Source organism: Anser cygnoides, chromosome 1, assembly GCF_040182565.1.
Source record: "Anser cygnoides isolate HZ-2024a breed goose chromosome 1, Taihu_goose_T2T_genome, whole genome shotgun sequence".
Classification (NCBI taxonomy): Eukaryota; Metazoa; Chordata; class Aves; order Anseriformes; family Anatidae; genus Anser; species Anser cygnoides.
In genome coordinates this window covers 162,187,109-162,259,197 of record NC_089873.1, presented here as the reverse complement: position 1 = coordinate 162,259,197, position 72,089 = coordinate 162,187,109, and the positions used below count along the sequence as shown (strand labels likewise).

At 37.6% G+C, this 72,089-nt stretch overlaps 1 long non-coding RNA gene across 1 annotated transcript; it reads left to right on the top strand.

The window, feature by feature from the left end:
* The first annotated feature begins 26,311 nt into the window (after nt 1–26,311).
* LOC106043997 (uncharacterized) lies at nt 26,312–66,010 on the top strand. Its single transcript, XR_010827242.1, has 3 exons — nt 26,312–26,401; nt 28,291–28,438; nt 65,148–66,010. It is a non-coding gene; the product is annotated as an uncharacterized lncRNA (long non-coding RNA).
* Nucleotides 66,011–72,089: the final 6,079 nt, after the last annotated feature.

Sequence of the window (72,089 nt, the reverse complement as noted above, 5' to 3'; positions counted from 1 at the left end):
AGTCCCCACAGGATCAGCTCGAGAAAGATGGCATCTCGTAGGAGGGACCCCACGTGTAGAGCAGGGGCAGAGAGTAACCATAAGGGAGCAATGGAGATGAAGCATTAGGGACTGACCACAGCCCCCATTCTCCATTCCCCTGTGCTGCTCAGGGGGAGGGCGGAGGAGGTGAAAGAGGGTAGATGGGGAAAAGATGTTTTTAGTTTCTGTCTTTGTTTCTCACTTCTCTCGTTTGTTAGTAATAGGCAATAAATATCCCTAATCTCCCTACTCTGAATCTGTTTTTTGCCTGTGATGATAATTGTTGAATAATCTCCTGTGGGAGTGTGGCCATTGGGGTCGACAAGCCCCATGGTTGGTGATAACATCGGACTCTTAACGATGAGGCCATCAGGAATGTAAAGAGTTTACAGGAAACAAAGAAGGGTGATTCAGGAGACGCCCTGCCGTCTTGGGTTGCTTGTTCTCCAGCCTTTAAGGCATGGAAGTTGCTGGGTGTTGCCAGGCAAAGTTGCTGACCAATGAATAATTAGTGGAAAAGGACTGCTGTGGGGGAATGGTATAAGAAGGGAGCCTGTCCTCAATATGTGGAGGCAACATGGATAATGAAGTTATCCCTCAATATGAGAGATGCAGTTAGGCCCTCAGTAAGAGAGAGCTGATGTTATGTCATCAATAAAGAAGCAGCAGTTACTGATCCTAAAAGAACCCTGGTGTCCGCGTGGTCATTACGCCACAATCTCCCTGTCCTTATCTCAACTCTTGAGCCCTTTTCATTGCATTTTCCCCCCCTTTCCCGTTGAGGAGGGGGAGTGAGAGAGTGGTTGTGGAGCTCAGATGCTCAGCTGAGTAAAACCATCACAGAAGGTCCCTTCGACCTAAACCATTCTGTGATTCTGTGCTTAGTCCATGAGGGTAATATATATATATATATATATGGGTATATATGGGTATATATATATACATATAGGTCATTTGATCATTAACCGTATAAAATACTTGCATCCTCTGTCATAGATTCTGAAGCTATTTCACATCTTTTCATTTTCTTTACCCTAAATTTTATAAATTTATTTAGTCTATGAACTGATTACCTGTAGAGTTGGTATAGGAAGTACAGTGGATTACTGTTACAGTAATCTTCACTAATGTTATATAGATGCGTATTATGCATGTGTGTATGTATATAATTATATGTATTATAAAGGATCAGTGATGAATTTCTACAGTGTTCATGAGGTACAAAATTAACTTCAAAATTCAGAGGTTGATTTTAAATTCACTCTTTGGTACGACGAGATTTAAGAACACTGTTAACTAAAAATCACAAAGAAAAAAATCAAAGGTGATTTCTAAATTTAGTCTTTATTAATCTATACTGATATTCCAAATAACATGGTGATTGTTGTGGTTTAACCCGGCCGGCAGCTAAACACCACACAGCCGTTCGCTCACCCTCCCCCCTCCCTCTCTGGGATGGGGGAGAGAAACGGGAAAGTGAAGCCTGTGAGTTGAGATAAAGACAGTTTATTAAGACAGGAATATAATAATAACAATAATAATAATAATAATAATAATAATGATAATAGTATTAATACTAATAATGTGTACGAAACAAGTGATGAACAATGCAATTGCTCACCACCCGCTGACCGATGCCCAGCCTATCCCCGAGCAGCCGGCCCCCCCACCCCGGCCAGCCACCCCTATATATTGTTTAGCATGACGTCAGATGGTATGGAATACCCCTTTGGCCAGTTTGGGTCAGCTGTCCTGGGTCTGTCCTCTCCCAGCTCCTGCTGCACCCCTCGCCTACTCACTTGCAGGACAGAGCGAGAAGCTGAAAAGTCCTTGGCCTGGTGTAAGCACTGCTCTGCAACAATTAAAACATCAGCATGTTATCAGCGCTCTTCTCATCCTAATCCAAAACATAGCACCCTACCAGCTACTATGAGGAAAATTAACTCTGTCCTAACTGGAACCAGGACAGATATCCACCCCTTATTCCATACCATTTATGTCATGCTCAGGTTACACTCTTTCCAATACATTCTAATTAATCACCATTTTCATCTATGGTATATAGCAATCATGGTAGTGATGACATACAATATTATATAATAATTAACATACTACAATTCAACTCATGGGCTATTCTCACCCAGTATCAAATCCCCTTGAGGTACACACCGGACCTCCCCATTCTTTTGCATTACCCACCAAGTGCATCCAGGTCCCTGAGCAAAAGAAATTCCACGAATGGGTTTGCCTGTTCCTGAGGCAGGAGTAGCCCAGACTGTTTTACCCAGCATGTTTCTTACCTGCACTACAGGAACTTTATCCCCTTCTACAGTGCGTAACAGGTTTGATTGGGCAGGTCCAGCTCGGTTGGCAGATCCCCTGGTATTGACTAACCAGGTGGCCTTTGCCAAATGTGTATCCCAATTTTTGAACGTCCTAGCACCCATTGCTTTCAGTGTAGTCTTTAACAGTCCATTGTATTGTTCAACTTTCCCAGAGGCTGGTGCATGATAGGGGATGTGATACACCCACTCAATACCATGTTCTTTGGCCCAAGTGTCTAAAAGGTTGTTCTGGAAATGAGTCCCATTGTCTGACTCAATTCTTTCTGGGGTGCCACGTTGCCATAAGACTTGCTTTTCAAGGCCCAGGATAGTGTTCCGGTCGGTGGCATGGGGCACCGGATATGTTTCCAGCTATCCGGTGGTTGCTTCCACCATTGTAAGTACGTGGCGCTTGCCGTTGCGGGTTTGAGGGAGTGTGATGTAATCAATCTGCCAGGCCTCTCCATATTTATATTTCAGCCATCGTCCTCCATACCAAAGAGGTTTTGACCGTTTGGCTTGATTGATTGCAGCACGTTTCACAATCATGAATAACCTGTGCTATAGTGTCCATGGTCAGGTCCACCCCTCGATCACGAGCCCATCTGTATGTTGCATCTCTACCTTGATGGCCTGTGGTGTCATGGGCCCATCGGGCTATAAATAATTCACCTTTATGTTGCCAGTCCAGGTCCACCTGAGCCACTTCAGTCTTAACAGCCTGATCCACCTGCTGGTTGTTTTGATGTTCTTCAGTAGCCCGATTCTTGGGCACATGAGCATCTACATGGCGTACCTTTACAACCAGGTTCTCTACCCGGGCAGCAATATCTTGCCACAATGCAGCAGCCCAGATGGGCTTGCCCCTGCGCTGCCAGTTGTTCTGCTTCCATTGCTGTAACCACTCCCACAGGGCATTTGCTACCATCCATGAATCAGTATAGAGATAGAGAACTGGCCACTTTTCTCGTTCAGCAATATCTAAAGCCAGCTGAATGGCTTTCACTTCTGCAAACTGACTCGATTCACCTTCTCCCTCAGCAGCTTCTGCAACTCGTCGTGTAGGTCTCCATACAGCAGCTTTCCATCTCCGATGCTTTCCCACAATACGACAGGACCCATCAGTGAACAGGGCATATTGCTTCTCATTTTCTGGTAGCTTGTTGTACAGCGGGGCTTCTTCAGCACGGACCACCTCCTCCTCTGATGATATCCCAAAGTATTTGCCTTCTGGCCAGTCCATAATCACTTCCAAGATTCCTGGACAACTGGGGTTTCCTATTCGAGCCTGCTGAGTAATCAGTGCAACCCACTTGCTCCATGTAGCATCAGTTGCATGATGTGTAGGGGGGACCCTTCTTTTGAACATCCAGCCTAGTACCAGCAGTCGGGGTGCCAGGAGGAGCTGCGCTTCAGTACCGACCACTTCCGAAGCAGATCAAACTCCTTCATATGCTGCCAGTATCTCCTTCTCGGTTGGAGTAGAGCGGGCCTCAGATCCTCTGTATCCCCGACTCCAAAACCCCAGGGGTTGACTTCGAGTTTTCCCAGGTTCTTTCTGCCAGAGGCTCCAGGTGGGACCATTCTCCCCGGCTGCGGTGTAGAGCACATTCTTTACATCTGGTCCTGTTCGGACTGGCCCGAGGGCTAATGCATGAACTATTTCCTGCTTAATTTGTTCAAAGGCTTGTCGTTGCTCAGGGCCCCATTCAAAAGCATTCTTCTTACGGGTTACTTGGTAGAGCGGGTTTACCGTCAGACTGTAATTTGGAATATGCATTCTCCAAAACCCCACGACACCTAGGAAAGTTTGTGTTTCTTTTTTGCTAGTTGGTGGAGACATAGCTGTTATTTTGTTGATCACATCCATTGGGATTTGATGACGTCCATCTTGCCATTTTATTCCTAAAAACTGGATCTCTCGTGCAGGTCCTTTAACTTTATTTTGTTTTATGGCAAAACCGGCCTTCAGAAGGATTTGGACTATTTTCTTCCCTTTCTCGAAAAATTCCTCTGCAGTGTCACCCCACACAATGATGTCATCGATGTACTGCAGGTGTTAAGGAGCTTCCCCCTGCTGCAGCGCAGACTGGATCAGTCCATGGCAAATGGTAGGGCTGTGTTTCCACCCCTGGGGCAGCCGATTCCAAGTATATTGGACTCCCCTCCAAGTGAAAGCAAACTATGACCTGCACTATGCTGCTAGAGGGATGGAGAAAAATGCATTAGCGATATCAATTGTGGCATACCACTTGGCTGCCTTTGATTCCAGTTCATACTGGAGTTCTAGCATGTCCGGCACTGCAGCACTCTGGTGGCGTGACTTCGTTCAGGCCACGATAGTCCACTGTTAGTCTCCACTCACCATTAGACTTTCGCACTGGCCATATGGGACTATTAAAAGGTGAATGAGTCTTGCTGATCACTCCTTGGTTCTCCAGTTGACAAATTAGCTTATGGATGGGACTCAGGGAGTCTCGGTTGGTGCAATATTGCCGCCGGTGCACAGTTGTGGTAGCGATCGGCACTTGCTGTTCTTCAACCCTCAGCAACCCCACAACAGAAGGGTCCTCTGAGAGACTGGACAAGGTAGACAACTGTTTAATGTCCTCTGTCTCTAAGGCAGCTATGCCAAAAGCCCAGCGGAACCCTTTTGGGTCCTTGAAATATCCTTTTCTAAGATAGTCAATGCCAAGGATGCATGGAGCATCCGGGCCAGTCACAATACGGTGCTTTTGCCACTCATTACCGGTTAGACTCACTTCAGCCTCCAATACAGTTAACTGCTGGGATCCCCCCATCACACCATAAATACAGATGGGCTCTGGCCCTTTATAGCTTGATGGCATTAGAGTACATTGTGCACTGGTGTCTACTAAAGCCTTATACTTCTGTGCGTCTGACGTGCCAGGCCATCGAATCCACACAGTCCAATAAACTCGATTGTCCCTTTCCTCCCCCTGGCTGGAGGCAGGGCCCCTCTAGTCCTGGTCAGAATCTGCGTTTCTGTGTTTAAAGAACTGCCTGCTGGAAGTTGGAGCAGCAAACCTTTCAGAGAACCCCTTTTTCCCAATTGTTTTCTTTTGCAACTCACGTACCCATGCCTCTAGGGTCGCGGTAGATTTTCCATCCCATTTTCTCATGTCCTCTCCATGGTCACGTAGGTAAAACCACAGGGTGGCGCGGGGTGTGTACCCACCATATTGTCTTCCTTGCACAGATGAACGTTTACCCCTAATAACTGAGACACTGGTTTGTACAGGTGGGGAGGAAAATAAGCTCTCTTTAAGTTGGTGGACCTCTTCAGAAAGTTTCTCCAAATATTCTCTTTTACTTGGTGGGCACTGGTTCATTCAGGTGGGGGGGAAGATAAGTTCTCTTTAAGTTGGTGGAACTCTTCAGAGAGTTTCTCCACAGCCGAGACGCAGGCCTGTAGGGAAGAGGAGAGACTTTCTTCGTACTTCCGGAGTTGTTTAGCCACTTCATCCACTGTGGGTTCCTCATCCTCTTTCCAGGCTATTATTGCCAATGAGCTGGCATATGATGATGGGGCACTCTGTACAAACTTCCGCCACATGGGTCGTGTACACTGGACTTCATCTGGATCTGTGGATGTTTGTGCATCGTCTAGGTCCTTATAAATTACTTCCCGTACGGCTAATTCCCTCAGGTACTGAATTCCCTTCTCCGTGGTGGTCCATTTGCCTGGTAGACATACAAGTTCTTCCTTGAAGGGATACCTTTCCTTCACAGCTGACAGGAGACGCCTCCAGAGGCTCTGAGATCATGCTCCATCTCCAATTGCTTTGTCAATGCATGCGTCCCTAGCAAGGGATCCCAGCCGCCTGGCTTCCCTGCCGTGTAATTCCACACAATTGGCTCCGGTGTCCCAGCACCGGAGCAGCCAGGTGACAAGCTGCTCACCTATGCAGCAACCAAAATCTTTTCGCACATCTCGTAGCTCACGCTGGTATAGGGTTCGGGTAGTTACTGTTGATTTTTCGACATCCTCATCCTCATCTTCATCCTCCTGCACATTTGATGGCCCAGCCTCGTCTTCTCTATACCTAGACCTAGCAGAAGACTGTCTGCGTTCTAAACGACCTGAGTCTCTGTACCATTTTTTCACCTTGTCTACAGGGGCAACTTGCACTGCTACAGCTCGTTTCTCTGACCCAGCCACAGGGTCTGCCACAGGGGTTGGAATACCCTCTGCGGGGTCAACTTGCACTGCTACAGCTCGTTTCTCTGACCCAGCCACAGGAGTGGGAGTGGCTGCAGGAGCTGGGGCTGGAGCTGCTGCAGGAGCTGGAGTGGGAGCGGGAGCTGGAACTGGAACGGCTGCAGGAGCTGGAACTGGAGCAGCTGCAGGAGCTGGAACTGGAGCGGCTTCAGGAGCTGGAACTGGAACAGCTGCAGGAGCTGGAACTGGAGAGGCTGCAGGAGCTGGAGCGGCTGCAGGGTCTGTCACTAGGTTGATAGTAGCATCAATTGCAGCTCGATAGGCACAAGCCAGACCCCAGCACGCTACAGTGATTTGTGTCACTTTGGAACTGCCAGAGTCATGACACCTTTTTTTCAAGCATTCTACCACTTTTTTAGGATTTTGCAGTTGTTCAGGGGTGAATGTCCAAAACACTGGAGGTGACCACTGCTCTAGAAACCTGCCCATATCCTCCCACACTCCCTGCCACTCGCAACTATCCCGCCTCAAGACAGATCTCCGGATGAGATTCCTAAGTAGTTGTTTAACCCTCAACAAAACCTGAAGCGCATTCAGGAGACATAACAACAAGAGCAGGCTGGTCTGAGTATCCGAACGATATTCAACATCTTGGAGAACTACCGTAACTAGCTCGGGGGATAAGAGGGTGGTGAAGGAGAAAGGGAGAGTGAAGAGGCAGGAAAAAATATCTTCTCCTGTCCCCTCCACAGATTGGCTCCCTGACGAAAAAAGGCAATAGGTGTAATTGCTAATAGTTTCCGAGATATGGTTTCCAAAGTATAGAGTCAACGACAGTGCTGAGTACAAATACCAGGTTAGAGTCATGACCAGAAATCTCATCATTTCATAAGCCATTGTTACACCGCACAGTACCATAACAATCTTAAACACAGCAGACTGGAGATTAAGGCAATCAACATTGTGACTAGCAACTATTAAGCAGGTCCAATACTTATACCAATTTTAGTTTAATGCACTCTGGTCAAATCTGTCCTGTTATCAGCGCACTTCTCATCCTAATCCAACACATAGCACCCTACCAGCTACTAGGAGGAAAATTAACTCTGTCCTAACTGAAACCAGGACAGCGATCATTAGAAGAGCTAAGAATATAACTTCAATTATCGAAAAGATTGTTCAGAAATTCTTCAACTCAAGTAACTTTTTTTAATTACTTTTTTTTAGGTGGTCTAATCAACATGCACAGATAAGTCGTATTCCTGTGTTACGGTGTGATAAATAAAAAACAAAAACAACAAAAGAAAAAAACTATTTATTGAATGTTTTCCCTTATTTTTGTAAATAAAAATATATAAATATATGCAGAATTATTTGAAATAATCCCAAGCTTTTACTGTATTCATCTATATATTTCATATAAGTAAGTAATGAAAAAGATGAAAAAGGAGTTTAAAATATTTTAAATAAAACATAATTTTTTGTTGTTGTTACAGAATTCATTATCTTAAATAAAAGAATGAAATAAAACAACATAAGCTCTTATGTGGTACATAGACCGTAAATTATTTTCCTTAAAAGATTAAATCATTATGCGCATGTGTTCAGTAAACAATCTGTGTGTACTCTCTGCGTATTTGCATACATCAACTTCCCAAATATAATTTATTCCATAATACTTGTAATTTTCATGTGCGTGTATATAAACATTGAAAAGATTTACTCCATTTTGTATATGTGTATATACATGTTTGTGTACATACAAAATAAGAATATTTACATTTAGATATATTTGTACTTCCTGTATTCATGACAGATTCTACAGTATGTCATACAAAAATAACTACGAGATAGACTTGAGAACTGCTCACAGTGACTTTTTTCATAAATCTTGGAAGCTTCACTGCTAGAAGATATTACTCCCATAAACTATGATTGTCAGTTTAGTTGAAGTCTGTGCTCCTTGTCATTTTAGGAGCTCTTCCTACTAACATAGTAAGAAGTGGCTCCCCATAACGTGGTATTACACCTGTGATGATTTGATTGGCAGCAACATCTATAATAGCACAGTATTATTGTCTGTGACAGTTATAGGTAAGTTTAAGAACCAGTTTATACTTGATGAGTGCTGCAGTAGAAATATGAACCTAAGTTTGAAAAATGTACCTGACCTCAGTAGGTACGATTTGGTACATGCTTCATGGAGAGGGGGATACCGGTTGCCAGACTGCAATTATTAATCCTTTAGACATTAATGAACTTTCTTCCAGCTAAATTACCATGTTTATTAATAATTCATAAAAACTGGCCAAGCATTTAACACAGCACATACAGCTGTCTGATAAAGAGATAGTGCCTTTAGATTTTGTCTTACTGCGTTTAATAATTTAAAAGACAAATTGGGTAGAATTTTGCAGTATACTAATAATATGTCACTAATAACTGAAGTATAAAATAATAATAATAAAAAAAAGAACAAGAAAAAAAAAAGACTAAAAAAAACCCTGTTCCTTTCGCCTTGCTCTGTAACAAAGAAAATTAGGTCCTCAGGAGATAAAAGGAAAATAAATAGGAAAAAAATACATATGATTCTGTACTTCTTCAAGTTAATGACACACTAGATTTAAAAGAAAAAATAGCCAGCATTCCTGTATATGTACAGAGAACTAAACAGTGCTTCATGTAGTGAAGTCCAGAATCTTAATTGCCATGCATTTCACAGAAAGTTCCAGAAGAGGGAGGTGTTTAATCTCAAATAGAGGGGACACTTTTTGGGTTCCACTAGGATTCATTACATTATTGAGGAGAGTAAAGGAAAGGTGACCTTTTTCCTCTATAACAGTTTTGTTTTAAAAAACAATGCACTAGATTAGTTATTGTTTCCTCTTCCACTTTGTTCTTCATCCATTGGATTTATGGAAAATTCCAGCTGGTCCAAAATGTGTACTTATGCTACCTAAATCACTTGCCTTCTCTTTTTAAAGAAAGAAATTAAATAAATGTGACACCTGTTGAACTGCTGACAGCAATAACCAAGCATGGATAAAAGTGTTCTGTTATTTGTATCTGCTTTGGAGAAAAACCTTTGAAAATGCATTTGTTATGATGACAACATATGCTCCATCCTGACATCAGACAGAAGAATATAAAATGTCAACTGTTAAAAGTAGATTTATTTATTTATTTATTTATTTAAAATAGCAGATCTGAATAGGTTTCAGCTAAAGTTTCAAAACTCTTAGCCAAGAACAAAGTAATTGTACAGAACAAGCGAATGTGGTGACCTGGAAAGTTACAGGCCAGTTTTCCTGATACTGGTACCAAGGATGATAATGCAGCTGATGACACGGGACTTAATTCATAATATTTTTATTAATGCAAACTAACACAGTTTTATTTAAAACAAACAAACAAACAAACAACAGCAACAACAACAAAAAAACTGTTTTAAAATCTGATTAAAATCTGAAGGATACTGGTTTCAGTTCTGAAATGTTATACTTGCATGTATATCTGACGCTGCCGGAATGCTCCATGATGTGCCCTTTGAGAAGTACATTATTAACATAATTTATATTGATTATTTTAAAGGTTAACCAATTGCTATCAATGTGTAATTTTAAATAGGGGTCATGAAATAGGGGTATTAGCTGCCCAGGTTGTTTATACAACACATGGAAAGATAAAGCTGCCTTAGAATCCATGTCAACTTGACACTGAGATAGCTTCCTAGACTGAGACCAAGACATAGGCTGCACAGACTAGATACTGGTCTCCAACCGTAAGTGTATCTGCCTTCCTACTTAAGAAATTCATAAAATTTCCTTTTTAAAATGACATCTAATACTCTGTTTAGGAAGTTGAGATATCATCCTGCATAAAAGATCAAAGATCAAAATTTAACACCTACTACTACCTTTCCTGTCAAGAAAGGTTTATCTGCCAGTTTTATGAATGTTTCAGGATCAATATATAGTACTGCAGGTCTGTTTTGTAGAAATAACCTCAATATTTACCAAACAAAAGAATGAACAAAAATTTCCTTGTATCCATATTTTATAAAATGTAGAGATTTACCTCGCCTAACTTGATGGTATCTGAAAAAGTAACCTCCAACATCTTCTTGAAAATGTGGAGAAAAATATTCAGGTTTAGGAAACTGTGTATGAGTGTATGAGTGTATGCTTTAGGATCCATGAAGGTACCTATACATGTGGCTGGCTCAGATACAGGTTCTTACGTATCATCAGCTGAATATTATCTAAGATAAATTCTAGACTGAAAACCAGAATGCATATCTTTCATTTCCAGAAAAGAATGACCATGAAAATAAATAAAATAAAATAAAATAAAATAAAATAAAATAAATAAAATAAAATAAAATAAAATAAATAAAATAAAATAAAATAAAATAAAATAAAATAAAATAAAATAAATAATACAATCTTCAAAATAGGCCATCAGTTCTTTTCTTAGCTACAGGATAACTGTAATTGTAAAGGAGGAGTGCAAACTACTTCTATCATTCTTTTAGTCCCAGGAGCACCACACACACCTTAAGCTGTTTATGAAAGTGAGTGGAAGATTTTTAAGAGATGGAAAATGGTTTAAATCACCAGACTGAAGAGGAAATTGATCATTTATTGTCTATAACCTTGGTCATTGCTTCAAGCCCCAAGTTATTATTTAAAATCGAGGTTGACAGCCACTGCATTTTTTAAAAGAAAAAGTCAACTAATGCTACATTACATATGGAGCCTGATTCTGTCAGTGTGTGTTAGCATGCTTTTAGAATGCCTTGTCACTTGAGACTCACTGGAGGCTTCCCTCTTCTACAGAAGCAGACAGGTACATTGTGATTAGCCTACAGCTAGTGATTAGGGTGAAAGGAGATTTAATGCTTCATTTCTGCATTCTGATCAAATTTAGAAACTAATCCAGACTTTGATTTCCTGAGCTAGTGAACGAGGAGATCTGTGTTCTCACTAGCCTATTCTAGCTGTTCCGCATGTGCTCCCAGGCACATGAAATGATAAGATCTTTACTGTGCTGTCCTGGTTCCAGTTAGGACAGAGTTAATTTTTCCTCATAGTAGCTGGTAGGGTGCTATGTTTTGGATTAGGATGAGAAGAGCGCTGATAACATGCTGATGTTTTAATTGTTGCAGAGCGGTGTTTACACCAGGCCAAGGACTTTTCGGCTTCTCGCTCTGTCCTGCCAGCGAGCAGGCTGGGGGTGCAGCAGGAGCTGGGAGGGGACAGACCCAGGACAGCTGACCCAAACTGGCCAAAGGGGTATTCCATACCATCTGACGTCATGCTAAACAATATATAGGGGTGGCTGGCCGGGGTGGGGGGCCAGCTGCTCGGGGATAGGCTGGGCATCAGTCAGCGGGTGGTGAGCAATTGCATTGTGCATCACTTGTTTTCTTACACATTATTATTATTAATACTATTATCATTATCACTATTATTATTATTATTGTTATTATTATATTCCTGTCTTAATAAACTGTCTTTATCTCAACTCACAGGCTTCACTTTCTCGTTTCTCTCCCCCATCCCAGAGAGGGAGGGGGGAGGGTGAGCGAACGGCTGTGTGGTGTTTAGCTGCCAGCCGGGTTAAACCACAACATGTGCGGACTTCCTTCCTTCATATTTCCAGTACAGTGCTGGCCCACTAATTCTGGCAGTTCTGTGAAAATGCAATGTTGTAGCTAGATATGGTGCATATGGAAAGAAAAAAAAAAAAAAAAAAAAAGTAAACTTCTCATGGAATTCAAGAATTTCCAGGATTTGCAACTAATAACTGCTATTTTCAGTATTATAGATTTCAATGTAATGCCTAAAGCCTGTCCTTTTGATACCCTGATATAGTTAGGCCCTAAGCATCTAAGCCAGACTTAGAACATCAGTGTGTCCCTCCTGGGGGAGAGTGACACTGAAGGAAATATGATGAGATTTATGTGTTCAGGTTCTGGAATTCTTTGCAAAATTCTTTAATCAAGGAAGTTCCTTGGACTGCATTATGTAAAGAGACAGATATTAATCATGGTGATCCTATTCAGCTTCAGAATCTCTTTATTTTAATGACTATGTTTTTTTAAAACATCTAACATATTTCAGAAAGAAAAAAAGTGCTTTTTGTAAATAACCTGAGAAACATCTGTTTTTAATGCTGTTGTTATTCACATTGCCATTGTCATTATGATCGTCTTTCCCTTTCTTTACTCTCTTCAGGATTTATTTATTTTTTAATTAAATACATGCAATTAAGTTACAAATACATTATTGAGGAATGTAATTCATCAAATGTCAGAAAGTAAGTCAAAAGCAATACAGCAATTCTCCATACCTCTTCTTAAGATTTAAATGATGTGTCATTTTTTCTGGCACCCTTATATATACATATCTGATGACAGATGGAATTTTATTCCCAGTACAAAAATTTAATTCTGAACTGATACTAGCAAATGTCCTCTGGCCTTGTAGTATACAAGATAATGAAAATATCTATTTTGCTGCATTATGCTTTACTATACCATTAAAGGATTATGAAAACATTTGCACAAATTAGTTATGTTCATGTTCATGTTCACATTCATGTTCATGCATACTACTTACTACTAAGGAGACTGCATTTACTTATTTGTTTATTTATTTTAATAAGACAAAACATTCTGCAATACAGCTGTGACCAAATGTAGATCTCAGAGACTACCCATTGGCTTCTCTGCTTGGGACTCTAAAAATGGGATGTTCTTCCCACGTATGCAGTGATGTGTGTGTGATGGGATAATACACAAAACACATAAAACAGGCTGGTATCAATCACACAGTGATGATTGGCACTTTGGATATTCTAGAGTGGAATCTAGGGTGGTTTCTATTGAATCAGTTATTAGACTGAAGTGCAGATTCCACACAATCCATGTTAGAAAAACATATATACCTTTTGGTTTGCTGGAAAAATGAAAACAATTTGGTTTGTCCTGAGTTACTGTTGAACTACAAGTTCTGATGAGGCCTTGCAAGATGTTTAGTTCAAATATTTCAAATTAATACTCGTTTTGCTTTACAAGATTTATGACTTGATTGCGTATCAGAGAAAACAGCCTGAACTTCCTCAGTCTGAGATCATTTGCTGATTTTAAGTCACATGACTGTAGTATATCATGAAAAAGGTAAGCCTAATTTGAGGTCCAAAGCTGGAGAAAGATGTAAAAGAAGAAAGCTTTCAGGCTGTAAATCCCTTCTGAGAGTGTAGTATCTCAGAGACTGAATTTGGTATCAGATTGGCTGATTGGGATTATCAAACCTTATAATTTATGTTGGAATATATTAGTGCTTTTTTTTTCTTTCTTTTTTTTTTTTCTTCAGTATTTCCATGTCTTTTAAAAACAACTCTTCCATTCTCTCCAGTTAATATTAAAAATATGAAAGAATTCCAGAGGGTGTCTATTTAATGCAGGGGAAGTGCTCTTTGCATCTCATGATTCCTCTTGAAGTTTTAAATTATTGAGGTTTGTGCCATAAAAGCAGGATATCTGATAGAGAAGCTGTGAATGATGAGAATCACAGACTTTATTGGCATGAGTTATCAAGGCTCAGAGGTGTGATAAAGCTTAGTGGGATGAAATAATGATATAATGACACAGCAGATCAATGTTTCTTATTACATGGTCAGTGGGAAATAGATCTGGTCTTTACCTGTAAAGGATTGTGTTCGTTGAAGACTTTCTTCAGGATGAAATCTGCTCTATAGATTTTTTATGGAATAAAAATCTCATCTGGCCTCAAGCTTGACTTTTTTTTATTCACTGTATGTTCTCTCTCATATCCTTACCCTCCAAGACCCCATTTATTGCATTTATTGAAACAGTGTTTCTTACAATTTTTCTTTATTGTTCTAGTTTTGTGTGTGCATGCGTGTGTGTGCGTGTGTGTGTGTGTGTATGTGTGTGTTTTGTTTTGTGTGTTTGTTTATTTGGAAATCCTAAGATTTCCAAAACTTAGCATTCAGTTTACAGCAGTTTACAGATGACTAGGCAGTTCATTTTCTCTTTACTCAGTGGTATGTTAAAAGAGATTTTAAGTTATTTTAAATGTCATTTTTACTCTTGCTTTCTTTAGTTCAGTTTGTGTCCTGCTTTTATCTTTATTTTTTTCTTTGTTGACTGTTTTCATCTCATACATCTTCTCAGTATTTACTTATGTTTTCCAACAGCAGCTGTGTTTCAGGTCCACTACAAGCTTCCTCACAGCAGTATCTTGTCAGCTCTAGCAGAGCTGTCAGTAGTGGAAGCTGGAAAAACAAGTCTACAGATAGAATTCTTTGCTGCAACATATCAATATACAAAGTTTTGAAGGCCTTCTCAGCATTTATGACTCCTGAAGAGGTCTCAACAATACCATATTTGATGGTATTTCATGATATTTCAGTATAGCACACTCCATGATTTTCAGAAATATATCAGGGAGCGTTCTAATTGCAAATACTGATTTTCTGATGTACAGTGCATTACTCATCAGCTTAATTGCAAGTGAAGGCCAGCAGAAAGAACTGTGAAATAATCACTCACCTAAGAGATTATGTTAATTTGAAACTTTTTTAAACATAAAATGTGTTGACTAGTGTTCATTCAATCTTGGATTTTTTTCCTCCTTCTTTGTTGCATTTTTCTTTTTCTATGTTAATTATACCTGCAAGTAGGTCACTTGCTTGGCATTGTAAAACCTGGACATATTTGAAATTTTGTAACATCCAAGATTGACCTGATTTTTGTTACTGACATATGAGTGGACTAACTGCAGCAGAAACAAAACAGCAACTAAACAATTTACACTGACGTGCTTTTATACTTCTAATAGCTAAGGCATATGCTAAGGTACTTCCTGTACTTAGCTTTTCCTGATCATTGAATCATATAATTCACTACAGAATAAAAGAATGAGGGACGACTTCATTGTGGATTACAGATTCCTCACAAAGGAGAGCGGGGTGGGAGGCACTGATCTCTTTTCTCTGGTGAACAGCAGTAGGACCCAAGGGTCCTATTGATGCATCACAATTTTGCGTCAAGGGAGGTTCAGTCTGGATGTTAGGAAAAGGTTCTTCATTGAGAGGGTTGTTGGGCACTGGAATAGGCTCCCAGAGAAGTGGTCATGGCACTGAGCCTGCCAGAGTTCAAGAAGTGTTTGGACAATGCTCTCAGACACATGGTCTGATTTTTGGGTGGTCCTGTGCAGAGCCAGGAGTTGGAGACGATGATCCTTGTGGTCTCTTCCAACTGGGGATATTCTATCATTCTAAGATTCTATGAAAATTAGTCAGATGTTCATTAACACAGAGTTCCTCAGCAGACTGTTCATTAATGTAGTAGGTAAATGGTTATATTTACTATTTGCCTAACCTAATTGATACCCAACAGAATTTATGGAAAACAAAAGAATGTACAGATCTAATCCAAAGGGCTTTGTTCTTTCAAATCTGGGCTTCAAATTTCAGCCTCCCACAGTCCTTTTCAAATCTATGTCTGGGGTCTGAAACTGGATAATAAATAGTCTTCAACAGATACTGATTTTTTAAAAAGGAGAAAAAAATATATCAACATTTTGTGTTGAAAGAATTGTTAACATTCAAGTCAAATTTGGAAACCTTACAGAAGGAATATATATACAACTTTAAAAAAATGTAAATATTCCTCTTGAGGAACCACTGTGATTTGCTTGCTAGAGAAGTAAGAAAATGCTTCTGAAGGGTGATGATGGGTATATTCAGGATCAGTAAGAAGCCACATGATATTTCTGTTTTCATGTTATCCTGACTAGTGCAAACCTAAAATTACCATCTGTTTCCTGTAAATGCTTCTTCTGACCAGAAGCTTTTCATTCTATTTTTTATTCAGATTTAGTTGACATTTTAATTTCTCTTTAAACATATGCATCTTCTGGATGTAAAGAAAAAGGAGAACAGTGGGGGAATTCTTACCTATGCTAATTCACAATACTCCCTAAAGATGGAATGCAGATGTCCAAAGACAAATGGTGCTAGGACTGAAATCTATGGAACTGTGTCAAAATTCTTGGAATTGGGGAGTAGCTGTGATCGTTAATATCCTTTGGACCTATAAGGAATAACAACCAATACCACATTATTTCATTTTCATTGCTTTCTCCTAAAATATTTTGCTTCTTAAAAAGTATCAAAAGAAAAAACTGAGGCTGCTTCAGCAGTGCTGCTGCAGTTTGAACTGCTCTCTTGGTTGTCTAGTAATATGAGGAGGTCATCATAGCATTCCATGGGCTTAAACTAAAAAATATTTTAGACATTGCTGGATTAATTTTATTACCACATCTTAATTATGCTAACCTGAAAAGAAGAGTATAAATTCAGACAATACATGAAGTTATTCTTTGGAAACTGAGGAACTGTAAGTGTGAAACAGTTTTACAAGGAGCCGCATGGAAATGCTACTTACATGAGTTGAGTTAAACCTCCATAAATGAATCAGTTAAATCCCAAACAACAAGGTACTCCTTCTTTGTTTTTGTTTGTTTTTTTTTTTTTATTTTATTTTGTTTTGACAATGAGGGATTACTGTTCAAAGATTATTCTGTTACAATAATTTTAGCAGGAGGAGGCAGTAATTCAACTTAGCTGAAACTTTTAAATGTGGAAGGGACAGTTGGCTGAAGTTCAGACAGTTTTTTATTCTGCATTTTCAAGTAGTGGCACCAGGAAGAAAGAAACCAGTTGATGTTATTTTTGCAGTAGCTTATTATGGATTTATATTTATTTGTAGGTTGTTCTTGTTTTTTCCTTTAAAATTTTGTTAACTCAGGCACAAGATACATTGCAAAAGTCTGAGTGCTACAGAACTTAAATGTTTCTGATTTGTATTTTCTAAACACGGATACAGAAATGAAACATTGTTTGTCACATTCATAAGAGTAAGAATAAGACAGATAAGAATCTATCTTATTGAATCTGGAAGCTTAAACGACATATCAGATTATAATGGAACAAAACACTGAAAGTCATATGGAAGACACAGAATTAGCCCCTTAAAACTGAATTTGCCAAGCAAAGGAGTCATGAAGTCTGGACTGAAACATATGTAGCGTCTGTGATACTCCAGTATCGTAGCAACAACGATGATTCGGAATTATTAAAGGAAAAGAGGAGCAGAAAGGTGTCTTCTGAATCAGAGCTGGAGTCACACAGAAAAATAGAAGGACAAAACAAAGGGAATGCAGTTTGTTATACAAAACAAGATGAGACAATATCCAGTGTTTTGGAAAAGGCATAAAAATTTCAATAGAATTTAAAAGCATTTGTAAGAACATAAGCAATTTACACAGCACAGACAGTGACAATTTTTTAGCCCAAATATATTACTAATAGAAGCAATTAATATTGATTGAACAAAAAGAACTGAATTATAAACTTGAAAGCAAATGAGAGTTTCAATAATTTTGTGCCAAGGATTAGGGGACAAAAAAAGGGGATGTCATCGTGGGAGTCTATTACAGACCACCCAGCCAGGATGATGACACCGATGAATTATTCTTTGAGGAACTAAGAGATACCTCAAGATCAACTGCCCTTGTCCTTATGGGGGACTTCAATTTGCCAGATATTAACTGGGAATATCACACAGGAGTTTCTTAAAGCATCTTGATGATACATACCTTGGCGCAGGTACTAAGGGAGCTTGAGAACAGAGAGGGTCTTGTGGGGGACATGGCAATTGGTGGCTGTCTTGCTCATAGTGACCATGAAGTGGTTGAGTTTAAAATTTTTGGTGACAGAAGAAAAACTGTCACCAAAACTTCAGCCCTGGATATGGGGAGAGCAGACCTCAGGCTGCTCAGGGAACTAGTTAGTGAGGTCCCCTGGAAAACTGCTTTTGAAGGTGTTGGTGTCCGTCAGTGCTGGTCAATCTTTAAGCACTGCCACCTAAAAGCACAGGATCAGGCAATTCCAAAATATCGGATGTCAAGCAGGTGGGGCAGAAAGTCAGCTTGGCTGACCAGGGATCTTCTTCTGGAGTTTAGGCATAAAATGAAAGTGCATGGCTGCTGGAAGTATGTTAAGGCAACGTGGAAGGACTACAGGGACGCTATTCACCTTTGTAGGGAGAAAAATTGTGAGACCAATGCCCAATTAGAGTTGAAGCTGGCCAGGTCAGTGGGAGACAATAAAAAGGGCTTTTTTAAAATAAGTGAACAGAAGAAAGAGGACCAGAGGAAAAAAAAATAATAATAATAAAAAAATGTCCACTACTTGAAGGGGATGGTCACCTCACAAACAAGGATATAGGCAAAGCAGAGAAGTTTAATGCCTTCTTTGCCTCTGTCTTCAACATTGATCATGGGATTCAGGACCCAACTATTTTTCAACAGGGAATCTGGAGAGGTCCCAATTGGCTAGAAGCTGGCAAATGCCAATTTTCAAGAAGGACAAGAAAAAAGACCCTGGTAACTAGAGGCCTGTCATTCTCATGTCAGTGCCTGGTAAAATTATGGAGAAGATTATCCTGCGAGTTATTGAAATGCAGCTGGGGGACAATGCAGTCCCAGCCAACATGGGTTCATGAGAGGTAGGTCCTGCTTAACAAATTTGATTTCCTTTTATGATAAGATCACCCATCTAGTTGATCAAGGGAAGCCAGCTGATGTAATCTTTTTGGATTTCAGTAAAGCTTTCAATACAGTTTCTCACAGGATCATACCAGACAAAATGTCCAGCATACACCTAGATAAAAACATCATACAATGGGTGAAAAATTGGCTGACGGGCAGGGCTCAAAGGGTTATGGTAAATGGGGCTACATCAGGCTGGCAGCCAGTCACCAGTGGGGTCCACCAGGGATCCATTTTAAGGCCAGTTCTTCTCAATGTTTTCATAAATGATTTGGATGTAGGACTAGAAGGTGTTTTGAGTAAATTTGCTGATGATACTAAACTGGGAGGAGCTGTTTACTCTGTTCAGGGTGTAAAGGCCTTGCAGAGGGATCTGGGCAGAATGGAGAGCTGGGCAATCAATCTCCAACTGCATAAAGTTTAACAAGAGCAAGTGCTGGGTCCTGCACCTGGGAAGGGGTAACCCTGGCTATACGTACAGACTGGGCGACGAGATGCTGGAGAGCAGCCCCGCAGAGAGGGATCTGGGGGTTTTGGTTGATAGCAAGCTGAATATGAGCCAGCAGTGTGCCCTGGCAGCCAGGAGAGCCACCGTATCCTGGGGTGCTGTTGTGGTTTAACCCAGCTGGCAGCTAAACACCACACAGCCGTTCGCTCACCCTCCCCCCTCCCTCTCTGGGATGGGGGAGAGAAACGGGAAAGTGAAGCCTGTGAGTTGAGATAAAGACAGTTTATTAAGACAGGAAAATAATAATAACAACAACAATAATAGTAATAATAATGATAATAGTATTAATAATAATAATGTGTAAGAAAACAAGTGATGCACAATGCAATTGCTCACCACCTTCTGACCGATGCCCAGCCTACCCTCGAGCAGCTGGCCCCCCCCACCCCGGCCAGCCACCCCTATATACTGTTTAGCATGACGTCAGATGGTATGGAATACCCCTTTGGCCAGTTTGGGTCAGCTGTCCTGGGTCTGTCCTCTCCCAGCTCCTGCTGCACCCCTCGCCTACTCACTGGCAGGACAGAGCGAGAAGCCGAAAAGTCCTTGGCCTGGTGTAAGCACTGCTCTGCAACAATTAAAACATCAGCATGTTATCAGCGCTCTTCTCATCCTAATCCAAAACACAGCACCTTACCAGCTACTTCGAGGAAAATTAACTCTGTCCTAACTGAAACCAGGAGAGGTGCATCAAGCATGGCATTGCTAGTCGGTCGAGGGAAGTGATTGTCCCGCTCTACTCTGCGCTGGTGCAGCCTCACCTCGAGTACTGTGTGCAGTTCTGGGCACCACAGTACAAGAAGGACACAGAACTACTGGAGAGTGTCCAGAGAACGGCAACAAAGATGGTGAAGTGCCTAGAGGGGAAGACACACAAGGAGCAGCTGAGGTCACTTGGCCTGTTCAGCCTGGAAAAGAGGAGGCTGAGGGGAGACCTCATTGTGGTCTACAGCTTCCTCAAGAGGGGGAGTGGAGGGGCAGGTGTCGATCTCTTCTCTCTGGTGACCAGAGAAAGGACCTAAGGGAATGGTGTCAAGCTGTGACGGGGGAGGTTCAAGTTGGATATCAGGAAAAGGTTCTTCACTGAGTGGTTGGGCTTTGGAACAGGCTCCCTAGGGACGTAGTCACAGCACCAAGCCTGTCAGAGTTTAAGAAGTGTTCAAACTATGCTCTCAGTCATATGGTCTGAATTTTTGGGTAGATCTGTGTGGAGTCAGGAGTTGGACTTGATGATTCTTATTGGTCCCTTCCAATTCAGGATGTTCTATGATTCTATGATAATTTTAAGCAGAACAAGCCAATGTGCTAGCAGACAACCATGAAGAAAATCAAATACACAAGAAGAAATAACATGATGACATTTAAGGCTGTCAGATATATATATATATATTTCTCACTAAAAATATATGAATGTGGATGTGAAAATCTTATTTGAGGGCTAAAAACATGTTAGGACACTGCTGTCATTAAATAGGTTTACTATTGTATAAGTGTATGTATTGATGAGAGAATTAAAGACTTCACAGACATTCTTTAAGAACTTGAGAAATACCAATTAAAAGTCCATAATACATTTCCAAATTTGGGGAAAAAAAATATATGCATTTATATAATTATATAATATATACATTTTATGAGCAGGCAAACATGCAGCAATGGCAAGCATTATGTCAATCAGTCATTACATGATAAGAATATATAGAAAACTTAATCATAAATAAAAAATACCTTCATCTTTATAGCCTCTGAGATACTAAGATTCTGTATATATGGAAGCATTTCACACTATATGCAAAGCAAGACTTTTTTGAAAAGATGATTTTCTGCAAATAATTTTCTACAGTTGGCTAAGTCATCATGGGTAAACTTCCATATCTCCCTGAGAAATCCATATCATCTAAGAAAACTGTGATTTGATTAGCATTTGGTAAACAAGGTACTTTATGAGAAGCAGTAAAATTTTCTATCACAAGGAATATATTAACATTTCTGTGAAAAATGTTTTGTTTTGTTTATATCAGAGGAAAAAAAGTGTGAAATAATCACTCTCACTAGTTAAGGTGAAACAGAAATGAATAGTCTTTTTCTTTTTTCTATGGTAGAAGTCATTTTTCTCACAGGGATTATCAAAAGAATGAGAACTGGCAGAATAACAGTGTCTCTTGCTGTCTTTCAGGAATAGTTTTCAAAATGACTAGGAGGAGTAGATGTCTGGAAGAAATATTGTCAAGGGAGTAGCGTGAGCTTATGTCACCAAACATCCCGTGTTGTTTTGGAATTACAAGAAGTGCACATCTAATTGACAAAGAGCAACTGACTTCTTTCAGAAGTATTTGAACATCCATTCTACAGAATTAAGGCGATTTCAAGATAAAAGGGTTATGTTTTGCTGTATTTCTTAGAATATCTATCTTGGTGGTAGCTACCTGTATATTTCAGCTACTGAATTCATTAAAAAAAAAAAAAAAAAAAAAAAAGCATCTATCATGATTTGCAGAAGTACCCTGGTGACAGAGAACTTTGATTTAGACAGTGTTTCACTTCTTTTAGAAAATGCTCTGGAGCTATTAAGGGTATTTTGTGGGATACAAACCTAAGTCTTCTCATAAGCTTAAAGTATAAGCATTTAGTAGACTGTATATTCTCATGTAAGCCTATGTTTCCTCAGTGGAAAAAGGTCAACGCCTTTGAAAGTGTCTCAGTTAAAATCTTGCCCGTCTAAATGTTATCCAGTAGGTCTGAGCATACCTAATAAAGGACTTGCTGAGTGAATGCTATCTTAGTAGTCCTGATTATACATTTTACAGAGATGTGAGTAATGACATATTTTTTAAATCCACAGATTTAAATCAAAATACCTTCCCCCCTCCTCCCCCCCCCCCCCCCCCCCCCATTCCCAGACTCAACAGACTCTCAGTCTCCATTGACTTGCATTGGTAGATGTGTTTGACAGACAAGCACAGTTTACGTTCTTTCTTTCCAACTGTTCCATTCCAGACTGCATTTAACCCTCTAATGTTAAGTGCCAATAGTCTAATATAAAAAAATTATGTTCATCCACTTCTGTTAAAAGCAAAATTTCACCAGGAACATTTTGTTATGCCCTCTCTTTCACAGAGGGCATAATGAAATGAATTGAGAACATCCAGCTCTGAACACAGAAAATTCCTCTATATAGTTACCTTTTGATCTCACAAGTATGATATCCAACATAAAAATATTTTCTGGAATGAAAAGAGAATTTTGATGTGGCAAGAAACAATTAAAAATGCAAGTACATTTTATTTTCTCAAAATACTTGTTTGATTTCTTCCTAATTACAATTGTTTCTATAGTGTCCACTACTGTATTCATCGTCTCTGATTTTTCTCCCTCTCATCAGCAAACAGCCAACATACAATGTTTACCTTTGCAATTTAGTAATCTTCTGACAAATTTGTCCAGACAAAATAACATTAATTGTTTTCAGGGTTGTTAGCTTTGATATCTGTAATCACAGTTGCTCTCAATAATTGCTCTTGTAACAGAACCTTTCACATACAAATTAAACTGTCTTTTTGTAACAGTCTTATTAAAAATTATTATTCCCTCAGGGGGCAGAGACAGCATGAAGGTGACATACGTGTTCTCTAGCGGAAAGGATGGAGCATCTGAAGGTATGACAAGTGTTTGCTTCAGGAAAGTATATGTACCTTTGTGATTAAAGTGAAATTAAGTGAATTTTATTTTGGTCTCATATTTAAGATGTATCTTGTATTTGTGAACACAAATGAAAGATACAACATTAATTCTTCAGTGATGGCAGATAGGTTTCTAACTGATCTTCTCACTGAGTATTACAGTCTAGAATGACAGGATTACAATTTATTTTAACCATAAAAGTGTCAACAATGAGGATTAACATGAAAAGTTTTATTCTTATTTTCATGTATGCATATTGCTCTGATCAGTAGAAATGGGAATTAAGAAACAAGCTTGGAGATGAAAATAGGCTCCTAAATATTTCCTTGAATTATTTAAGGCAAACCATTTTCAGAATACAAACCATATACTTGTACGTCTTTATAAAAACCTGCCTATGCTAAAGTGGAACATACCTTTTTCCCCCTACTTTTGTTAAAACCAAAACAAAGCACATGCAAAGTACAACATTTGCAAATTAGGATACCCAATAGACACATGACAGGAAAAAAGTAATTTGACTCTTTTTTTTTTTAATTTCTTCTCCAAAGTAATGAGAATCATATTTCTGTTCAAAAGTCAGTCATCACAGTACATCTGTAATTCCAAACATGACTTGACTACCTATAAAGGTAGTCCAGATTTATACTGATTTTTTTTTTTTTTAACAGATATATTTCTGCACTGTCTTTCCAGTGTTTTCATAGCTGTTCTTCACAGAGTCTATCAATTGCAAGGAAGTGCCACTGTTCTACAACAGTACATTTCATTCTCATTCAAGGTTTAAGTCAATTCTCTCAGGCCTTGTTATTTTTGAGAAAAGAGGTTTGATTCCTTACTTTCTTGACCCTTTTTCCCTTACCCTTTTACCCTTACTCTCTTACAGTTTACCTTAAAGAGAAGATAAAAAGCAGTGAGGACACTGTTGATGTCAGAGGTGCATGATGTCTTTCTTACCTTTGGATTTGTTGTACCTGTGGCCAGCAGAAACATACCTGCACATTCAACAAGTTCTCCCCAAAAGATTAGAGTTGCAAAGAAATAGAAAGGGTCATGATGCTGTTTTCTAGAAGATGGAGTTTGAGCATCAAGAATTTATGAGTAACAGAAACTGTTTCTGCCTGCTTCAATAGGAGAGCTGCACAAGGAATGGTGAAGGTTTTTGATGCTACTTTCTGCTGTAGCACAGGTGACAGATATGAGAAACACTAAACTACAGCACATTTGACATTAAAAGTCAACAGCAATTCAGAAATCATAACTTCAAAGCAGACTGAGAGAGTTAAACAGTTAAAAAGAACCAGAAAATATGTTAGGGTGGTGAACTGGAGAGTTGCAGAATGTAAATCTATGACCTAGGTTGTAGCCCATGTGAGTAGCTGGGAACGTCTAAAATCAATAGAAAATTAAGAATTCCTGAACATAGCTCTGGAAAGATAGTCAGATCTCATTAAAATTGGATTAAAGTATGCATCTGCTGAACAATGTGTTTTCATATAATAGAGGGAAAAGCTTTGGAACTGCTAGAGAGATAAGCTTTTATGAGCTGCTGAGGCTGTATTTTTAAATTTTGAGGCTGTATTTTTAAATTTTGAGCTTTAACAACAATATTTATGTCTTCTGGAGCCCAGCTGTATGTGTCTTGTGTACCCGTAATTCTGAAAGCTTTGAGAAAATTGTAGGAATAAAACTCCTGAAGAGCCTGAGTCATCATCTTGCTTATGAAGCTGGTCCTGTGCAATAGTAACATGATAGATAATAGATAACATGATTGTCTGCACTATGTCTATGAGGACAGACAACAGGGATGAGGACTGGGAAGTTTGGCAAGAATTGTAGATCTCAAGACTGGACATAATTAGTGAAACCCTTTAGCACTTGCATCATTACAAAAACAAAACAAAACAAAGCATTTTTCTCTACTCTTTCATTTTTTAATCCTTTATTGTCTGCTTGTGAATTAATGGCTGATTTCAGTACTGTTAGCTTTGTCAAGTAAAATGAATCTGGATTTCAGGATCCTAGTGATTGGTTCTCCGAGAACCAATCTCAGCTGAATCTTACCTCACAAATCTATCTTACTCCTGAGGTGGAAATGATTTTCTCTATGTGTTGGAATCCAGTGCTACTTTAACATGGGGAAAAAATATATATATATATATTTATATATATATATATATATATAGAGAGAGAGAGAGATTTTGTTCTTAGGATATTTATAAAGATATGATGGTAGCTTATGTGGAAGTATGGAGAGACAGAAATTTGTTTCCCTGCAGTTAAAAATGGGAGTACTGAGGCAGTAGCAAGACACAGAGAAGGTTTAAAAATGTAGTAAGCCAAGGTAAACTTTGAAACAGCTACCAACAGCAGACTGTGTTTGTGAACCCACCTTTTACATGAGCTTTAATCAAGAAAGTTGTTTCAAATACCTCTGTGTGCCATAGCCAAAGAGAACTGCTTTAAATCCATGAAATTATTTGATTTCCACATATCATAAACCTTTCAAATATATTCTTCAATACATAAAAATTCCTAAAGGTATTTTACAGAATAAAACAACATATGAATGCAGTGTCACAAAATGTTAATAGTATTATGTTATTGAACATTCACAGAAAACAGTAAAAATATTCAATTGCTGATTGTACCCCTTTACTGATGCTAAGCTGCACGGATAAACAGAGAATGTCCATACAGACATACCAAAAAACCTTTAAGACCATTTTATATTTTAAAGCATTCTAAATTTGCACCTATATCATACAGATTATTGGACATTAAATCTGTCTTATTAGCAGATTCTTTTATAGTGTTAGCAATCATTTTATTCCTAGCTGACATACACACTGCTACAGCAAGCCCAGTCAATCAAAATTCAATTGTCATGAGTGTAGTGGGTTTACGTGGCAAGGTTTTGGTAGGGGGGGACTGCAGGAGTGGCTTCCTTGAGAAGAATCCAGAAGCTGCCCCATGTTTGATATGAGCCAGTTTCACCAGGCTCCAAAGGGACGCGCTGCTGCCTAGAGCTGAGCCAGTAAGTAATGTTTGCACCTCTGTGAGAGCAGATTTAAGAAAGGAGAAAAAGCTGCCGTGTGACAGCAGCTGGGAAAGTGAGAAGTGAGAAACAGCCCTGCAGAAACCAGGGTCCGTGAAGAAGGAGGGCAGGAGGTGCTCCAGGCACCTGAGAAGTTCCCCTGTGGCCTGTGGAGAGGCCCCTGGTGGAGCAGGCTGTCCCCCTGCAGCCCACGGGTCCCACACGGAGCAGATCTCCACGCTGCAGCCCGTGGAGGAGCCCCCGGTGGAGCAGGTGGATGTGGCCTGGAGGAGGCTGCGGCCCATGGAGAGCCCCCGCAGGAGCAGGCCCCGGGCCGGAGCTGCAGCCCGTGGAGAGGAGCCCACGAAGGAGCAGGGGTCTGGGGGGAGCTGCAGCCTGTGGGGGACCCGTGCTGGAGCAGTTTGCTCCTGACAGATGGACCCCATGGTATGGACCATGTTGGAGCAGTTCTTGAAGAGCTGCTGCCTGTGGGCAGCCTCCGCAGGATCAGTTTGGGAAGGACGGCATCCTGTGGGAGGGACCGCACGTGGAACAGGGGCAGAGAGTGACCCTGAAGGAGTGGCAGAGATGAAGTGCTATAGAGTGACCACCACTCCGCTTCCCCTGTTCCTCTGTGCTGGGGCGGGGGGGTGGGGGGGGGGGGGGGGGGGGGGTAGGAGGTAGAAGAGGGTGGATGGGGGAGTGTTTTTAGTTCCTTTCCTTTGTTTCTCACTTCTCTGGCTTCCTAGTAATAGGCAATAAATTTCCCTAATCTCCCTACTCTGAGTCTCTTTTGCCCGTGATAATTGTTGAGTGATCTCCCTATCCTTATCACAACTCTTGAGCCCTTTTCATTGCATTTTCTCTCCCTTTCCCTTTGATGAGGGGGAGTGAGAGAGTGGTTGTCATAGAGAGCGGCTGTGGTGGAGCTCGGCTGCTCACCTGAGTAAAACCACCAGAAGGCTGGAGAAGTGTCTCCATGCATATACACTTCATCACATTTCTCAGTCACATCAAGTAAATAATTCTGAAAACCTTTTAACTGATTTTATAAAACACATCCTCCCTTCTATGCCCAGTTATGTGAAATGGATTTTTATCTTTAAATGTCTTTTCTATTAACAAAGATTGTGAAAGATACCAGAAAGTATATTATTGGCCCAGCAGGACTTTGTGTCATGGATGTTTACGCAGGCAGATAATGATAGGACAAGGGGAAACAGTTTTAAACTCAAAGGGGAGATTTAGATTAGATGTTAGGGGAAAATTCTCCACTCAAAGGGTTGTGAGGCACTGGCACAGGTTGCCCAGAGAAGTTGTGGAGGCCTCATGTGTTTGAGGCCAAGTTAGATGAGGCCCTGGGCAACCTGGTCTAGTGTGTCCATCTCTGCCCATGGCAGGGGGGTTGAAACTAGATGATCTCTAAGGTCCCTTCCAACCTGAAGCCATTCTACAATTCTGTGATTCAATGAAGGACATTTGTGAGAAGAACAAGACCTCTACATCCTCATTGAGATTCATTGGATTTACATTACAGTGTAACAGGACTAAAAATCATACTTCTGCTTGTAATCAGAATTGAAGGATGAATCCAGAAAGAAAGGACTTTGCATGTGGATAACCTTGCATTTTTAGATTCTGTTATGAATAAATTGGCAACAGAGAAACAGTGAAAAAATAGGGACAGGCAGACTAAATAGAATTAAAAAAGCAATTAAAAACTATGGAGGTAATATTAATAGTAATTTCTAAGGTTGAGCTGGACAGCTTGACGGAGCTAATGCAAAAGTTTATTAACTGAGCTTCTAAAATTTATTGCATGTATATTCAGTATGAACAGATATTGCCTTTCAAGACTGCAGCCCTAACTTCTTTTTATGTTCTTTCAGTGTGACCTGTTAAGATGTGAACCTTCAGCAAGAGTGAAGTATTCCCAGAGATCCAAAGCATAAGCTCTGAAACCTAAATCTAAATCTAACTGGAATCTTACGTGGGGTGCAAGGCAAGTTAAAGCATATTTCTGGAGTTTTAAAGCAGGTGATGTATGTTCACTACTATATAACTGCCAACTATCTGTGATGTCATTAGAAGGAAAGATACTTTCATAATTTAAAGGGGTAGAACAGTGTGAGCTAAAAATGAAAATGTCGGTTTTTGTTTGTTTGGTTTTCTTTTTCAACGAGAAGGACTGAATCTTACTTATTTAGCCACAGTTTTCCTTCCTTCCTTCCTTCCTTCCTTCCTTCCTTCCTTCCTTCCTTCCTTCCTTCCTTCCTTCCTTCCTTCCTTCCTTCCTTCCTTCCTTCCTTCCTTCCTTCCTTCCTTCCTTCCTTCCTTCCTTCCTTCCCCCCTCCCTCTTTCCCTCCCTCCCTCCCTCCCTCCTTCCCTCCCTCCCTTCCTCCTCCCTCCCTCCCTTCTTCCTCCCTCCCTCCCTCCCTCCCTCCCTCCCATCCCTCCCTCTCTCCCTTCTTTCCTCCCTTTCTGCCTCCCTCTCTCCCCTTTTCTCTTCTCTTTTCCTCTCTTTTCTTCCAGATGTCAAGTTCCTCTTTTTTGTTGGTGGTGGTGGTGGTGTTTTTTTGCTTCTTTTTTTTTTTTTTTTTTTTAACTCTCAGCATATTTTCAAAGAGTTGAGAAATAAATACAGAGCTGTAAGTAGGAGGAAGTAATGGTGAAGGAAATCCTGACTTTCTAAAGAAGTAGCTTTTTCCGTCTTTTCCTGATTTCTCATTATTTTCATTTAAGCCTTTCACTGACTGGTTAGCAACTTTAAGTCATATAGAACAAGCCTTTTTCTTTTCCACTTTTTAAGTCTTCAATGTGTCTTTACTCAAACACTGAGACACCTGAATTTAGGAAAAATTGTTCTATAGTTAAGCGCATGCATCTATAACTGAGCTGCAGCTACTGCAGGCATAAAGGCTGAATTTAGCAATGTAGCTACCATTTTTATTGCAGAAAGAGATGTCTTCCTATCACAGTGAGATGAATTAAATACACTTACAACAATAAAAATAATGACTGCTTTAGTCATTTTCAGATGATTCTGCTGAAAGCAGAAAAAAAATGTAGCTACATTGTGGGAAAGAATCTTTACCAGGAACTTTCAATGTTAACTATATCAAGGGAAAGCTCATGATGGCTGTATCACTGGGGCTATGTGCATATTGATAAATAAAAGCTTTCTCCCAGTGTTAAGGCTAGCTCCCTGTAGAGCAGATGGGCTGCATCCTCACTGCATAGCATTTGGTTCTGAAATTGCTCTGGACTCTTTGTAGTACCTATATGGTTTTAAGACATAACTATTTCTCAATCTTTTCTCTTTTCTTTTCTTTTCTTTTCTTTTCTTTTCTTTTCTTTTCTTTTCTTTTCTTTTCTTTTCTTTTCTTTTCTTTTCTTTTCTTTTCTTTTCTTTTCTTTTCTTTTCTTTTCTTTTCTTTTCTTTTCTTTTCTTTTCTTTTCTTTTCTTTTCTTTTCTTTTCTTTTCTTTTCTTTTCTTTTCTTTTCTTTTCTTTTCTTTTCTTTTCTTTTCTTTTCTTTTCTTTTCTTTTTTTCTTTTTTCTTCTCTTCTCTTCTCTTCTCTTCTCTTCTCTTCTCTTCTTCTTCTCTTCTCTTCTCTTCTCTTCTCTCTCTTCTCTTCTCTTCTCTTCTCTTCTCTTCTCTTCTCTTCTCTTCTCTTCTCTTCTCTTCTCTTCTCTTCTCTTCTCTTCTCTTCTCTTCTCTTCTCTCTCTTCTCTTCCCTTCCCTTCCCTTCCCTTCCCTTCCCTTCCCTTCCCTTCCCTTCCCTTCCCTTCCCTTCCCTTCCCTTCCCTTCCCTTCCCTTCCCTTCCCTTCCCTTCCCTTCCCTTCCCTTCCCTTCCCTTCCCTTCCCTTCCCTTCCCTTCCCTTCCCTTCCCTTCCCTTCCCTTCCCTTCCCTTCCCTTCCCTTCCCTTCCCTTCCCTTCCCTTCCCTTCCCTTCCCTTCCCTTCCCTTCCCTTCCCTTCCCTTCCCTTCCCTTCCCTTCCCTTCCCTTCCCTTCCCTTCCCTTCCCTTCCCTTCCCTTCCCTTCCCTTCCCTTCCCTTCCCTTCCGTGTTCCTTCCCTTCCGTGTTCCTTCCCTTCCGTGTTCCTTCCCTTCCCTTCCCTTCCCTTCCCTTCCCTTCCCTTCCCTTCCCTTCCCTTCCCTTCCCTTCCCTTCCCTTCCCTTCCCTTCCCTTCCCTTCCCTTCCCTTCCCTTCCCTTCCCTTCCCTTCCCTTCCCTTCCCTTCCCTTCCCTTCCCTTCCCTTCCCTTCCCTTCCCTTCCCTTCCCTTCCCTTCCCTTCCCTTCCCTTCCCTTCCCTTCCCTTCCCTTCCCTTCCCTTCCCTTCCCTTCCCTTCCCTTCCCTTCCCTTCCCTTCCCTTCCCTTTCCTTTCCTTTCTTTTCTTTTCTTCACTTTTTAGGACAAAATGTTTTCAAAAGATGAAAGGCTTGGCTGATTGTTGCCTTCCTGGTGTGAAACTGGGGTTGGGTTGAAGCATCAGGACACAAAGGGGTAGCAGAGGGTACAAAGCCCTCTGTATTAACATTGGAAAGAGATGTAGAGCAAAGATTTATGACTATCGTAAATCATTCTATTTATGGAAGCACAATTGTCACTGTAAACCTAAATTATTCCACAGGCAGACCAGAGGAGACATTGTTCTGGGTTTCAGCTACAAGCATCCCGAGATCACCCTAGTGTTTCCCAATGTTGTGTAGTTCCACATCTATGTAGTTCACCTTCACTGAAAATGCATTAGAATTGTTAAGGTTTAATTTTTATCTTATGCAGAATGAGGTATCAAATACAATGAAAGTAATAGCTATTCATTTAATATGACATTATACACTGGAATCTGCCTCAGTTGGGAATACAAAGTATGACTAGATTTGGCAAACTATCCTTATAGTAACTTACTGTGTTTGGTGGTGGTTTTGTTTCTAAGTTATAAGTAGGAAGGGTAGGTGTCCTGAAATCCATTTGAGTTTTAAAAAATGTAACAATAGTTCTCATTAGCAAAAACAACCCTAAATGCCATATAATTGTTTATAATAATGGTGCTTCATTTTCTGTAGTTATGAGGTTGGAACCTATGAAAAAGTCTTTGGTCCAAAATAAAGCATATGAAGAAAACTATATACATGTAAAAGTCTTAATAATAACACCTGCAATAACTTAGTATAACATTGGTAATAATAACCTCTCAGTTAAAATGTTATAGTCCCTTCAAAATAGTTTGAAAAGGGAAAATATATAATTATTTTAATTTTCATCCTTGAATAACAATAGCAGTTGTGTGTGTTTTATATATATGTATAAACATATATATATACATATATATGTTATATATATAGCAATAAGCCTAGTAAGTGAAGACTCTCTATAGCAAGAAAAAAAAAAAAGCTCTTTAAAAATCCTTTTGAGCTGCCAAAATGCCTTTTCTGTGTCCTAGTAAATTTTTTTAAGCATCAGATCATAGGTGAGGAGGAAAAAGAGATGGTAAGGCTACTATTTTCAGCTGTGTTACTGTTGTGAAACAAGCAACGCTGAAGTATAACAAGCATGCTCTTGCTGATAGTTGTTGGTTATGATAACAGAATTTGTCTCCCAAAGACAGCTTTATACGGTGGAGATCCCAAGCATCTGTTTAGATAAGATCTAAGCATGTACAGATAAACTCTAATATACAGAAAACAGAGAAAACATTCTGGCCAGAGACAATCTTAATGTATTTTACATACGTCAAGGATAGGCATTACTTAAGCACAGGTTGGCCATATGTGATTTGCATACCCTAGTCCTCCATTAGCTACTTAATCCTTTTTTTGTTTCTAGTTTCATGTCTTGTTTTGAAAAGCAATTCAGTAAGGGATTCAACAGAGGGCATTGTGATGCTCAGCACTGCAACATCTAAAAGGTGTTACTCAAACTGGAATTGACAGTGCTGGTTTCAGTACCCAGATATAACCATACACTGAATACAGTAACCTAAATTAGACAACATCCTGAATGCTGGCAAGATTGCTATGAAATGTGAATTTGAGATTCAGAAGCTGAAGCACCTTCTTGGGAATTCAGAGCTCTTATTTCTGTTTGAGAACAAGGCACTACTGAATATCTTCTTTCTCCTCTCCTGTATCTTGTAGCAGGAGTCTTCCCATGGAAGCTGTGGGCTAGAAATTGGAGTATGACAGCAAATTTTCCCTGATTTGCTCTCCTAATGGTAACTCTGCAAATTCCACATGAATGATGCTTAATGCCATGTTGAATACGTGACCTAATATTTTAGGAGACTAATTTCAATTGCTTTTCACATTTAAATATATTCCCTTTGCAAGCTGAGGCTTTTGCAGTTTTTGAAACAGCCCATATGGCAAGAGTTCCAATCAGTTTATTGCATACCATATAGTGTTTTTCATATTCTGTAATGCTCTAGCTTTTTAACTGTTGTTCGGTGTTCTTTCCTTCTACATGAGCATGTGTGTAAAAAGCTGAAGTCTCATCTGTGATCTATGGACTTCCAATGTTTAAGCCATGATGGTTCACAGTTTCAGTGAAAGGACTAGGAACATAGCTAGGGGCTAGAAGAGACTGTCATCATCCTCTGTGACTGGGCACAAAGGGGAGACACATAACACATGCTTACCACTGTGGGTGGCAAATTCCACAGACTGAATTTTTTCCTCAGAAACATTTGAGTATTAAATTTTTTATATTTCCTCAAATGAATTAACAGCTGACATAATCCTTCCTAACCCATTTCATACAATAAAACAATACCAATCTGGTGTGTTCTTCTTTTCCCATCTGTCTCATGATGTCATCTGTGAACTTTCCTCTCTCTCTTATATGCTTAAAGAAAGATTTTTCCAAATAACCTTTACAAATCAAGATAATTTTGCTAAATCAATTACATTTGCTTCTTATTGTTGTATATCAGTAAAAAATCTTTAAAATGAATTATGCTATCTGAATATTTTAACTAAATAGGACACAATTTTTTAAAGGGAAGAAAACAAAGAAAAAAAGATTATTTTTAGTTAAAAGCTGAAAGGTCATATATATCATCTGATATATGAGTCTACCACTCGACTAAGCTAAAGCAACAAGGCTGCCCAGGAAGAATTACACCAAGCTAGGAAAACAAAATATTTAATTTAATTTATATAAATGTACTTACACACACACACATACATATATATAATACAAATATTAAAAATAAAAATATTAATTTTAATTAATTATTTATTAGTCAGGAAGAGTTCTAACCACCTTTCTTTAGTTAAAATTATATTGAGATACTAGTAATCTTTTGTATGTAAGCAGGTGAGAGGAGATTGCTAAGCTAAACATGTTAAGACAGTTTAAGCAGAAACTCAGCTGTGTGACTCTGGGGATTTGTCTAGAAGCAAACACATAGGTTATAGCATTAATCAGTAAGCTGCATAATAAACTGAAGAGCGACCAGGAAAAAAGAAGTTATGTAGAAACAGATCCTGGAACAAATGGTGTATAAGACCTGAGGACAAAGACATGCAATCAGGTTATCATGGTTTAACAAGTTAGTGCTTGTCATCAGAACACAGGTGATTGTTAGAGACCAGAGGAAGACGACAAAAGAAATACTGTCAGGCAGTAAACACAGCAACAGAATACACTCCGTGCTATTGCTTTCAGTTCAAAGCATGCTGTTTCCAAAGGCCTCTTTACTTAAAAGAGTAATAGGTAGGTGCAGAAGGGCAGTTGGAATGTAAAGGCCAAAGAATGCTAAAGTATAAATCAGAGGAACCTGAAAAATAGCTACAGGAAACTAAGGGATGGATTTCATAAATTAATTACAAGAGAGCCAGATCATCTTAAAGACTTACCCATGGTTTAAATAAATAAGACAAGCCAGCAATAACTGTGAGATTACGTGACTTTGACACAGTGAGACTGATGGAGGTAAATTAATTTATGAAGCATATAGACTTCAGCTAGGAATATGAACACAGATAGTTACTATGGGTTAGCTTAATTTAGTAAGGTATCTGGAACATAAGATCAGAAACAATATAGAAAAGGATTTTGGTTTATGTGCTCGTACAAAGGAAATGAACTCTTTAGGGAAAACAAAACAAATCAAAAAACACTTGTCTCTTTTTGATACCATTTGTGCTTTAGGAAATTAGAACTTGTGTATTCTTTATATGTGAATATTCTCTGTAAATCTTGTTGGTTTTATGGAGGCCCTACCATAAAGCAAACACCTTTCAAGAGCAAAATCTTGAACATTTGCTGGGGTTATAAAGGAGAAACTTCACTTTGGGGCTGGAATAGAGATAATTTTCTTCATAGAGGTTTGTACTGTGCTATGTTTTGGATTTGCAAGGAAAATAAAGATGGTAATACACTGATGTTTTAGTTGTTGTTGAACTTAGACTCAAGGTCTTTTCTGCTTCACACGCTGCCCTGCCAATGAGGAGACTGGGGGATGCACAAGAAGTTGTGAGGGGACACAACCTGGACAGCTGACCAAAGGGATATTCCATGCAATAAGATTTCATGCTCAGCAGTATATGCTGGAAGGAAAGAAGGAGGAGGAGGGGGGACCTTAGGAGTCAGGGCATTTGTCTTACCAAGAAACTGTTATGCATGATGGAGCTCTGCTTTCCTGGAAGTGGCTGAACATCTGCCTGCTGATGGGAAGCAGTGAATTAATTCCTTGTTCTGCTTTGCTTGCATTTGTAGCTGGTGGAATTAGACTCATATGCAGATAAAGGGGAAAGAATCAGCCTTTCTGTTTATCTTTACCACTGATTACCTGCCTCATGACCGTGAGACAATATCAAGGTATTGCACGGATACTTAGTATACAGGTATATGAAATGAATTCTATTCAATATTTTTTGAAAGTCGACTGATTATCAGATTGAACAGTATATGCTCCAGGGAAAAATACGTCTCAAACTGAAATAGTGCCAGGTAACAAATGTAAAATTTTAAATAAGAATTTTTGTGATTCTATGCAGTTTCTATTGAACATTTCCATATGCATTATTTTTTTTTTTTTCAGTTTGATAATTTTTAAACTAATGGAGATTCAAAAACAATGTAAAAATAAATAGATATTCTGGAAACTTCCTTGAAAGTTGTCTGAAATTTCCTAAAATAAAGATAAATATTATATCCATGTTTCAAAAACACATCTAACAGAGGCAAAATGAATTCCACAGTTTCTGTGAAACAGCAAGTTGAGTGGAATTCATTTTACCTATGTTTATATGTCCATTTTTTGAGCTAGCAGATGTAGGAGTCCTTTACAATCAATGAAAATAGAGTGCTATCCACCTGACCTGTTTCAGAAGTTGACTGAGCTGAATGGTATAGAATGGTGTAGAGCATGGTATAGAATAAGCTGAATGGTCAAAAATCACCACCTCAAAAGTGAAACTTGTATGAGGGATGCAGATGTCGTTGCCTGTGCTGTAGATACCTACATGTGATTAGCTGAACTCCACTCAACATGCCTACACAACCCTGTGCTTCACAGAAAAGATTGATCATATATGTGCCTATTCCAGAAATAATATCCATTTCATATTAGTATTGACCTGAGCCTTCACTAACTTGACTGTAATGTTTCTAACACAATCTGGTATCCCTGACTACTGTAGCTAGCTCTGTATGCACAGGACAGGGTCCATGCATTCTTTCTTATTTCCTCATTCTGTTAATATGGACAGGATTGTCACATCTACTTTGACTTTAAACAGATGGTCAGGAATGCCTGTATTATTCTTTCTCCTTTTTGAGGACTACCTTTGTACAAAGTCCTTTGGCATTATTGTAATGGAGAGATTAAATAATAGTAGAAACCAATTTCACACCAATATATTTCTATACAAACAAGCCACAAAACAGTAGGTTTTGAAAATTTGGGTATTTGATCTAGTGTCTTGATAGAATTATATGAGGATGATATGCTGCACTGTCAGTTTTCAGCCTGATTTTCAGCACTTACACATGCATAGTTCTGAAAGTGATAAAAGTGGCTGGATTCAGAATGTTCACCAGACAGAAGTGGAAGCTGTTTTTTATCAGAAAGGAAAGATAACTGCAGAGTTTCAGGCCTATAGTAGGTTCAGGCTGGAAAATGCTGCCTTAGGCAGAATATTGTGGATTTATATGGTATCTTTCCTGTGTAACAAATGATAATTTAATTTTCATCATCTTTTGCCTACAGTCTCAGGCTTGACATAAACATTGCTTCTAAATAGAAAGGGTCAGAACACTACTACAAGAACAACATATTTCTTTTAACTTGCATCAAGTTGACTTTCATTTCTTGAGTCTATGGAAAGAATAGCAATGTTATTCTTCAAAATGATTTTGTTTATTTTTGGTTTTGGGAAATAGCGACGAAACATTTTCTACCATATAAAACACAGAATTTAACATTTTTTCTGTTTAAAATGTGCACTGTTTTTTTTTTCTCCTCCATGTCTGTACCTATGAGTTGTTTTGTTATGTTTTGTTTCCTTTCTCTCTTTTTTTCCTTTTTTTTTTTTTTTTTAATCAAAATGAGCTTTAAGGAAAAGTCTTTCTCAAGCCATTGGTTATTGCTTTCTTGCTTGCTTGCCACTCTCTCTCTCTCTCCCTCTCTCAATAGGATATAGTATAGAACATATAATTTTACATTTTTTTGGGGTAAATTTTCTCTTCTAATTGGTGCCAGTGTACATGTATCCTGATAATTAATTCTGTTTGTCAGAAATAAGAATAATGATTTCATTATAACGTGTAAGTACAAGAATTTCACTTCCATAAATTGCAGGGCTTCTACTAGCTAGACTATTTGCTTGCTAGAAGCAGATTTATTATTAAACAACACAAATTCAAAATGTTCTTCTATTCCACCATTTCAAAGTTTTTAAATAACAGAAATCATAAAGATGTACTCATTCATTTGCTATCAGCAAAAAAAATTTTTTTAGATATGTTCTTATGTAAAGATTTACTCCTACATTTTCTATTAGCATAAAATATTTTTTTTTGACGTAAAATATGTTCTAATGCAAGCAGATTTGGGAAACATGATTCAAATACTTCACAGTTCACCCAGAAACTCAAATACATATACCCTCTTCCAAAAGACCATCTTAGATATTATGCTCTGGATTTTGCTGAAATGTGTATTGACTTACTTGTTGGGGGGAAAGGGGGGGGAGATATTTACAAATTAAATGTTGATTCTCATTAGTTAGGGCATTAATATGGCAAAAAAAAATAACGTTCTATATTCAGGACAGAATAGAAGCTTGCTCTTGCATCTAGCTTCCATTATATTTTCCTTTTGCATAGATCTGAATATTAACATTCTCAGCAAATCACATGAAATAATTTTCATAATCCTTTTTAATAAGCAGTCACCAGGCTCCCTGATGTTTCTTTTCTTTTGATGCATCTGAAGATACATACTATTTTGCAACAGACCCAGTTAGGGTGAAATTTGTAAGCACAAGCTTCCGGAAAGATAAGATGACAAGAATGCTTTTAAAGATAATTTTGTATCTTTACTAACTTAATAGGCAGAAACACATTTCCTCATGTTACCTATTACCATATCCCTTTAATCACTATATTTTATACATTTTCAGAGCAGCTTGAAATCCTTACATTTATCTAAAAGGCTGGAGATCCCAGGTCCATAAAGGTTGTTACTGATAGGCATAACATGGCAAATGAACCAGTTTTCCAGGAACAGTTCTGAATTCTAATGCAAGATGCAACTATTTGTATAAAATAGCCGTGAAGGGCAAATTGTGAAAACACTTTCTGGGGGAGCTGGAGGGCAGCAGAGACTGTATTACTGCTATTGCTTTAGGATCAGAAATATGTTTTTCAGAAGCTTCCTTCAGGGAAATAGTTTTAAATATGTTGCCTATCCCATGTCTTTTCTCTCCTTTCCCTCTAACTCTTCCCTCTCCCCTCTACCCTTCTCCCACCCCTCCCCTCCATATGAACTGATATCCAGAATGATGGAATGTGTGCAAATGCTGCCTGAATGATTTATTTATTTTTCTTCAACTAAAGACTGAATTATTTTACAATCTGTCTCCCTCTCTCTCTCTCCCTCTCAATCTAAATTTATATTAACTGTCATTTACCTAAACTTTTTCCTAGCTCCCAAGAGCATTTATTTTTCTCAGTGCATATATATTTTTCTAAATGTATCATGCAGTAAAACCATTTTCTTTTATGGCTCATTTTATGTTTTGCCTTTGCTTATTTGTATTTTCTTCTTTTGTTATGTTCATTTCTTTGCTGTCACTATAGAGATATCTTTTTGTTCTTTCTTATTTCTCTTCAATGAAATACACACATTATGAGGGATTTTTTTTTTTCCTTCTGTGTTTGCTTCCTTACTGTCTTTGCTTCTGACATAGCTATGAGTTGTAAAATGCTGCAGTTGTCACTTCCTATTCCAGGACTAAGCAGACAAAAGGTTTTTGCAGCTCATGCACTTGACATGAGGAGTAACAGGGACAGGGTGTTTTTGTAGACTGAAAATGTTTGTTGTACTGTTATGCTTCAGCTTCAGTACTCTTCTAGTCAATCTGTAGAAAGTGCCACAGTGTTTCATATTTCAAGACATCAAAAATATTAAAGGGATATGCTATAATATTCAAACATTTTTATAACATTCAAATGAAATTTTTGGCAGGTTTTTGGAAAAAAAAATCAGAATTTAACGACTGCTGCAGAATTTGAGTAAGCAGAACTAAAAACCACATGAGACTGACATGATTCTTTTGGGACTAGCTGATATAGCTAGCGTTCATTCATGCTTAATGTGAAAAATGTTCTCACTACAAACCTCAAAAAAAAAAAAAAAAGGTAAAGTAACACTTCTTTACTTCTTTACCTATTTTATATTTGTTAGTTAAAGATTTTATATGGAGTCATACTGTTGATGTTGTCCTTAGGAGCTACTTATTGATCTTCAGAACTTGTATTATTGTACAGATTTGGAGAGCTGCTGGTGGAGTCTGTGCTTAATCTCTGAACCAACTGCAATTGCTTGCAACTGAAAATCACAAATTTTTTGCAATTGCAAGTAATTCTCTCCTCTAAAGTATAAATATTCCTAGACACGTTTTCTTTCTGTAGTAAATACATTTGTCTAAATCTGTGTTAGAAAAAGTATAGAGGTTTTTTAAATGCCATTTCATATAGGTTGATCTGAAGTTTGTAGAATTTGTGTTACAGCAACTCATGCAGAATTAGGACTTATTAAAAAAAGAAGAACAACAAAACATCATTACTCCACAGAGCTTGCAATCATAGATAGTAGCAAAACTGTCACTAATATAAACCTAAATAATTGAGGAAACTACAGTGTATTTTAAAAAGTGATACTTAATGACCTTTAACCTGCACTCATGAGTCTATTTTAAATGAGTCATTGCATCATAGTTCCTGCTGTAGCAAGGTGCATAGATATCTCTATTGACAACTGGTTGTAGAACTGAAGAAGGAGTTAAGAGATGCCCCATTTTTCATTAATTCAACACCATGGAATTGTTGCACTGCAGGGTCAAAATTTTTATCTAAACTCCGTGTTGTTGACAGAAAAAGCAAAGAACCTACATTTCTGACAGTCATGCATTATACATATTGCACAAGAAAAACTCTCAGTATATTATTTAAGCTAATGTTTTATTCAGTAATGCCGTGACTGAGAATAGGATTCATCTACTGGGTAGGAGAGCACAAGAAAAATTAAGGGTGGGATTAAGTGGCAAATTCTAGACACTTCAATATAAGAGTCTAAGTGTGGGTGTCTAAATATGAATGAAGTGTTCAAGCGCTGTGTAAAGTCCAGAGATATTTTAGAGGCCCTTAGCATTCAAATAATCCACAAAGGGCAGTCAGATACGTCATAAAATATACAGGAGACATGCATTCATATTTACTGATAGCTGGAAGCCTGTGGATATGCTAGGACAACTTACAGGACTTTAGACACCAAATTTTGGGCAATTGAACCATAGCAATAGTTTTGATAGTGAGGATTGCTATTCATCTGAAGAACCAACTCAGTTCAGTCTGAAGTAGTTCCACATTCAACCCTGTTCAGTTATCTAAGATTCAAGGTTTAGTTTAGTTGAAAGCATCTGTGCGACCCTGAGTCAGTTTCACTGAGAAAATTGTTGCTATGACATGATAAAGTGATTTAAAACTATGAAAGATATGAAAAATAAAAACATGGACAAAAGTGTAATTTGTGAGATGGGGACAATTAGTAGCTTAAAGATTCAAGAGAAAATATACTGACATTAAGATTGTACCCAGTCCTCCCTCCCCAAATGGGAGACAATCAGAAGACAGCAACTCAGCAGTATTGACGTCTATCCCAGTCCAAAATGGGACAAAGCTCATCTTTTCCTACCCAACTGTCTGGTGAACAGTTTAGTAGCTTGCTAATATAAACAATATTCTGTGTGTAGTAGCCAGAAAATAATTGTTTTGTACTCTCAAATTGCATATGACCTAATTCCATAGTCTCTTTGAACACAAAAAAAGTTGTCCAAAACATGACCCAGAGTGAGAGAGTTAAAGTAGGAACCAGAGAAAAACTGGGAAGTGTATCCTCACATTCTCTTGAAATGTTGTCTGAAAATAAATAGATAAATACATAAATAAAAATCAGGGATGATTCTTTTTCTTCAGCAAGATTAACAAGGTGGGTATTAGTCTGACAGAAAACACATTTCAAATTATGCCCTACTAAGCAACATTCACCACTACCTGGCATGTTCTAAATAGGAAGAACTAATACTAAGATTACAGTAAACATTTGAGTCTTTCTCTCCCAAAAGGCACTACTGTCACTAGTTTTGCAGTCAGGATTTCCTCTATTCAGACAAAACAGAACAGTTTAGAAGTAATATACATTTAGCACAGCATGCAAAATAAACTGCTGTAGCAAAAGTATTGTCACCATTCCAGCTAGATAAAACTGTAGACATTGTAATCTGTTCAGATTTATGGTGGGTATGTCATGCTTTAATTGTTGTTACTCAGAATGTAGTTCAAATTTGTTTCATAATAACTAAAATCATAATGGTATCAAAAGCTACTGTCATATACACAAGATAAAAAGGGAAGCTGAAAGGAAAAATCCATACATGTAATGAGGCAGAGATAAAAAGGCTTATATATGTCAGTAGAATAGATGAAGTAGCTAAGGAAACTATGACATTACGCATATTTTTTTTTCAAAATTCTATGAAAGCCAAGATATGAAGAATATGTAATAAGCAATTGCTTGGCTTGTACCAAAAGTAATCCTCTAGTCTAAGCAGAGTGCTGGATTTTTACTTAAGTCCAACATTTCTGGGGACCTTTAGAAAGGTTAAATTACTGGAGAATACCACAAACAATAGAAAATAAGCTAAAAAATAAATTTAAAAAAGATTATTATCATATCACCCAATAGAGCAAGTATTTTCTATTACTCTATGTTACCACTTGCCTAGTAAAAAGAAACAATAATAAGATCCATCAAAGGTCATAGTAAGAGAAGCTAATACAACTGAAAAGGATAGCTACAAAAAGTAAACTCTCACCTTGATGCTTAGAAGAACTTTGATAACAGTCACACTCACCTCTTATTTCAATGCCACAGTGGGATATAAAACTTCTGATTTTATTTTTTTTTCAGATTCATTTACTAATGAAAAAAAAAGAAATACAGTACAATATTGTGCTGAGTAGTTGTATCAAAGTCATACATGTTTTACAAGGAAAAGATGGGGTCAGCAACAAGATTGACTTTAAGTCAGCAAACCAAAAATGTGAGTGCAGATTTTGAGTGTGGGTTATTGGGAGTAAGATTACCAACAGTCCAGTGATGTCCATGTTTCCATGACATGTCCATTTTACAGAAAGTACCCCCCTCTCTGGTTATGTCTGTGCTATAAAAGTAGAGAAGGGCAGAAAGTGATCCCTCCTCATAAAACCACACGTCACAGATGGTTCTTACTCAAATCACTGAGGACTGTCCTGTTATAAGAGCTCGAGCTCTGTTCTAAGTTCTGGAGCTCATTCTGTGGCCTTTGTCTACTTAGTGCTACATACTGGCCTCAGTATTTGTATGGACTTCACCAAGAATTCAAAGTGATTTTACCATGATTGTTTATTTATTTATTTACTTATTTACTTATTTTTTAATGAATTTACCCACTTGGAACAGTTTAAGGGCTTTCAAGAGGAGTTACAGTGGGCTCAAGTTTTAATTACATTGTTGTTGTTAACCCTGGTAGATAGCTCAGCACCACACAGCAGCTTGCATGTTCCCCTCCAGCATGGTGAAGGAGAGAATCAGAAGGGCAAAAGTAAGAAAAATTGTGGGCTGAGATAAAGTCAGCTTAATTGATAAAGAAAAATCTGTGCACACGAGCAAAGCAAAATAAGAATTTGACTCATTACTTCCCATCAGCAGGCAAATGTTTAGCCATTTCCAGGAATAGGGCTCCATCAGGCTTAGTGTTTTCTTGGGAAGACATAAGCCATAACCCGGAACGTTCCACTCCTCCTCCTTCTTTCCCCCCAGCTTTTATGGCTGAGCATGACATCTTATGGCATGGAATCTTATGGCATCTTTGGTCAGCTGAGGTCAGGTGTCCAGGTTGTGTCCCCTCACAACTTCTTGTACATCCCCCAGTCTCCTCACTGGCAGGGCAGTGTGAGAAGCAGGAAAGACCTTGAACTGTTTATCAACAACTAAAGCATCAGTGTATTATCAAATTTATATTCATTGCAAAGCCAAAACTGCACAACACAAGCCTCTATGAAGAAAATTAACTCTGTCCCAGCAAACAACAGGACAATTGTCATCATCTCATTCAAAACCCATCTGGACATGGCTAGGCAACCAGCTCTAGGTAATCCTGCTTTGGCAGTGGGGTTGAACCAGAAGATTTTTCAAGAGTTCCCTTCCAACCTAAACTATCCCGTGATTCTATGAAATTTGTGTGAAGCTTTAACAAACTGGTGGTTTGTTTTTAAAACATGTATTACTATTGAAGTGATTGGATTGATTCTCTTTGTTTTTTAAATGCTTAAAAACTTGTGGCATGGAGTTCTACATATTTGTTGTTTTGAAACATCTTTTTCTGTTTGATCTTACATGTTTTTTTAACTGGGAAAATTACATCCTCTCTGCTATTCATGACCTTACAGACTTCTATCATATCTCAGGTCTATAATTCCTTTCTGTTAGGCTAAAGAATCTCAAACTACTTAGTTTAACAATGGTATTGAGGAATAGTAGGGATTTTTATGGTATTGTAATGATGCTTTTTTTTTTTTTTTTTCTTTTAGTGATCCTAGCAGCTCCCTGTGAAAAACAAAAACTACTCTGACCTTTTGTTTCCTAACTTTTAACTAATTATTTAGTTATCAGTAGCTTCTATTATGTCTACTTATTTTTCTTTAAAATTCTTTAGTGATTGACTGCTGCTGTACTTTAGAAATTTAAGGAGATTAGCAGTCAGATCGCTGTTAACCACGTAACAACTGGACTCTCAAAAAATTATAACTAGTCACATCCATTAATAGAATGTTTTATACTGATCCATAGTTGAGTTGGGGAAAAAGCTACTCCACATTTTTTCTCTGGCTGCTATAAGATACAGTGATTGACATGTAGTAAAACTCAGATTCCTTATCATGCTGTTCTTGGACTCCAATGTGATCCATCATTTCCCCATGAAGGATTTCAGTGGGTACTTGCTTTAAGGTAGTCCCCTCCTTTGTTTGTGGTTGTGGCCAAGGAAAGGTCACATAGAGGCCTTCTGTGGCTCAGACTGAGCTGAATAAGATTTGCTCAGACTACTGAGCAAGGCTTATGTCAAGTGCAGGACTAGATCATACCCATCACAGGGGGCTTCCTTTTCTGACAAGATTCCAAGCATGATGGCAGGGGCAGCTTGTATCGGCCACAGGGCCGCCTCACAACACACAAGTGTGATGGTGTTAAGAAATGGCAGCCAGCAAATCAGAGAGCAGTATGACATTTAGCATAATGGCATGAAGTGGCAGAATCCTGTCATTAAATAAGAGCCAAAACAAAATAGTAGCCCCTGCGTATGAAGGGGAAGGACTCATGTATTGTCTAATCTTGGATATCTCTGGTACCTATACTATCCTAAGGACATTCACCATGAAGCAAGGAAATTTGATAAAAATTCTTGAAATAAAATCCAGATAAGTTAACCTCTAATTTTGTCAGTTTTTATCATTTATTTCAAACAGATATAAAAAGACAGTTCCTGTAGAGATATTTTTTGACATATTTTTAGCTGAAAAAATCATTATTGCTGAAGCATAAATATGAGCAAGCACTGTTATTGATACTACATATAGAATTTGAATTTTTTTAAAGCAGGTCTGTTCTGAACAGCATAATCCATTTTACTTGTATATGAAAATTTAATTTCTGACTCACTGCTAAAGAGAACCACTCATTTAAATACTTGAAATAATGTTCGATCTCAGCAACATCTATAGGAGTTGATTCGGCCATCATCCTAATTTTTTGAATTGAAATAAAGTAATAAATAATAACTAAAGGAAGGACTGTGGTATTGGGCCATTATTTGCATAGAAAAAATAGACTGTGGCTTTTCCAGTATTTTTCCAGAATAGATTAGAAAGGCAGCCCAGCTCCCAGAATTATACATCAGACTGCAATACTCAGTATGAAAATCAGTTTGAATCAGTAATCATTGCCATTCTCAAGGCATTTGCTTTTAAACATGATCATAAAATTATTTGGCAATGGTTGAAGTCTCTTAGGCTACAAGCGCTCCATTCTGAAGCATGAAATGTTTGTCTCTTGGGACTGTGTTTTGTTTGACTTTGATTCTCTGTTTTGCTGCTTTTAATAACAAATGACACTCTTTAGTTCAATTTTAGTTAGTGTTATTTGCTAGAACAATGATTGTGTTCTGTCCCTTTGCATCATATAATGGCTACATGTTTTTTACAAAGCTGTTAACATGCATTCTTTAGAGGCTATTAAAAACTACTGCTCTTTTCTAATAAAAATTAATCTGGTGTTATGAAAAAGAAACATTAGTTTTATAGTTTAGAAAAACTTTTTTTTTATGGGGAGAGGGGAAGCTATAATGTCAATATAAAGTTTATAATTAGTAAAAAATAGTGTTATAATGTATGCTGTATTGTGTGTACAAATATGTTAATGTAAGCATTAAAAAAAAAAGCTTTAAATGGCATTGCCTATTCATCTGCTGTTTGAAATGTAATAATCATGAAATAAAAAAGCAATCTAAAGGGCTTAGGGCAAGGAGCGGGGGGCAGAAGAAAAATGCAGTGACATTTCTGAAGCAGGATGAATCTCGTGTATTGTACACTATAAAACATATTTTATTTCTTGGTGCAATTCTTTCATTTTCCAGAAGGTAAAGTATAAGATGAACTTCAGCATCTCTTCTTTTTGCTCATAACTTATCCTTTTTGTAACATAAAAAGGCATGCATCTCAGTAATCCAAACTTCTAAAGTAAAGAATGAGCCAAGAGAGAACTATATGTCTCCATAAGATGCTTCAGGACATGTAAGTTAGATAATTCCCTCTTTTCCTTAGATTGCATAGAAAACTGGAATAGAATAATTCAGTGTCCTCAGATGATAAATGTGAGCTATCTGGTAAGGACCAAAAACTACCGAAGAGTTAACATTAAACAAATAGTTTTATCAGACCAGATAGCTGATTAGGAGGCATATCCCACTTGTCCATTCAGGACTGGGTATGCCTGGTTTTCTGCTGATAATGGCTACTACACAGGAAAAAGAACTTTATTTTCCAGAAACTTCCACTGGTTAATGAATTTGTTCCAGGTGGAGGATTTGTCAGATGTACCTCAGCCTGAGGGAACTTGTCTGGCTGATTAATCAACAAGCTACAGAACAATTTGCAAGAAGGTCTTTTACATTCTTCCCACTAACTAGCTCACTGTGTAGCCAAACAACTTCTAAGTTTATGTGACAAAAAAAAAAAAAAAAAAAAAAAAAAAAAACATGGAATCTGACCAGGTTTTGATTGGGATAAAGATAATTTTCTTCACAGAGGCTTGTGAGGTGCTATGTTTTGGATTTACAATGAAAATAATGTTGATAACACACCAATGTTTTAGTTGTTGTTCAGCAGTGCTTACACAGACTCAAGGTTTTTTCTGCTTCTCACACTGCCCTGCTAGTGAAGAGATTGGGGGATGCACAAGAAGTTAGAAGTGGACATTCTAATACAATCTTCTATACTAGCAGTGTTAGAAATTTCCCAAGCATGATTTTGGAATGTGCAAAACGGTAATCTCTCACAAGAGTCTGGCCACGCCTCAGAGACTGGGATTTGCTAGGGACCATCACCAGAGTTAGGCTGCATAAATGCAGCCAGGTCTGGAGACTGACTTACTATCCTAGAACCAGAGAACCATAGAATCTCTAAGGTCGGAAAAGACCTCCATCTGGTCCAACCATCCCCCTACCATCAACACACACTTCTCATTGCCATGTTGTCCCAGTGCCCATGTGCATTCATGGGCACATGTAATTTCCCATTATAAAAGTAGCCAAAAAAGTTTTAATTAGGAAGCCTTTCCTCTTAATACATTCTATCCTAATGATAAAAATAATAATAAAGAGAAGAACAGAAGTAATGTCTAGAAGGAGACCAAAAGACTTTCCTGCTCATCCTTCTGTAGTTATTTTCATCTCACTGGGCCATATAATTAAGTTCTTCTGTTTATGCTCTTCTTTTGGCCTCAGAAATCTTGAATTAAAAGTTAAGAAGCATAAAAGCAAGTAAAATAATAGTTGGTCATCCGTCCTACTTTTTTTTTTTTTTAATAAATAAATACATTTGGGTTAAGAGCTAAGTCTCATGTCTTAAGAATCTTTAAGGGCATTAATCAGGTGTCTTCTAAAATAATTTACAGCCTCTCTCTTATGATATTCAAGGTTTCACTTAGAATGCCAGACTCTTGGCACGTTTCTTATAATGACTTAGTTTCTGATCAGAAAAGCTTGTCCTTGATCCTTTGGATCTGTATGTAACAGGGGCTCATTCATTTTTCAACTTACTTCAGTGTAAATGAAAATCAACCTCAGAAGAGTTACACTGAGAAATACATCTTTGACATATATCAGGGATCCCCAAGTGGCTTCAAATCCAAATTATTCACAATTCAATTTATGCAAGGCATTAGTAAAACTGCAAAGATACCTAAAAGTATGCAGTACTTAAGTGTTTTTTTGTTGGTGGTAGTGTTTTTTTTTTTTTTTGGTTGGTTTTATTTTTGCATATTGTCTTAGCCACATTACTTGCTAATATTTTTCTTTTGCTTCATCAAGTATTTATTAGGTTAATGTTGAGGAAGTCACATTCAGTCTCTCAGAATTTCTAATACCTGCTGCTGCTCTTTGATTTTTTTTTTCTTCTTCTTCTAAAAATCTACTGCAACTTTTAACTTCTGTCAGAATCCAAATAGTTAATCATGTTCAAAATACCATTGTGAAAAGCAGCCGGACATTATATAGGACTTTTGCCTTTTCTAACCCAGCTTTGTAAGAAGCCCAGAATTTTGACTTCAGTGGTAGTATAACTTTTCCTCCAGATCTACAGTGTTCTCTGATTGTGTAAACAGTACATTGAAGCTATAAGAATTTTTAGTTAGGAAGCAGGCCTTGATAAAAATAACACACTAACTTTTCGCTTTTTGTTTGTTTCCTCCTGCTGGAAAGATTGGAAATGGAATTGATTGCTGGATGGATTGGAATGGAATGGAATGGATTGGAATGGAATGGATTGCTGGAAAGAATGGAAAGATTAAAAAGTTAATTTTCCACGTTAATCACCCATACCCTGTATTACATACATCATGTTAATCTGATTCACATTCTTAGTTTCTTGTTTAACTGAATGTCTTGGGTTTACATTGCAAGGGTTTGGTAGCAGGGAGCTGCAGGGATGGCCTCTGTGAGAAGAGCCCAGAAGCTTTCCCGTTGTCAGATCAGAGCCAGCCCCAGATGGCTCCAAAAGGGATCCACCACTGGCCAGAGCCAAGCCACTGAGTGATGTTGGTTGTGCCTCTGTGGGAGCAGATTTAAGAAAGGGAGAAATAACTATTGCACAACAGCTGGGAGAATGAGGAGTGAGAAGCAGCCCTGCAGACCCCCAGGGTCAGTGCAGCAGGAGGGCAGGAGGTGCTCCAGGCACGCAGCAGCAGTTCCCCTGCGGCCTGTGGAGAGGCCCCTGGTGGAGCAGGCTGTCCCCCTGCAGCCCATGGGTCCCACACGGAGCAGATCTCCACGCTGCAGCCCGTGGAGGAGCCCCCGGTGGAGCAGGTGGATGTGGCCTGGAGGAGGCTGCGGCCCATGGAGAGCCCCCGCAGGAGCAGGCCCCGGGCCGGAGCTGCAGCCCGTGGAGAGGAGCCCACGAAGGAGCAGGGGGTCTGGGGGGAGCAGCTGCCCATGGCGGACCTGTGTTGGAGTAGTTTGCTCGTGATGGATGGACCCCATAGTACGGACCCATGTTGGAACAGTTCTTGAAGAGCTGCTGCCTATGGGAAGCCCATGCAGGATCAGTTCAGGAAGGACGGCATCCCTTGGGAGGAATCCCAGATTGGAGAAGGAGCAGAAAGTGATCGTGAGGGAGTGGTGGAGGTGAAGTGTTAGGGACTGACCGCAGTCTTTTCAAGAACAGCCCTGTTTAATAGTTTGCTATTTTGGCACAATACAGGGAAAATACTTTTCAGAATTAATATCTTGGTCTTTATTATTGAACACCATACAGATTTTAGTTTGTTTGTTGCATCTAGATTAAAATAAAAATAGGAAAAAAACCCTTGATGTTAACCAGATATCTTTGTTATCATTATCATGTGGTAAAATTGGGAGACAGAAAAGACTCAATAAATGTTACCCATTCTTTTCTTCAGCCTCTACCCAGTACTGTGCCATCCCTGACTATTAGAATTAAAACTACATATACTTTCAAAATAGTATATCTAAGAAGTTAGATGGGAAAATAAATTAGAATAAAATCCTGCATATCTGTTTAAAAAGGATAGATTTTTTTGTTACATAATAGCAAAAAAAAAATCCTAAGAGAAAACAAGCTTAATTGTTTGCACACAATACTGGTTTTCAAATTATGTATAACCATTCAGGATAAAATATTGGAAACACTGTGAAGAGTTTTGTGACAGTTCAGTGTTCACCAGTGTTCAAAAAGGAAAATAGAATCTCAGTTAATTCTCAGTAGGAAAGGAACAGAAATTAAAAGAAAAAAATCTTAGTTTTGTCTTTCTAAATCCATGATTCTGTTCTTTTTCTCCTGGGAGAAAATAATCATAAAGGAAAAAAAAAAATCCTGCAGTGGATACAGATTGGAACAATTTTTACATAAGAAAATGTTAAGTAGATTTTTAGTGTGAAAATAAAATGTTTGTGGAGGGAAGTGACAAATACTAACAAAACTATGAATGGTATGAATGAAATTATTTGAGAAAAGCTATTTGCAATTTCTTATAACACCACAGCAAAAAAAAAAAAAAAAGTAATAGGATAATTTTATGTCTCAGTTTGACCATATATGGAAGTCACCTGATAATATTTTATCCAACTGTAAATACTGTTCTGGAAGAGAAACTGCAGAGTTTCTTTTAATCATAGCCTACTAGCATGTGTGCAAGAAGAAGATAAAGAAGAATGTGAGAGACCTGGATTCTCTTCCTTTGATTTCTGGTCACTATCACAAAGTGAACACATGACAGCAACTCATAAGGAGCTGTATGAAGAGTTGAAAGGTCTTTATAGAATAAGAATTGGACAGGAGATGACTTGTGACCGTAGAGTACAGTTCATTTCATAAGGTCTATTGTCAGTGTAAAGTACTGTCCTTTGCTCTGTGCCGATTGTACAGTTAATTGAGCCCAGAGAGAACAGATTTTTCTTTCCCTTTCTATGTATTTTTTTTTTATCCACTGTTAGTGGAATATACTGTTAGGAACATTCCTCTCAGTAGATTAAAAGCAAATTCTTTAAGTAATTCATGTATTTAAAATAAAAGCAGGAGGGAAACAAACAAATAAACAAACAGAACTGCGTAAATCAATTTTCCTGTGACATTTTTCTAAAATCTAAGCTTTCAAAGCCTTGGGCTATGCTGCCCCAGAAGATCACAAATACAAAGTTCAAGCTATTTATAAAAAGCATTGTCATATATATATTATTATTCTCAAAGTAATTTTAGTTGCACTGTATAAAAGTGTGAAAAATCCATCAAGAATTGTTAGCAGGCAACACATAGTCCCATGACATCTTGGGAACTTTCAAGATAGTTACAAAGCAACAGCAAAAAGAGGTATTTAACTCCTGCACTAAACATGGGTGTATTTACTGGATTAATACTGTGATAATATGTTCTCTTCAATGTTTAAAATTCTTACTTGCTAACAAACTGCTCTATAGTTTTGTTCATATTGGGTAGGTAATTTAAGATAATGCACCATGATAGCAAAACTGTGTGTTAACTAAAATTTAACATTTGCCTGAGGTGAACAGGAGCTTAAAAATTCTTCATGTGAATCTTAGGAAATGGCATTCGAGGTACCATACCAAAGCAAGGCTTCAAAGTGCTTTTCCTATCCGTACAGTTATAGCAACACTAACATTTGAAGTTATGTAAAACTTTCCATTCTAAATCATCATTTCAATTTTTGATAACTTTGTGATTCCTTCACTTTGAGGGATAAAATATATCAGGAATTTCAATATTCAATTTTTTTTCTTTTTATTTTGTATGTTAATAAGTATCTACTATATAGACTGCAAGACACTTGAAATAAAGACCATGATTTCTTTTTCTGACAATCATTAAAGCAAAGTTATTCAAATAATTTAAATTACAAATAATGTAAATAAAAGATAATAATATCATGCTTTATGGGAAAGTGCTCTTCAATCATCTTGTGGAAACATTCATTTTCCTAAGATAGTAGTAGCAGAATAAGAGATTTTTTTCCTGTTGTTAGCTTTTATGATAGTTGTTTTTACCTGCTCAAAATAAGATTCTTCTAGCAAGCTTGCTAGTAGTAGACAATATTGCAAGAGATGAAGCAGCAGAAGCAAAGGCTTATGTGGACTTTTCTGAGATGAGACTTCTTTAGTGCATTTCCCAAATATCCAACAGAGTAGAAAGAATTTACTTAGTGTTGCCATCTTATTGAAAATAAGTAAGTAGATAAATAAATAAATGAAACACAGACTTGATGACCTACAAAACCTCTAAAAGATTGTGTTTTTGCGTTTGAGGATTTGCCTTCTCAATAGATGTAATTGTTAGTTTGTCAGCTATCAGAAACTTGTCTTCTCACAGTGCAACCCCAGCATGTCACATTATTTCACTAGTCTTGTAGTTTCACAATCAAAACTTAAAACTGTGCCTGTTCTTCTGGTTGCCTTAGCTGACTGAAAATTCTTTGCTGCATTTTTTTTATCTGAACTTATTTTTTTTTTAAACATAAATGTAAAAATTATCATCCAGTAAAAAAGATGTGTAGTGGTGATGTGTCACATGGGTCAGGGCACAGAGATATTATGCAGAGAAGATAGTGCTATGGTATGCTATGTAGGTTATCTGTCTGAAGTTTTAATTGTTCGGTATCCTTATTCTGCTGGCATGGATTTACCAAGATGTAAGTAGCCATATAAATAAATTTATGCCAATTTTCTGCTAGTTATAAATAGAACAAACACATTAAAGTATTTCAGTGAGAATAAAATCTCAGCTGGGAAAATTCATTATCAAGTGACATTTCTCTTCAGCCACTGAAAATAGTTCCTGTTCCCCATTAATCCAGGTAGCCTATAACCATCTCAAAATATTCACAACCACTGCACTCATTTTATGACAGGATAAATATTTTTTGTTTAGTCTGGAGAAGAGAAGGCTCAGGGGAAACCTCATTGCACTCTACAACTTCCTGAAGGGAGGTTGTGATGAGGAGGGGGGCGGCCTCTTCTCTCAGATTGCTAATGAGAGGACTCAAGGAAATGGCCACAAGTTGCACCTGGGGAGATTTAGATTAGATATTAGGAAAACCTTTTTCTCTCAAAGAGTGGTCACGCACTGGAACGGCCTGCCCAGGGAGGTGGTGGAGTCACCATCCCTGGCGGTGTTCAAGAAGCGCCTGGACGAGGTGCAACGAGAAAGGATTTAGGAGCTAAGTGGGTAGTATTGGTGATAGGAGGATGGTTGGACTAGATGATCTTGTAGGTCCTTTCCAGCCTTGTGTTTCTATTCTAACTGGTAAATAACGCAAAACTCAGACTCAAATTTGCAAAAAAATAATTTAATTAATTGCCAATTAAAATAGATTTGGGTAGTCAGAAACAAAGGGAAATGTTAAAGCAACAACTTTTGTCCCCGTTCTCCCAGGTTCAATATCACTTCTTCATTCCGGATTCCTCCCCACCCATTTCCTGAGCAATGCAGGGAAGGTGTGTGTGGGGGTATGGTCGGTATGTGGCAGTTTCACTCTCTCATGCTCTCTCTCTCTCATGTCCTGCTGCAGCATGAGTGCTCCCCATGGGCTGCAGTCCTTCAGGAAAAAAAATCACAGTTGGCATGGGTCCTTTCACAGGCTTCAGGGAAATCTGTGCTCAGATTGCCCTCTGCCTAGGTGCCAAAATGGAACATAACCTCCTATTTCTTATTCACTGACCTTTGTGTCTGCTGGGCTGTTCTTTATACTTTCTCACTCCCCCAGACAGTATTTTGCCATTTCTTAAGTAGGTTTTCTCAGAGGTGTTGTGATCTTCATCGCTGGATCCAGCCATGCCCTGTGGTGGGGCTATAGGAGCTGGCTGAAACCAGCTGTGTCCTCACAGAGCCCCTGAGCTGTCAACACCTTGATGCGGGCACCCAATATGAGGCCCAGTGGTGTGTTTTAAACAATTACATTTTCTTCTGTTGCACAGCATTTACAGATTGCACTCACTTGGCTGTTATAAAGACCTTCAGCACCTTTGCTAATTTTAATGTTACTTTTTCATTTTGTGGACATTGAACTTCTGACTAACAATCAGTTAAAGATTAGATAATATATCAGCATTTGGTATGATAGCCATGGAAGAAGTGTTGAAGATAATCCGAACAAAAGATGTATTTAAAACAATAAAAATAATTAAAAAAAAAGATTAAATTTGAGAATATAACTTTTTTTATTTGAAAACCAGCAATTCAAGATTATTTTTCAAATCTGAATAATCTGAAGTGTTTTAACTGTAACAAGAAGATTGAAAAATATTGGAGATTAGATATGTGTACAAGTTGAAATGAACATTTAATTTAAAAAGTCTAATGTAAAATCTATTTGTTACGAATAAGAATAAAGCATAAAATTTCTTTTTGTCATTTGAAATTCTCTTTCCAGTGAAATAAGAATTTAAAATGCTTTAATTCAACTTTCATTTTTTTAGAATATGAAATAAGATGTATTTTAAATGTATTTAATGCATTTTTAAGAAAAATAACTTTTGAACAGGAATATTCTGCTTATTTCAGAAAATGGCAGTAAATGCTGAGATTTGGCAGAAATCTTTATGTGTTATGTAAATTATGTTCACTGAAATTCATACAGAAAGTTTAAATTCTGCAGCAGAATTATTCATTAGGAAACAAACAAACAAAAAAGATTGCTCCCAGTGACAGTGCAAAGTATCCTTATATTTAGCAGAACATAATACTAATATTTGATTTTGATGTCATGATAAAGTAATTAAACAAATACTGTATATAACATACAATGTTTGTTTTCTCTGCCATGCCTCTGAATAAAATATAAATGTTGAGTTAATTCATTCAATGACAGTCACACAATGTTAATATTTTTACTTTAAGAGTGAAAGAAAATGGATGCCACTATCTTCCTCTAGCTATGGACTAACCAGTATTCAGCTATGGGCAACCATATTTCTAACTTTTGGCTTCTGCAGCTACTGTTGGAAAATATTTTGAAAAATTGATCATTTTGATCACTGTGAAAAAGAAATTAAAATGTGGAAGACAAACAGCGCTGTAAATATTGCAGTGGCACAAAAGTGCTTTCATTTCCTTACTGGTCACAATGTCTCTCAGGCCAGAAGCAGTGCACTAATTTTTCCCCAGGTCAGAAAATGTTCCAAACATCCAGCTAGCTGACTAAGCTATGAGCTCTTTCCTTTGCTAAAAAAGAAAAACAGCTGGTAGGTTCTTAACTCTGGGTATCTGACATATCATGTTATATATTAACTTTTTAGTCTTCTACTTTTCTGGATCCCCAGAAGAGCCTGGAGCTGGTTTACCCTTCAGAAGTTCTTTGCTCTTTTCCTATTTCTTATTTCTGGCTATGCATTGGAATGGGTTGCCCAGGGGAGAGGTGGAGTCACCATCCCTGGGGGTGTTTAAGGAAAGGTTGGATGTGGTACTTAGGGACATAGTAATATATGTGGTAGGGGGACAGTGGGACCAGATGGTCCTGGAAATCTTTTCCAGCCTTAATGATTCTATGATTCTGTTGTGTCTTTCTACTTGGGCTTTTATTTCTCTCTCTGAATCTGACATTTTTCTTTAGAGTAGTTCAGATATGTCTGCTCATCATGATAAGCCCTAACATTTGGATTATTTCTTAAATGCAGTCTACTTCATAGCAGACTGGAAACTAAATTTGTTTTCACTCCAAAGTCATAAATGTATCTTCAGTGAATACAGTATAGATGGTAAAATATGAGATGCACTCTGACTACTCACTTTTCACAACACTGGGGATTTCAGGTACCTTTCTTTCTTCTAAGTAACTGAAAACAAAAAATGAGATTTTAGCCAGAAATTCCTTTATATACCTAAGCTTTTAGTAGTACTGTTGGAAAGCTGTACCAGAGATTTTGTTTCCTCAGACTGTGAGCTCAGTATCCCACACCACTAGAAAAGAATGGTTTTCTTATAAAAGCATGGTAACTGAAAAATACCTGTTATATTCCCATATTTCTCCACTTAAGAAGAAGGAAAAACCTTTATTTATTTATTTATTTATTTATTTATCTGTTTATTTATTTATTTATTTATTTTTAGGGGAATGTTCTGGTCTGTGAATTAAGTATATTTAGATTTCGTTCAAAGGAGTATTTTAAAACGTACTCTTAACCTTATCCCACATCCTTGACAAAACCAGCACCTTTAGACAGTTCTTTTGACTGAACAGTATCTGTATTTATAACAAAGCAAGAGCTGACTGTTGCCTGTGGTGCTTTAAATGTCTTACCAAATTTATAAATGACAGCCTTCTCATTGGCATGATTCATGTTGACAGGAGGGAGCGTTTAATGTTTACACATAATCTCAGTTCCTGTGGGTAATGTTTACCCATGATCATAAAGGTACGGATTTGTGCATATCAAATGACAATAAACTTTGAAGTTGGATAAATTGTGGTTATGTGCTAGAGACGTGAATTCTAGATCTACTGTAACTGTTACTGTGATATGCTGAGATGAAATAAAATACATGTGAAGGTGTTTTTCTCAATTAGCGATATCACTGCAGAATGCTGAGGATTTTTAATAACTTCAGCAGAACTACAGCAAACACAGCTTTACCAAACATAAATGGAAGAACCATAATAGGCTCAGACACACATGCATATAACACAGCTGGGGATTGCTCAGTTCGTAACCTGCATTTCTCAACATTTCCTTAAGCCACTACAGCTAAATGAAACTTTCCCCAGGGATAACATCTGGGCAGTACTTCTAAATGGCATGTTGTCACATACGTTAAGATTTTCCGTGGCTAAAATCTGCCATAAGCTCAACAGCAGTTATTGCTACTGCCATTGACATAATAATCACATGGGAAAACACTGAATTATTTCTTCGCTGCAACCCTATTTGTAGTGATTACTTTACTGAGATCCTATGAAAACTCTCTCCTTAATCATACTGAAAATATCTGTGAAATATTTATTTTACTGATGTCTTATTAGAAATGGCAGAATGAACACTTTCCAGAAAGGACTTATAACAAAGTAAGTGTTCTGCAAGTCGTTCTTTATTGCAACATACTGATATCACATCAGTGTTCATCATTTTTAACATTGCTTCCCTCATCACTAGGATATATACTGAATGATGGGGTTTCATTTTCAAAATGTACTGTATCATCATATTTGATGCCAGAAATCATAATATTGAATTAGGATGTGTTTTATAATCATGGAATCATAGAAATACAGAACGGTTTGAGTTGGAAGGGATCTTTAAAGATCATCCAGTGCCAACCCTCCACATCCAACCTGGCCTTCAACACTTCCAGGGATGGGGCATCCACAGCTTCTTGGGGCAACCTGTTCCAGTGTCTCACTGCCCTCAAAGTTAAGTATTTTTTTTTCTTATATCTAATCTAAATCTACCCTCTTTCAGTTTTAAACCATAACCCCTTGTTCTATCACAACATGCCCTTGTAAAAAGTTGCTCTTCTTCTTTCCTATATGCCCTCTTTACGTATTAAAAGGCTTCAATAAGATCTTCCTGAAGCCTTCTCTTCTCCAGGCTAGACAACCCCAGGACTCTCAGCCTTTCTTTGTAGGAAAGGTGCTCCAGCACTCAGATAATTTTTGTCACTGACTTCTGTGTTTTGCTGAGATTTGTTACTGAAGTCTCATTTGTTAACTCTTATGGTTTGATACTTTTGTTATATAGATATATTTGTCTGTATTTCAAGTCTCCAAAAATACACATTTTCTAATGGAAGCTTTGCTTTGACTACTTGGATAAAATAGAAAACTATTCCAAAATTATCTACTTATCTTGAAGTTTAAGATGAATGGAATATAAAAACAAAAGGAAATAAAATAGCTGTATGGTGTTCATAGCAGGAAAAATAAGTAATATTGTAAACACAAGTAATTTGTACACAAAGATGGAAACTGTTGTCTTATTTCTCATTGTCTCCTTTCAAAAGTATTCTGGTTGTGACCCTTTTCCTTTGTAATGTGTGAGAATACTTAGTGTACAGCTTGCCTGAAATTCTTTTTTATATAATATAACTGCCCAACAATGAGTTTCTCTGCTAAAAAATACCATAAAGATGGACACATTCACCTTAGTCCTTTATCAAAAGCATTAGATTTGTAAAGTTCCATGATACATCACATCAGATGAGTGGGATGAAACAGGTACACTGTCAAGTATGTTGGAAAGACTAAATCAATTTAAAAACATGCAGATGTCTCTTCTGAATGTTCAGTAATGAAAAAGATTTAGGTCTCTGGTGAATAATCAAATGCCTTCTTTTAAAAAATGTGCCATAGCTATCAAAAGATATATAGCATATATGATATCCATTATGCACAGCAGTTCAGAAATGAACAAAAAAAAAACAATTTTAAACTGACAATAAAATAAAATACTGGTAGAATAACAGTTAGAAATACAAATAAATATAAAATTAATGTAAAATCATATTGAAAAGACAGATTTAGACAATAAAGGAAGAAAAAAGGGATGATAAATATTTTTGTAGCATTATTTTATGTAACTTATGTAGCTTAAGTACTGGATTTATTATAAAAGGTCTAAAGAAAACAGCCAGCTGGATATTTAACAGTTTCAGCACACAATTATTTTGTTTTATTTGGGTCCATATTATCTAGAGTGGACGTTGTCTTAGCAAAGATGCAGGACAGTGCTGAAATTTGATGGAGCATAATACATATATAGATAATATATCCATGTGTATCTCTATAGTTATGAAAATGCATCCTGTATGATCTTTGGAATTATTTTAGGGTATAAACAGCAAGTTCTAAATAACTGCAGGTTTTGTTCTCTTAATCTCTGTGGGTTTTTATTTATTTTATTTTATTTTTGGTTTTGTTTATATGAAGCAGATTTTCTTCTATAATACGTCTGTCTTAAAACCTGACTTCAAGTATGAGACTGCCTAACTCTAGTTCATGTACTAAAGATGCAAATTAGAAAGGCACTTTAAAAATAATTTATTAACAGATTTAAATAACACAGTAAAAATTCAGATAGACTTTAAATGCTGGCTTTACAATATATTTTCATATGAAAGTAAATCACAGTTAGCTTTTTTATTTAAATAAATACAATTGAGGTAAATAGCTCTATCTACTGCCTATGAATAAGCTTAGTTGTCAGGGGTGAATAACAGGGATTTTTCATCTCATATATGCAGCCATACTGCAATCAATCTCAACTGATAATCCATACTGTAATCTTAGTGAAAAATCGTTGTTTGCCCTATTTCAAAAGTCCAGTATACTGAAAGAGAGAAAATTGTCACACCCTTCTGTGAGGGGAACAAGTCAGAAGGAACACAGTGCTGCAGTATAGTGACTGAAGTGTTTTTCTATGTGGGAAAACAGGAGGCTAGCTACCAGACTTTTCTTCTAGGAGTGTTTAAAAAATTCACTTTAAATTGCTATTGCTTAAAAAAAAAAAAAAAGAATTAAAATGTAGGAAAGAAGGAAAAATAGACATTCTCATTACAGTTCAAACAATTAGTCATACAGAGTTAAAGCTTTCTTGTACCTTCTTTCGCTCTGTAGGCCTGTGACTTGTACTCTTCACAGAGCTTCAGCCTACAGGGAGACCCAAAGTTTCTATTTTGTTCTACATAGACAAAGCCAATGTTCATGTTATTTTTAATTTGTGCTTTTGTTGCTGGGGAAAATCTATAAAAATACAGTAAGTATACTTCATAGTTTTGTCAATGAAACTTGTCAGAGCACAGCGCTGGGGAAAAAGAAATGAAACAAGCAAACAGACACTTTTAAAAAACAGTAAGGACACCAGCAATCTGATGTGATTTGAAACCAACAAAGTACATAAATGTACTATGAAAATATTAAGTCAAATTCTGACAAATCATGTTGTGGATAAGCAATATGAATGTTGTTGTGGTTTAACCGCAGCAGGCAACTAAGCACAGTCATTCTCTCACTCTCCCCAAGTGGGATGGGGGAGAGGACTGGAAACATAAAACTGCAAGAACTCATGGGTTGAGATAAAGACAGTTCAACAGGTAAAGTAAAACTGTGTGTGCAAGCAAAGCCAAACAGGGAATTCATTCATTACTTCCCATCAGCAGGCAGATGTTCAGCCACTTCCAGGAAATCTGGACTCTGTCATGCATAACAGTTTCTTGGGAAAAAAAATGCCATGACTCTCCCCCCCCCCCCCCCCCCCTTTCTTTCCCTCCAGCTTTTATTGCTGAGCGTGACATCTTATTGCATGGAATATCCCTTTGGTCAGCTGTCCTGGTTGTGTCCCCTCCCAACTTCTGCATCCCCCAGACTCCTTACTGGCAGGGCAGTGTGAGAAGCAGAAAATATCTCGAGTCTGTGTAAGCACTGCTCTGCAAGAACTAGAACTGTTGGAGTGTTATCACCATTTTCTTCGTGAATCCCAAACAGCATCCTATGAGCCTCTACAAAGACAGTTTACTCTATCCCCACCAAAACCATGAAAAAGTACAACTCCCACTTTTCCGCTCTACATGCTGCCACAGAATACCATTCTCACATCAGAGTCAGCTGAGAGGAGCTGCATTCTCTGCATGGTTTATGTCACACAAACTCTGGCATCCTTTGTATGAATCTAATTCTAGTGGTAGTTTTAAGCTAAGATGACAGACTTCTACATGGAAATTTTAGCTGCTCTTTTCTGCAGTCTATCAGAAGGATGGTAACCTAGAGAGGAAAAGCAGAGGAGAAAGTGTGGGGCGGAAGGAAGTTTGCCAGTTCAGTCAGCTCTGTAACAAGGAAGTGATGCAAGTCACTGGCAATCCTTTGGCTATAAAAGCACTACTAAGTGTTATGACTAGAAATGGATGAGACATTGTTGTGTCGTTTTCAAGATCTGTCTTCTTTCTGTATCAAGAAGAATAAAAATTTGGATATCTGTCCCCACCCTTAAACCCCTTCTCCCCTGAAATAATAAATCAGCTGATTCAGAGACCATTTGTTTGGAATATAACTTCATAAAGTTCAGGTTCCTAATGTTATGATTATAGAATTTCCTATATAAAATAGAACAACTTTAGATAGTCTCACTGTGTAACACATATGTTCCACAGGAGATAGTCACATTGTTTAACAAATATATATCTGTTTTTGTACAGGATTCATCTTATTCAGTTTTAAGGAAAGAATTTTACTCTCACCTAGGATTAATTGTGCCAATACAGGTGTTTATATGTAATTTAGGTGTAAGTTCCCAGTACAATGAATGAGCATGTATTAACAGAGGCTAAAGAGTTATTCTGATGATTCTCAAATGGGCACAAAGCTTGATTCATTTGTCTAAACAAGGGGTTTACTTGGGGGTTAACACTGTGTTAGATATCCAAGGTATCCTTCCAAGTTTCCAGCTGTTCAGAATATCACTGGTATGTTGTAGGTCCTGCATCACTAAAATGAATATTTCTCAGATATACTGGTGCAGCAAGAACAGGTCTGCTGCCCTACGGCTAGGCAACTGAACTTAACCCATAGTGTCTGGTGTGCTGAATTGCTTTCTAGGCTACACAGACTCTGAGAGTGGTCTGCTGCCTAGAATTTGCCTTTAGTGTTATTTGAAGTTGTTTAGGTTATCTAAGAACACAGATGGGAGATCCATGCCTCCGTAAAGAAGGAGTTGGAGGCTGGGAAATATAATTTGGGACTCAAATGGAATTTGTCATATCTCATTAAGCAAGTGAATCAAAGTGTCAGAAGTGCATGTAGGGGAAATTTATACTCAAAATTCACATGTAGACACTATCCATGACCACTTGTGTGTATGACATCATATCACAGATACTGTGTGACTGCTCCTTAATCAAGGTTTATCTAAACGTTAGTATAATTAATCAATGTGTTGTTAAAGTACTTTTTTTTCAATGTATGTTTAATCATAAGTATATGCATATTGCATTGTCTTGTCCACTGGAAATATTATATGCACCTGTTCAGGAAACATAATTTTATTAATGAGATTAAGGATATTAGACTGTGTTACCCAATGGAGTCTTCAGACCTAAGTCCACATTCCAGACATGAATGCTATTAGTGACTGATGGGTCTGTATTGTAAGCAAGAACCTGGTGAATGAACCTGTATTGTGTGCTGGTGAACCTCAGTGTGTACAGTAACTTCATGCAGTCCATGATCATAAGGAGGAGCCATGATCAATGGCTCATGCCATGATCAATGAGGAGGAGCTCAGACATTGTTGCAACAGCTGGGGTTCCTCACATCAGGAGGGACAGAAGATTGCTATCACCATTTCTGTAATTTCTGTCCTTTATACACTCAATCTTATCACCAGCCTTGATTGTAGTTGCCTTTCTTTCTGAGATCCCAAAAGAACCAACACCTCCTCAGTGCAAAACAGACACTTACATACGAAAACCTAAATTAAATAATCTTAATCTTGTTTAGCATTCAATTCTAGTGGCAAGATCCTGAACACAGGACACTAGTGCTTGCTTAGTGCAATGTTATGCTTATCAGATTATTATTCTGCCTGGCATCTGTTTCATGGTCCATAAGGGAGTGGATCTCCTATATCATTTTTTTCTAGCTCTACATAGATGTCTCAGATGCCCTAGAGCTTCTTAGTTGGATAAATGCCTATACATGAACAATGGAATCAAGGTCGTAATGGTTTGATAACCCAAAACTACTTCTGTAACTTGCAAAAAGATATTGGCATCTCTAGAGACCAACTCATCTGTCCTCCTACACAGTGAATTGTCCTTGGAGGTTATTACAAAGTGAGACCAGAGTGACTAATTAAGACTTTCATGCCTTTTAGATACCTAAAGTAGGGCAGATGAATCCCATATATATGTATCTAAATTAGAAGGCTAGTCTGCTTTGATGCTCATTCAGGCAATGCAGAATGATAGATTCCTCCAAAGAGCCAGGCATCTAATTTAAGTGCTCTGTATATAGAATAGCTTCTCATCCTCTGCTAATTACAGAGCAAACCTCAGGACTTGTACTCTCTCTCTCTCTGTCCTATTTTCTTCCATTTTTGGAGGCAGAAAGAAAACAAATGTGACGGGGACATAGAATTAACCAAAAAAAAAAAAAAAAAAAAGACACCCAAACCCTAGAAATGTTGTGACTGTTGCTCAAATGTGATATGGAAGACCTAAGGACATGTCTTGGTTTTGAATTAGAATAAATAAATAAGTAAAATAAAGTAAAAAATCAATCTCTTTCTGTAACTTTCAAGATGTGGTTGTGGTACCTATACCAATACAGTATTTACTACAACATTTTTTTTTTCTCTTATTTGAACAGAATTTCCATCTCAAGAATTGCTAAAAGTTTTGTTAAAGCTGACAGACAGTTATAAAAGTTTGAACTTTGAGAAATTGCTATTTTCAGGCAAACAGTACTATTGGCAGAAATTCCTTTGTTGTGTAGTGTGAACTTGTGCTTATTGAAAAAAGAGATCCTGAGCACTGAGCGAATATGTAACATAACGTCATGTAAAATAATAGTAGTGAAAACAAAAGTGGAATTGTTGAGACAGTACTATGTAGCAGCTTATAGACTCAGAAGAAAAATACAGATGTGAAGAGGTATACAACCCAAATTAAAAAAGTAGAGGCTGAAAAATCAGCACTTGAACTGATACATGCCAGCCTGACTGACAATGGCCCAATCAACGAATGAACAAAGATGTGCATTGCCCACACTGGTAGTTCTACTAATTTTCAGACTTATCCTAATAGCATATTAGTACTAGCTATCTAAAATAAATATTAACCAATAAATAATTCCTATTCATCCTATATATTGTGCATATCCCACATACAAAAATCTCTGTATACTCTAGAAGATGCCTGGAAAAAAAAGTAAAAAAAAAAAAAAAAAAAAAAGTAAAAAAAAAAAAAAAAAGTAAAGGGAGATTGTAACCTATAACTTTACAATGAAATAACTTTTTTTTTTTTTTTTTAATATCGATGTAGGATTCTCCAAGATTTTAACATAATAAGTGAGTAAAATGCATGTTGTATGTCAAATAAATTAACCCTGGTCTCTGGAATTCTTGCACTCCTTTTATATTTTATGGAATAAAAGTATCCTAATTCATCTGGAAATAGTATTTTCTTACAGAAATGTATGTAACAGAAAACTTATTTTAAAAATGACTATGAAATGGAAACAAAGTAATAAAAGTGATAACTAGCCATTTGAGACTGTATATTTCAAGATTGAACTAAACTCCAGTACTTCTGGTTTGGGGAAAAAAAAAATCTCAAGAAATATTTTTCTATTATCAAAAGCGTAAGCCTGAATAGTTATTTAATTTTATTCTTCCACCGAGATTATAATAACATTTTAGTATTGATTAGTTATTTTTATTCCCAAAATCATTATTACTCATTCCATATTAACAGTAATCCATAATTTTAGCTTATTGTAATTAAATATATTACAATAATATTTACTTCAGTCTGACCATTTACATAATTTGATATCTGAAACAAAAACATCCATAGCATGCTGAGGTCTATTCCTCTTTCTGTCAGAACTGCTGTTGATACAACACTGATTTAATGGTGGTGAAACTCTGGCTTCTAAACCAAGAGTTTGCTAAGGCAGGATATTTGATTTATGAGAGGAGAGGAAATTAATTTTCAGAGAGAATGAAAACAGTGGGGCTCTCATAATAGTCCGTATTCTTTATACAACCAGTACACCTACAATGGTAAATATAATCTTCACAAGAGAACATTACTATTTTTTGTATCTTCGGAGGGTAATCCAGATAGACAGAATTAGGTATAGATCTCCTCCCTTAAGGGTTTTGAAAACAAGTAGAAAATGTTGGGAACCTCCATTCATTTGGGGTTTGGACTACCTTGACTCAGGGCAAAAAGTATGTCTCTACTGCTAAATAAAAGAGGACTAGTGAGTACAACTTTGTATTCTTGATTATTTCCCATCTGCTCTAACTAGCTTTCAAAATAATAATAATAATAAAACTATGCTATAGAGCAAGCTGCCCCTAAGTATTATGTACTCCAGCCTCATGTATTATCAGACCTCTGAGCCAGGGATTTGTCTCTGACTGTGGTTTATAAAACATAGACAATAAAACATAGACGATGTTACTTTATACATTCCGAAGTACATTCCAAAACACTCATACGGACTACAGCATATACATCAAAACACTGTAGAAGAGTAACAGTGGTTTCTGTTTATCTCCTTCCCAGGTCCCAGGAGCATGGGCTGCTCTCTAAGGGTAGATGAGTGTGGAGTTGAACAGGGTGGCCCAAGGCAGTCAGGACAGTGCCCTCACCAAGCAGTAGCATCCCACACTCAGTGAGCTGGAGAAGCTGAGCAGGTCTGGTTACAATAAGCTGGATCAGCCAAGAGGCCAAGTAAGTCCATAGCAACAAGGAAAATTTGAGGGTCAAGCCAGGAAATCAAGCCAGTGACTTAAGGTCAGGATCAGGGCAAACACAGGAAGGAAGCATCCAGGCTTGGGCCTATCTGTTACATAGCACAGGCAAGGACAAGGACAGTGACTGGATTTTAACACTGGTCTTCAGCTAAGAGAAGTAAAACCCTTTCTCACAGCTTTTTCCCACAATTTTTTCTTCACAGCACTATGATCCGAGGCCACACAGCTGCACCAGATCAGAGCCGGCTTGAGCACAAACAACTGAACTCCCAGCACAGGGCACAGGACATATGGTACTGGAAGCTAGAACTAGATACTCAGCTGAAACCAGTGATAGCCTAGAGGTGTTAGCTTTGGCTGATTTTGCTCACTTGCCAAACAGCTCTTGTGGCCATGCAGCCTTGTTGCAAATAACACGACGTGGTGCTGATACAGAAGTAGAACATGGGAGCTATTTACAAATTGATTGTTTGTCAGGCAACAATGCTTCACATTTTACATAGAACACTCTGCAACTAAAATCAAAAGTATTCATCTTCAGCTTTCTTTTACAGTCAAAAAAAAAAAAAAGTGCTTTTAGGAAGCAGTCTGTCTAACCAACATTAAAATAAGGTGAAACAAATCTCAATACCTTTTAAGTGTGTCATTGTCTTCTTTTGAAATGAAGGGAGACTGAAATAAATGTAGATTTCTGTTCTACTGATTATGGAGGGTTAACCTTGTTTAATGGCCAAATGCCCACCCAGTTACTCCGTCACTCTGGCTCCTCAACAGGGGAGTAAATAAGATAGAGAAGGTCATAAGTCAAGAGAAAGTCAGGGAAATCACTTTCCAATTACTGTCACAGGAAAAACAGGCTTGACTTGGGGAAAATTAATTTAATTCACTGCCAATTAAAATAGATTAGGATAGTGAGAAACAGAGACAAAAGATCAAACCAACACCTTCCCTGAACTTTTCCTGAGCTTAGACTCACTTCCTCATTCCCAGCTGCCTTAACCCCTCCCTACAGAGCAGCACAGGGAGAATGGGGAATTAGGGATTGTAGTCAGTCCATAACAGTTGCTCTCTGTCACTGTCTCACTCTTTTCTCTTTCTCCAGCATGGGGTCACTCACATAGGCTGTAGGTAAATGCCTGCCCCACCATGGCCTGCCCTACCATGGTCTCCACCATGGGCTGTAGGAGAATCTCTGCTCTGGCACCTGGGGCACCTCCTCCTCCGCCTTCTTCTCTGACCTTGATGTCTGCTTGATTTTTTTTTTCCTCACGTCTTTCTTCCTCATTCCTCTTTCTCAACTGCTACTCAGTGTTTTTGTTTGTTTGTTTTTTCTTTCTGAAATACACTTTCCCAGATGCACCAACAGCTTGACTCATGGGCCTAGCTGTGCCCTGCAGTGGGTCTGTTGGAGCTGGATGGAACTGACCAGGACAACCCTGGCCTTGTCTTACAGAGGCCACCCCCACCCCTGCAGCCTACCCACACAAAAACGCTGCCATATAAAGAAAATACAGTTATTTTTCTGTAGTCAGTGAGTCCAACATACCAATCCATGCAATGGCTTGCCTTCTACAAGAACATCAAGATGAAGAATGCTGTGATGCATGACTGTTGGGGAACTTCTGTGCAGCAGATCTGTACACCGAGTTTAACATCTACTCTCTCAACATTCAGATGAGTATGATCTGAAGCCTCTCTGAGAAGTTAGGCAGTCTTATCCATCAAAATCTTTATCATAATGGACTGCCAAATAGAGGAAAGATATCCATTGCCTTAGAGTAAGAATTTCTAAACATGCCCGGGAATCTTTCAAACTAAATAGAAAGCTAACTAATTGATTTTAATGTCTTCAAGGTTATACAGCATAGGGAGGAGGTAGACAATTTCTATCTGGTACATAAATGGATACATGGGATTTAAGTATATTTGATTCAATCTTGTTATTTATATATATGTGCACATATATATTCTAATATATTTTTTCTATAATGATTCAAACATTATACATACAGAAATCTCAATACAGATCATATTCAAACTTACAACAAAATGTAATATATATACAGTAATTAATTCAGATAATTAATACTTAATAGTTTTATATATAGAACTAAAATGGACTCTTGCATTTACTACCTTGCAAAAAGCAGAGCACTGCTAAGTCATATGTGTAATTCTTCTAATAAGTATTTCACATTTTGTGGAATACTGCAATATGTTCAGCAACTCCATATGTTGTTGTGGCACTATGCCAGTTATAAATAAGCTTTCTATACAATGCAGAGTTTTCATAGCCACACTTTAAAAGTAACCTCAGAGGGGAAATATAAAACACTGAAATCTGACAGAGAATCTGTCAAATGTCAGCTAGGATTATAGTTACACAGAACTTCCAAGAGATGTCTAGAGGCCTTTTATCCACTGATAGCATGGCTGACTATACTTTTAAAATAAAATGATAAATGATAGTCCAAAGCTGTATATCTATGAATAATATTTTTATGAGTTTGCATAACCAAAGTAATTTTAAAAAATGGTAAAGCTACCTGTGGGGAGAAAAGAAAAATATATTTGAATGGCAATAGGATGCACAGATAAATACATGTTTAATTATGTGAATTATAGAATCATTGATATATCCTGAATTTCTATACTGCCTTTTATACTACAGGACTCCTTTCACAGGGGCTTTCACTACTGAGAACATTAGAACTATTTAACCAATTTTCTTAAGAATGGATTACATTCGGAGGTCTCATGGAACGAAAAAAAAAATACAGTTCTGAAAACAGAACTGTGTGTTAAGATATTGTAACATACTACATGTTTTCTAAAGATAGCACACAAAGTATGCATTGTAAGATAAAGTGAGCATATTTCTGTAGGAAATAAGTAATCTGTGTATCACAATGACAAAATTTAACAAATAAACAGAATGAACAGAACTGAAGCTTTCAATATGTTGTTAATAATCAAGTAGAGCTTGACCTTAAAATCCTAATAGTATGTCTCCTTTAGTTCTCCTTTAGTCCATTGAAAGCTGTGTAGACTGTTAAAATCTGTAGGATGTGAAGAATACTATATGCAGTATAAACACATACTTACATTTTTAATTATATTTTACTAGCTCTTAATCTTAATTTTGCCACAGATTTTCCTTCTGTGAAGCTGAAAAACTGGTGACAGACTCTAAAATTTTAAAATATGTTTCCTTAGTATGACTGTTCATAGTTTAAAATAACAAGAACCCCATTAAGTGGAATACAAATCCACTTAATTATCTTCACTAGTAGCATGCATTGGCTCACCTTCAATGCCACAAGCACATGCTCAGACCTGTGATCTCCATATTCATACAGCAGCTGCTAGTCTGGAAGTATGAGCAGAATTAACTGTATCTGCTCAAAGCGTAGGCGATATAGATTCAATGCCTGCTGCAAAATCCCATGCTCTTTTTGTAGAATATTTCATGAAAAATGTCTGATCAGTCTGATGTAGCATTAGTTCAGAGAATTGGAGTGGTCTTCAATTGGATTCAATCCAAATCTTTGAAAGAATAATGCTTTTCTGTGCTGTTTGGAGATAATTTCAATACAGGATGAAAAATGAGAAATGCACCGGTATTTTATGCAGTAAGGCAGGATACATTTAACATGTTCCCTAAAGATATCATGGTTTGCTAAGAGGTTCTTAAAGGTTCCTCGGAGATTCTTAAACTTATCTTCTGGTACAGATCTGTTAACTCTCTTACAGTTTTGTCCCTAATTCCAAAACTAGATAAATTTAAATATAAAACAAATATATTTTTAATCTGCATTTTAATTTCATATTTTTAATATGCATTTTAAAAGATCTAATTTGGGCTTTGTACTTCATGAGAAATTGCAAACTGACTTCTAGCCTATTAGTATATTACACTAAAACCAAGACATCCTAAATTTGGAGAGACAATGAAATTTTGTTTGCATTCTGTAGTGCTGAGAAAACTCTCGGGTATAAATGGAAGCCAGAGATAAAGCCCAATTCTGAAAGACAGTACTATGAGGGCAGAGTATGGTCTGGCTTAGCTGTTGACAGATTGATGTTAAAATGTTGTATCAGTTTAAAATAAGATGAAGCAAAAGGGCAGCATTACAAACAAAAGTCAGGTGCCCACGTTCTAATATGACTTGTGAATTCTGTAACAGAATCAGAAAAAGAACACGGAAACCTACCCACCAAGTCAAGCATGTGTGTTCCACATTCAGGTACCACTGACATTCATTTAACTTCTAAAAGCTGGCTGTGTTTCTACAGATGAAGTCATACAGTTGCCTGAATTTATCCACAAAACCACTGAAGCCTGTCAAAATTACGGAACTAATGTTTGATGCTTAAATTCCTCATGCATTCATAAACAAGATAACTTTCCATTTACATCTGGAGCCTTATCTGATAAACTTGTCTAGAGACAACTACCACATAAAATACAGAGTAAAGTGAGTGATGTCTTGTTCTTACTGAATAGAGACCTCAGCTGATTTTCTTACGGATTTTAAGTGTCAATTTACACTGTGAATACTGTAACAAGTGTATTATGGGAAAGGAAGAACAAGACAGGAAGATGCCATTCTCTTTTGACTGTAATTATTTGTTTAATTGTTAAGTATTAACGATTAACAAGTATTATTAACTCTTGTACTTGCAATTCCAGGCCTGGACACAGTACTCTGTATTTTGTTTCAAACATTCAATGTACTATCTCTCAACCTGTAAGGATGTTTTAGGATGTCTTAATAAACAGTAGGTAAGTTTGGAATTAAGCCCTTCATCTACATTGGTAGGCTTTTGGATTGAACAGGTTTACTATGAAAGTGCTTATTTCCTCCATTGACTACAATGAAGGACTAAAAGGACAAGCTCAAGTGAAGACACCTATCAGCAACAGAGGGTGGATAAAGTCAAGGGGGTGACTTACTCTGCTTGAAAAAGCAAAGGAGTCTTTCTAGTTTGGGATGTAGTTTTCATTTTGGCTTCTCAAAGAAATTACAAGTGAATCAACTTTTAGAAGACAATCAGCTAAAAATTATTGATGAAATATAGTGAATTAAACTGAAAATAACAAGGATCATATATGTCGTTATGTATCTTTGCTATAAATGACACAATTTAGGTAATGGTCTTTATACTTCTAATTTACTCTAATGGCCTTATCTTCCATTACATCTAGAGAAATCTCCATCATATTATGAAATCACTACCATGGGCAATGGCAATATAATCAGACTCATATTGGACAAAACAGACATTGAACAAATCTGTTAAATATCCAGTCAGATTGACTCAGATTGATATGGGTTGAGATCAGTAGGCAAAGCCCATTGCATATGTTCAGATTTGATGAGATGCAAACATCTTTGTTGTTGTCATTGTTGTTGTTTGTGTTACTTGTGTCACAGTTGCAAACACCCAAAGATGAGGTAAGTCTAACTTTGTATTAGCATGATCCTGGTTACAAGCTATACTATAAACCGATTTCTTGATTTTTGAATATTTTACTCTGCCTGCTAAGTAGCAGTCTTACCTACATACATACATACATGAATACACATACATAAATATACTCATTTATATATATGCAGGTGTGTGCATACTTCTGTATGTCGCCTTGGAATATGAGGAGCTTCCTTGTGCAAGTGAAAGCTCCTGGGTTCAAGCTAAATGATCCTAATGGGCAAAGTAGCATAGACAACTGTCTGAAAGTCAGTGAGAGAGGAAGATTTGATTCCCCTACATCACCACTTAAAAACAGCATACAGTATTTAAACTGCTGTTCATCAGCCCTCCTTATGCAGGTAATTCTGCTGAAATCTAATGAGAAATGACTATCCATGACAGAAATAAGCTGCAGAACGAACCCTAACTAAACAATAAAATAGTGTGTGTGGCTTTTTTTTTTTTTTAATTTGATAGAATCATACAGTCCACGACAGCTTAACTATACAACAGCAGAGAGAAATAACTATAGCAGTATAGTATTATGAAAACCTCAGCCACCAAAGAGTCAGTGGGTTCTTCTGACCCACACAGATAGGACCAAAAGCAATTTTTCTTGCCTGTCAGCTAACTGTTTCTTTATGAAATATTTACTTCTGAGGATATTGCCTCTTATTGTAGCAAATAAGAAATACAAAGTAACTGTTAATACTAAAAGAATAATTTCATAATCCAACATTTAAATCTCTGTTCTCGTAGAGACACCTGAGAAAAGAATTCCTTTTTTATTAAAATTGTGGTAAAGTGGTTTGTAATACATTTGGCTCAGAAAAAAAAATCTAAAAAACAATACTATTTTTTTTCATAAATTTGTTCAGACATTGCTAGTACCACCTTCATCTCTCCAGAGAACTCTGAAACAAAGAAATCTGACAGAGTGAGATAAGGATCAACCTTTATATGGCATGTAGTCTCCTCTTAATAAATATAAAAGATACATCCAAAATAATATTTGTCTAGGATTTGCCCAGTATAACACGATCATGAAGTCCATTAAGAGACTCCCTAAGCCTTTTCAAAACACCAAAGATATAAAGAGCCTGGATATAAAGTAATTTGTTGCACACTGAACAAATATCTCTAGGAATACTCAGCATGAATGATTATTTTGGTAATTCTAGGGAATTGTAAAGAAACAGTGCCAGCAATGACAGCAATGGCAGCATGAGGGCATCACAAGATCATAGATACGTAGTCAGCTGTCATGAAAGCAGTGTGCAAGCTTATATATTCATACACACATAAAAATAGTATTCTTTTATTGCATAATAGCTAATGTAGAGATCATTAGGAACACTGCTTTTGGGGAAAAAAAAAAAAAAAAGTTACAGATTGATTCTTTCCCAAGGTAATTTATAGACAATTTGATCTATCAACACATAAGCAGCCTATAATTTGATTTACTGGTACCTTATAATTTTTTGTTATATCTGTAGTGTAAATTGACTCAAGTTGTTTCAGAAAATGCATTTCCATTCATAAGGCCTTTGATTCCTTAAGTAATATAAACTTACTTTTTCCTGCAAAATATGTTTATCCTTACTACAAATCAAGTGCAGTAACATCTTGACCATAATAGAGATTATTAAATATAAAAAATATTTTTAATA